The sequence below is a fragment of the Elephas maximus genome, chromosome 2 (genome assembly GCF_024166365.1).
Source record: "Elephas maximus indicus isolate mEleMax1 chromosome 2, mEleMax1 primary haplotype, whole genome shotgun sequence".
NCBI classification, from domain to species: Eukaryota; Metazoa; Chordata; class Mammalia; order Proboscidea; family Elephantidae; genus Elephas; species Elephas maximus.
The window spans coordinates 139,095,601-139,167,689 of NC_064820.1; positions in this window are offsets into that span (position 1 = coordinate 139,095,601).

A 72,089-nucleotide genomic window follows, 5' to 3' on the forward strand; every position below is an offset into this window, starting at 1 on the left:
ACTCCTCGGAATATATCCTAGAGAGATAAGAGGCTTTACACAAAAAGATATATGCACACCCACGTTTATTGCAGCACTGCTTACAATAGCAAAAGGATGGAAGCAACCAAGGTGCCCATCAACGAATGAATGAATAAATTATGGTATATTCACACAATGGAATACTACACATCGATAAAGAAGAGTGATGAATCTGTGAAACATTTCATAACATGGAGAAACGTGTAAGGCATTATGCTGGGTGAAATTAGTCAGTTGCAAAAGGACAAATATTGTATAAGACCACTATTATAAGATCTTGAGAAATAGTTTAAACTGAGAAGAAAACATTCTTTCGTGGTTACAAGCGGGGGGAGGAAGGGGATGTGGGAGAGGGGTGTTTACTAATTAGATAGTAGACAAGAACTACTTTAGGTGAAGTGAAGGACAACACTCAACACAGGGGAGGTCAGCACAATTGGACTAAACCGAAAGCAAAGCAGTTTCCTGAATAAACTGAATGCTTCGAAGGTTAGCAAAGCAGAGACAGGGGTTTGGGGGCCATGGTTTCAGGGGACATCTAAGTCGATCGGCAAAATAAAATCTATTAAGAAAACATTCTGCAGCCCACTTTGAAGAGTGGCGTCTGGGGTCTTAAACACTAGCAAGCAGCCATCTAAGATGCATCCATGAGTCTCAACCCACCTGGATCAAAGGAGAATGAAGAACACCAAGGACACAAGGTAATAATAAGCCCAAGAGACAGAAAGGGCTACATGAACCAGAGACTACATCATCCTGAGACCAGAAGAACTAGATGGTACCCATCCACAACCAATGACTGCCCTGACAAGGGAACACAACAGAGAACTCCTGAGGGAGCAGGAGAGCAATGGGATGCAGACTCCAAATTCTCATAAAAAGAACAGACTTAATGGTCTGACTGAGACTAGAAGGACCCTGGCGGTCATGGTCCCCAAACCTTTTGTTGGCCCAGGAAAGGAACCATTCCCGAAGCCAACTCGTCAAACATGGACTGGACGATGGGTTGGAGAGAGATGCTGATGAGGAGTGAGCTACTTGCATCAGGTGGACACTTCAGATTATGTTGGCATCTCCTGTCTGGAGGGGAGATGAGAGGGTAGAGGGGGTTAGAAGCTGGCAAAATGGTCAGGAAAAGAGAGACTGGAGGGAGAGACCAGGCTGTCACATTGTGGGGAGAGTAATTGGGAATATGTAGTAAGGTGTATATAAGTTTTTATGTGAGAGACTGACTTGATTTGTAAACTTTCACTTAAAGCACACAAAAAATTATTTTAAAATAAATAAATAAATAAACCTTAATTTCTGCTTCACCAGAATTCCAGTGGTTCAGTGTCCTTTGCCCATAGTATACAATGTTTAGCAAATGTACAGGGGATGGAAATTCATTTTTGCATTCCTTCTCCTCCATCAGAGAGTGGGTGAAACTCCTGGTAGTTCTGAAATACGCAGTGGTCACAGCTCCACTGTGAGATGGACTGGCTTGGTGGCTGCGGCCATATGCTCAAACATAGCATGATTATAAGGATGGTGCAGGACTGGGCAGTGTTTCCTTCTGTTGTACACAGGATGGCTGTGAGTCAGGACCAATTCAATGCCACCTAACAACAACAACAAAAGCTCCCATCACTCTTATTGACGTTCCTTTTTCTTCCTAACCAGAATATTCAAAATTTTCTAATTGTATTTCCCCTTTCAGGCTCAATTTCCTGTCCTTCCCCACTCCTCTCAGGGCTGCAATTGAGAGTGAAATCTGTATAGGATACAGACCTGTTCCACAGGGAAAACTGACACTTGCTCTGAAATGTCTTGCCTATGAGACTTGCCTGCTAAAGAGGCAAGTCTTATCCCCCACCTTTCTTTCTGCTGGAGAGTCAGCCTCTCTCTGAGGCCCTGTCTTTCCTCAGCTTTAGAATGTTCTAGCCCTTGAGCAACACTTCTTACTGCTACACAGTTTTCCACAATAGAAAAGAATGCCTCTAGTGTTTTATTTCTATCTGTGGTTCTCCTATTCCTTCCAAGAAAGCTCAAATGAGTTTTAAATTTAACTTGGTTAGTACATTAATTCCTTTCCGGCTCTACTACATGAATGGCTATTCACAAGATCTGAGTATCCACTTTGCTTTCTCCTGACTCTTTGTTTTTAGGCCCAATTATTTGCTTTTCTAATATGATTATCCATTTTCTGACATAATTTTGTCTCACAGGGTGCCCCAACATGACAGAGATATAGTAATTGGGTTTTGGAACTGCCAAAAACTCCACCATTCAAACAAATAATATCCACCTTCACCTCCTTAGTTAAATAATCCCACCCATTCTCCCATTAGATTTATGTCCAATCTAGGCTGGATTAAATCTATTAATATCTTTTCCTTCCTATGTATATTATCCCCCATTAACTTTCCCTTTGAGGTCTTACTTCACAAGTTTCTTTCCCCTACTTTAAATAACTATGCTATCTTGAAATTCAGGGGTTTTTTTTTTAGCATTTTAGACTGACTTTTTAATAATTTCCTTTCAAATCTGGCCAAAGATCCTACATCTACGTGGATTTCTCTGATTAAAGACTCCCTTTCTGACAGTTTAAAAGGACATCTTTTAAGAGTTTCTTGGATGTGGGATCCCTCAAGACAACAATTTCAATACAATCTCTGTGTTTTGCTATTATGGTACAGCTATATTTCATTAGGAAACTCTGGTGGTGTAGTAGTTAAGAGCTATGGCTGCTAACCAAAAGGTCGGCAGTTTGAATCTACCAAGCTCTCCCTTGGAAACCCTATGGGGCAGAGTTCTGTTCTGTCCTACAGGGACGCTATAAGTCGGAATCAACTCGACGGCAACGGGTTTGGTTTTTTACACTTCATCAGGACTCACTCACCCTCTCTGGTCCTAAAATAACAAAGCAATTCCCTCTTGTAAGGCCCCTTTTCAATAGCAACTAGGTCAGGACATATTTTCTTTTCTATGTCATATCTAGCTAGTCTGACCATTAAGATTTTAACTTTTCTCCTTATGAAAGTTCTCTCTCCCTCCAGCTTAATTTTCACATTCCAATTTAATTTTTTTCATTCTTCTACAATTTCCTGTTCTAAGAATAATACCAAAGCAATACATATTTTAAAACTAAGACACTTCTTCTTGAATTTCATATAAACCCATTCTAGAAACAGAGTTTCTAAGGCAGTCTATTTTACTGCCATTTGGACTTAGGATTCACAATGATTTTGTGGATTTTTTGTACTATTCACTATATAACAAGAGCACCAATTATTTTATTTGTTCTTTAATAAATATCTCCAACCTCATATTAATAAAGCTAGAATCTTGCCTCTGAAATAAAAAACCTTTGTCAAAGTTGATTTAACTAATGAGGATTGTGTTTCTTAGTTCAATCAATATACGAGACCAAATGGATAACTCCTGTCCATAGGCATGATGAGAAGGCAGAAAGGGACAGGAACTGGACTAATGGACACGGGGAGCTCAGAGTAGAAGGGGAGGGGCGTGCTGTCACATTGTGGGGATTGCAATCAATGTCATAAAACGGTATGAGCGTTAAGTTTTTGAATGAGATATTAACTTGGGCTGGAAACTTTCACCTAAGGCACAAAAAAATTTTTTTTTAAGTTGATTTAACTAGTACTTTTAGAGTCCCTATAAGTCCACTGAACAGTAATAACTGAAGATCAGACGAGTTCTGGGAGGACATCCTATAAGAAAGCAAAAAGGTCATTAAAAAGACAGGAAAGACCAAAATGGATGTCAGAAAAGATTCTGAAACTTGCTCTTGAACGTAGAGTAGCTAAACTGAATGGAAGAAATGATGAAGTAAAATAGCTAAACAGATTTCCAAGGGTGGCTCAAGAGGACAAAGTACAGTATTACACTGAAATGTGCAAAGACCTGGAGTTAGAAAACCAAAAGGGAAGAACATGCTCGGCATTCCTCAAGTTGAAAGAACTCAAGAAAAAATTCACACCTCGAGTTGCAATACTGAGGGAGTCTATGGACAAAATATTGAATGACATAGGAAGCATCAAAGGAAGGTGAAAGGAATACAGAGTCACTGTACCAAAAAAAAAATTGGTCGATAATCAACCATTTCAGGAGGTAGCATATGATCAAGAACCAATGGCAGAGAAGGAAGAAATCCAAACTGCACTGAAAGCACTGGAGAAAAACAAGGCTCAAGGAATTAACAGAATATCAGCTGAGACGTTTCAACAAATGGGTGTATCATTGGAAGCACTCACTCATCTATGCCAAGTAATTTGGAAGACAGCTACCTGGCCAACCGACTGGAAGAGACCCATACTTGTGCCCATTTCAAAGAAAGGTGACCCAACAGAATGCAGAAATTATTGAACAATATCATTAATATCACACACAAGCAAAATTTTGCTGAAGATAATTCAAAAATGGTTGCAGCAGTACATTGACAGAGAACTGCCAGAAATTCAAGCTGGATTGAAAAAAGGATGTGAAACAAGGTATATCACTGCTGATGTCAGATGGATCTAGGCTGAAAGCAGAGAATACTAGAAAGACGCTTACTTGTGTTTTATTGATTATGCAAAGACATTTGACTGTGTGGATCATAACAAATTATGAATATCATTGCAAAGAGCGGGAATTCCAGAACACTTAATTGTGCTTATGAGGAACCTGTACACAGACCAAGAGGCAGTCATTCGAACAAAACGAGGAGATACTTCATGATTTAAAATGAGGAAAGATGCACATCAGGATTGTATCCTTTCACCATACGTATTCAATCTGTATGATGTGCAAATAATCTAAGAAGCTGGACTATACGAAGAAAAACAGGGCAACAGGATTGGAGGAAGGTTCATTAACCTGCAATGTACAGATGACACAATCTTACTTGCTGAAAGTGAAGAGGTCTTGAAGCACTTACTGATGAAGATCAAAGACCACAACCTTCACTATGAATTACACTTCAACATAAAGGAAACAAAAATCCCCACAAATGGACCAATAAGCAACATTATGATAAATGGAGAAAAGATTGAAGTTGTCAAAGATTTCATTTTACTTGGATCCACAATGAACACTCATGGAAGCAGCAGTCAAGAAAACAAACAATATGTTGCATTTGGCAAATATGCCACAAAAATCTCTTTAAAGTACTAAAAAGCAAAGATGTCACTTTGATGACTAAGGTGTGCCTGACCCAAACCATGGTACTTTCAATTGCCTCTGATGCATACGAAAGCTGGACAATGAAAAAAGAAGACCAAAGAAGAATCGATGCATTTGAATTATGGTGTTGGTGAAGAATATTGAATATCCCATGGACTTTTCCAGAAGAACGAACAGATCTGTTTTGGAAGAAGTACAGCCAGAATGCTCCTTACAAGTGAAGGTGGCAAGACTTCCTCTCTGGTACTTCAGACACATTATCAGGAGGGACCAGTCCCTGGAGAAGGACATCATGCTTGGTAAAGTAGAGGGTCAGCAAAAAAAAAGAAAGACCCTTAATTAGATGGACTGACACAGGGACTGCAACAATGGGCTCAAACATAGCAATGATTGTAAGGATGGCGCAGGACTGGGCAGCTTTTTGTTCTGTTGTACATAGGGTCACTATGAGTTGAAAACGACTTGATGGCACCTAACAACAACATGAGTCCATGGGGTAGGGTTGTGGTAGTTAACTCCTGCACGTATGCACAGTATGATTCTGAGAAGTTAGCACCTCCGTAATTCCCTCCACATTTGGCCCCGAATGCAGTTAGGAACAACATAAATAGGAATGGAATTTGGGGCAGTTGGTTCAGTACTGTATTTGCATACCAGGCATAAAAGTCCTACTACTTATTTGTAGCCCACATGGTCTTGGCTACCTTTGCAGACCATCGATAAACCTTGCTGAGAAATACAACAAAAGCAGCTAAATTATCCCCCATTTTAATGCACTAGTTTTTTTTTTTTTTTTTTTTAATGCCTATTGAGCATGCCTTCGGAAGCTCTATTTTGACATGAGCCTTATCAAGAAGGAAAAGACTCTCTTTTCCTTGTGTAGGAATCAGCCTTGGACCTGCAATGCATAGGAAGTTGGTTTATGGGTTGATTTGTACCTATTTCTGGAGAGATCAGAATGAAAATAAATATTACAGAGAAAGATACACTGGCACTTCATAATCATTAATATACAAGTGACTAAAAAAAAAAAAAAATTTTTTTTTAAATGATTTTCCCCCAGTAAGCCAAACTGCCCATTCATAAAAATAAATTTCCCTATCCTACAAGGACTATTTTCAGTTAAGAACTTTTGTTTATCAAAAGACATATTAAGAAAATAAAAATAAAAGCTATACATGGGGAAAAGATATTTGCAAACATAAGACTCAAAGGATTAGTGGATATTCATAATGAATTCCAACAAAACAACAAGACACGGGCAAATAACCCAATAGAAAATGAAGGCAAAGGACATGAACAGATATTCCACAGAAGAGGAAGCACATATGGTCAATGAACTGAAGAGTTATTAATAACCTTGTTAATAATCATGAACTGCAAATCACAACCACAGTAAGGCATCATTTTATATCTATTAAATAGGAAAAGGAGCCCTGGTGGTGCACTGGTTCAGAGCTATAGCTGCTAACCAAAAGGTCAGCAGTTCGAATCCACCAGCCATTCCTTGGAAACCCTATAGAGCAGTTCTACTCTGTCTTACAGGGTCGCGATGAGTCAGAATCCACACAGTGGCAACAGGGTGGGAGACAGGAAAAAAAAGCAAGAAGTCTGGCAAAACAAGCATTAGAGAGTATGAGAATCAACAGCATTTATTACACACAGCTTTTAGGAGGGAAAATTGTTGCAACCAAACTGGACCTCAGTTTTGACATTGTCTTATAAACAAACTATAAATCCAAAAACTATGCACCATGAATATAATCAATGAAGATCTTTTAATTGTATACCAGTAAGGATGTAAAGAATGTTCATAGCAGCATTGTTTATTATATCAAAAAACAGGAAACAAGCTAACTGCCTACAACAGGTGAATATATAAATTGGTATATTCACAATGAAATATTATACAGTAGTGAAAACAGGTGAACACCAGCTTATGAAAGAATCAGCCTATTAACAGAATATTAAGTAAAATAAGTCCCAAAAGAATATGGACAGCATAGTGCTTATAAAATTTCAAAGCTCTAGAAAAATTTAAAACAACTAAAATTAAGCAATAATTCTTCTAAGAACTTATGTTATTTTCAGCTTGAAGATTCTGTTTAAAAAGTAATATGTTTAACACAATAATCAGACATCTTACCATTTTTTTTTAAATCTCCTGCTGATTAGGTCTTTGCATTTTATTACTGACACCTAGTCATTTAAACTTCAAATTCAAGAATGCCTTTACTTGACAGATGTATCCACAGCCATACACTCCATGAATTGCTCATAAATTATTTACTGAAATTGAATTACTTGCAAATTATAATTTTACACAATCTGGGAAGAAACAGAAGTATCATTTTGAAAGATTTTCCTCAAAGACATTCTTAGCAACAATGTTGTCAAGGAAACACACTGAAACCATTACATAAAAGAGGCAAAAGCCTAACAAAATCAAAACCGGTCAAAAAAAAAACTTGTGGCAAATGATTGATGCTTATTTAAAAAAAAAAAAAAACAGAAAATGTGAATATGCCATGTGTAGTGTAGTGGTTAGTTAAACATGCCATTATAATCATACAACCAAGTGTAGGTCACAAATGTCAAGTTAATAGAAACTATTAAATGTTTATTCAAAAAATAAAATTCACCAACATGAAGCTCTGAAAATTCGATTTAATCATAGAGTAAAATGCCAGCATAACCAGATGTACTGATGCTTCAGGGGCTTTAAGTATAACAGATGTAGACCCCAACATTGTGTAACTGGAACATCATTATCTGCAGTTGAACTTACCATTCATCAAGGCATTCACTCACTTGTCAGCTATGAGCTATTCAAGGTGCTAAACTTTATTGGTAAAGATCTCCATGGAAAGTAATAGCAGAAGAGAGAAAACAGCACCTACTCTGTGTGATAAATACAGAAAAGTCAACATTCTGCCTTTATCTCACACTTAACACATTAAGACAGGGAGACACTGCAAAGTATTACTTAGTCCCTTCTGCCATAGCGTGGGACTAACAACCATCTGTTTTCTAAATAATTTCCCAAGAAGGATTGTTCTAATGCTATAAACCTAGCCTAATATTTAATTTATGTGGCTGATGTTCCATTTTGAAGTCATAGAAAATAAAAATTAAAGAAAAAAACAGCAGAACTTTCAAATCTTGGGAGGAAATGCAGTTAAGAGAAAATATATTTTTCCTTTAAGTAAAAAAGATCACAAGTGTGCCTAATGCACTGCAGCTGGATGTTAACTCAAAGTGACTGTCCTTCAGCACACTCTCCCACCATTGGGACAGATTTGCTGATCCAACAATCGCAATGTACAAAGACCATCACTTCAAATTAGGATGCAGACTGTTGATGCGCACCCTTCAGTGGGATAAGAGAAGACAACACTGGCCTAAAAATCACAGTTCTAAATCACTTTAAGGTGCGAAGTGGTCAAATGATGCAGTGGCTTCATGCTTCATTAACCCTCTCTATGTCAAAGAGAGGATGATGGGTAAAAGGTAAAATGAGAAAAAAAGACATGGGCACAGTTACATGATAGACATCTCTACCAACTGGAGGGACTGGTAGCAAAAATAGTAAGCAGGAGGCAAAGCAGATTTATTTGCTCCAAATCTTGAGGCAAGCAATACACTATAGCAACAAGAGGAATTAAAAAAAAAAAAAAAAAAACTTCCACAAAAAAATGGGGTACTTGATCCCCAGCCCTAACCTCTCACCAATTGTAAGAGAGGGCTAAAAAAATATGCTACCAAATATTGACAGGCGCTATAGTTCATGCTGTGCTGAACCAAACCATTCACAGGCTTTATGACTAAAAAAAGAAAAAAATCCAGTATCACCATGAGGCAGTTAAACTCAATATAGAATTAAAGAACTTGGTTCAAAAGGGCTGTTCAAGGCAACCACAAATCCCCTAAACAAGGAGATTGAATCCAGAAGTCATCAGTATCCATGAAATGGTGGCATGCTGGTGTGTTAGTTTGAAGGTGGGATAAAAAAAAAAAAAAAAAAAAAAAAAACTCAGCCCATTCACAGCTGTTGCCAGTCATTTCATTATTTAGTTTATATTCTATCTTGATTTACACTTGCTAATATGTTGCTCCATAATTTCTTTCAAGTGAAATACTGTATCAATGAATTTTTTTATATTCCCCAAACCCTATGATATCACAGGGATTTTATTTCTTAAGAAAACTTTTCTTCATTATTTTATTTAGCAGCATCTATAAAGTGTTTACAGTATTCTAGGTACTCTTTTTTAAACCTCATAAATATTTAAGTCATAAGAGCCCTAAGGTAAGATGTAGACATCACAGTGTAGACCCTGTGGTTATACCATAGTAAGAGACACAAAAGAACTCCCAGGATTTGGAAAGAGGAACATTGGTGGTTACCACAAGTGTTTTTTAAGTGTCTACTATGTTTTTTTTGTTTGTTTTTTTTTTTTGCCAGGCACTCTACAGGTGATAGTAAATGCTATTTCTTTAGTTGCATGGGGTAAAGATATTACCACAATCAGAGAGAGGAGAAACTCCAGTCTTATACCAACCTTATAGCCTCAACAGACCAATAAGCAACATCATGATAAATGGAGAAAATACTGAAGCTGTCAAGGATTTCATTTTATTTGGATCCACAATCAACACCCATGGAAGCAGCAGTCAAGAAATTAAACAATGTATTGTATTGGGCAAACCTGCTGCAAAAGGCCTCTTTAAAGTGTTAAAAAGCAAAGATGTCAGTTCGAGGACTAAGGTGCGCCTGAATCACCTCACATGCATTTGAAAGTTGGGCAATGAATAAGGGAGACCGAAGAAGAGCTGATGCCTTTAGATTATGGTGCTAGCAAAGAAGACTGAATATACTCTGGACTGCCAGAAGAAGAGGAACACATCTGTGTTGGAAGAAGTACAACCAGAATGCTCCTTAGAGGCAAAGATGGCAAGACTTTGTCTCACGTACTTGGGACATGTTATCAGGAGGGACCAGTCCCTGAAGAAGGACATCATGCTTGGTAGAGTGTTAGCTAAAAAGAGAAAGACCCTCAAGGAGACGAACTGACACAGTGGCTGCCAACAGTGGGCTCAAACGTAGCGCTGATTCTGAGGATGGTGCAGGATCAGACAGTGTTTTCCTTCTATTGTACATAGAGTTGGGTTGCTATGAGTCAGAACCAACTTGACTGCACCTAACAACAACAAGTCTCATCTATAATGAATTGAGCATATTTCTTATTATTGGTTCAATCATTCTCAAAAAATCCTTAATACAATTCTGAATTCAAGAACCCCCTTATGTATTTTTATATAGAGATAGCGTGAAGGGTAGACCCAACCTGACTTTAGCTTCAAGATGCTAGGGAAAAAAACAAGGAGAGAAGCCACCTTACAGATGATGATGAGATTAGGCTTAGTTTTGCCTCATGTTGTAAAATTTACATTCCACTTGTAAAGAAAGATGAGATTCTGATAGTGTTCTATAAGCACTCCAAAATTGCAGGCATTGTATGGCAACATGAAAGAATCCTTGGTTTTATCATAAGTAATACTATGTTGTTCTTGGTACTACTGTTCTGCATTTACACTTTTCAGACAGATAAAAACTAGAGTTACATAAAGAATAAATTTCATCATTGTCATTAGGTTCAAATGGAATCCTTCAATAGTGATGGTTTTACATTCTCATAGGACATTAAAAATATTATCAACTAAACGCTTAACTTTTCATAAATACATCATTTCACAAAGCACTTGTACATAAACCATCTTGAGAATCTTTTAAGCAGTCTGTATTTGATGTCCATAGAAACGAATTTTCCTTCAGTTCAATCACACTAGGTAAGTCGTCTTATATCGCTTTGCCTTTTTCCTCCCCTCTCCTATCTAATATGGTTGGCAGGACCCTGTCTTTTATAATTGCATTGCGTACTGCATGCATTCAGCAAGTACACTCAAAAATTGCTGTCATTGCATATAAACTAAAAAAAAAAAAAAAAAAAACCCCGCTGCCATCTAGTCGATTCCAACTCTTAGCGGCCTTATAGGACAGAGTAGAAGTGACCGCAGAGTTTCCGAGGAGCGCCTGGTGGACTGGAACTGCTGACCTTTTGATTAGTAGCGGTAGCTCTTAACCATTACACCACCAGGGTTTCCCAAATGCCATCTATTAAATAATACCAGTCAACCGTTGCCATTATTTCTCATTCATTCAAGCATCCAGACAACAAATATTTATTAAGCAACACAGTATGTCTCAGGGTCGAACACATATAGGTGAACAAAACAGTTATGGCCTCTGTTCTTGTGGAGTTTGCAGAATAGTTCTCAGGAAGAAAAATTTGTGATTGATTTTCTTGTATTATAAAGTATATATTGTTTTCCCACAATACATACGGTCTTTTAAAAAACAAACTACATACAATCATTAATGTCAATTGTTTGTATCATTTAAGAGAAAAGGTAAGCAGTAAACAAACATTACAAAACTCTGCTATTTTATTGCAAAAATAAATCTAAGCAAATAGGTAGTGCATGTTCAGTTCCTCAGGAGCCCGAGTAATAATGCTTTTAAAACTCTCGATCACAACATTTCTCCACTGTCATTAAAACTGAGGAATAATTGTCAAAATCCCCTGGGAGTTGAGTTTTCATGACATCTTAATAAAACTTGCCATGGCTCAATATTTCATGATAATCCCAAGATTGTGCCATGGTTGAGTCTTTTACCTGAAAATAAAGCTTCCTTCTCTGACAGCAAAGATTATTTTTGCTTGAAGCTCCCAGTAGAAATTTAGCAAAAGATGACAGTACATTAGTTACATTGCACGGCTCTCAGAATACAATGGAAAGATAAGAAAGATCAAAACGTGCAGTTTCAATCAATGATTTCATTCCTGGTAAGCCAATAACCTCTGCAAACCCTTTGTTAGTATATAGGTTGAGGGCACAAAACCTCAGAGGCACTTGCTCATGCAGAGGGGAGTAGCTACAGGGAATCATTCATATTCTAATTCAAAAGGCATGGTCAAAGAACACACCAACATACATCATTTCACAAAGTACTTATACATGTCATTACACTCCAAGTCAATAACGAAAGAAAAAAAGAGAAGAAGGCATAACCACAAAACCAATTGCCAGAAGAGTCTAATACCATGCCTTTTAGAGGCACCTCTGGGTGGATTTGAACCTCCAACCTTTCAGTTACTAGCTAACTGCTTGACCACTTGCACCAAGAGTGTTATTGTTAGCTGCCACTGAGTGGATTTCGACTCATGGCGACGTCATGTGTACAGAGTAGAATTGCTCCATAGGATTTTCAAGGCTGTGACCTTTCAGAAGCAGATCACTAGGCATGTCTTCCAAGGTGCTTCTGGGTGGGTTCTAACTGCCAACCTTTTGGCTAATAGTCAAGCACTTAACTGTCTGTACCATCCAGGAACACTTTTGAACTAAAACATGGGTATTTAAATTCCTATAGATGACTCTTGCCTAAAAGAAAGAAATTTGTTTTTAAAAAATAAAGTCAGTTTTGAAAACCTAACGTGTGCCTTTCCCTCCAAAAGTTTGAGTGTGAGCATTCATACAGTGTCAAATTGCTCAGAAATCGTTTTTTGCTTGGTAACAGCCTATGTAATAACTCCTCGTAATTACCGCTCAAGCATCTCTCAGTGTAAGCGATGCCTAAAGCAGATGGTGTCTCCTCCAATGAAGCAAGCATTTGGCCAAACAGCACAACAGAGCCAGTTTCTGAAGTCTGACAGGTACCTTTCAGTCTGTTTGTATCTATGTATCACAGCTGCTTTTTTTTTTTTTTTTTTTTTATCATAGCTGCTTAGGTACTTGGCAACTCTGAGGCCATTTTGTCAGATTCGGTCTGTTCCTCACCACCAACCAGCATCATCTTCTAAATACCTAAACACAGAAACAAATTCCGGAATTCCAGAACTTTTTCAGTTGGGGGGAGGGGGTACCCATACAATGTTCTATTTACATATGTATTTAACATAAAACTTGATACAATTCAATATAAACCAAAGAAGCATTTTTAAGATTCAAATACAGAGAAATGTCTTTTAATCTCTAACCTTCTGTTTTCCACCCTGAAAGGCTTTATTCTTAGAATGTATATTTTATTATTCTTTCTGACATTACCCTGAACTCTTTTCTTCTTGGATCAATGTAAAACATTGTTGTTCCTGGTGATTATCTTTTGAGGTGATAATTAATAGTCACAGTCACCAGTTTATATTGTAGTAAAATGATAAAAATGATTTGATATACTTTGTCATTTTCTAATACAGCAAGTGGAGCCATTGAATGTAATCACATTACAATACAGTATAATAAGGTGTATATATTGGACAACAGAACATTCCAATGGAATTAAATTTCCATTTTGTAAAGACAATATAGAGCTGAGCTGAGAGAGATGAATGTTTAGAAACCATAAATAATCCTTTTGAACCATGACAGGCAATTTTACTTGTACACAAATGGATGATTTTTAAATGAGCAGAGATTCCTTTTTTGGCAAGTACCTTACAAAAGATCTAGTTTATAGCACCAAAAGTCATTCATTTGAATATAAAAATGGCCTTTAAGAATTCCCATCCTAGGAAAGTCTTCCCAACCAATAAGGATGTTTTTTACCAAGCAAGTCTTCTTTATTTCAATTCCCACAATTAATCATTTTCTAGAAGTATATTCTATCACCAAAATACCTAGCCTCTGAAGTACAAAACTGGGAATGGAAATGTCCAAAGAAACATTACCACTAGTATCACTCATACTCTTAATCTCACTTTCTGTAGTATTTCCAATTCCAATTCAGCAGACAGAGAAGCCACCCATTCTCACCAGGATGAACCATAGCTAAATAACAAAGAAGGTAAAGATCTTTTCCCCTTTACTTGCTCATATCTCACTACCTTCTCACTCTTCCTATGTCCAACCTCATCACCTCTCTTTATTCTCATTTATTCTAGGCCTATTTATTATGTACCTAGCAAGTGCCACAGATTTTCCTAAAAAATGAGGATTTGAGTGAATAAAAGCAAACATGGTTTGGGAACCCTTCTTGGAATGTATAGTATAGCGGAAAAGATAAACTAAAACTAATAAAGACACAAATAAAACCAAACCAGTTGTGAAGCTGTTTCCAAATCATGGCAACCCCTTCCATGTCATAGTAGAATTGTGTTCCACAGGGTTTTCAATGGCTGATTTTTTTTCAGAAGTAGATCTCTGGGCATTTCTTCAAAAGCCCCTCTGAGTGGAATCCAATTGCCAACCACCATATGCATTAACTATCTGCACCACCCACGGACTCCAAAGACACAAAGAGAGGTAAAATCATCACCTCGATTAAATGTCATGAAAGTATATAGTGCCATGTCAGCTTATTACAGGGGAGTTTTCAGTAGTCACTAGGAGAGGTAAGGTTTCTCTGAGGCAGTGACCCTGAAGTAGAGATCTGAACTTGAGGAGAAAATGTTGGGAGTTGGTGGAATGGGGGGATGTGGGGGTGAGAGATATAGTATCTTAGGCCTGTACAGAGGGAGAGCAGTTAGCATGCAGTTCAGAGAGCAAGCAGGTACTAGTGTGGAGTGGGATGAGGCCTTACAGGGAAGTGGGGAGTCTGATCCTGGAGGGCCATAAAGTTTACATAAAGGATTTGGATCTTTATTCTAAGAGCAAGAAAAAAACATGGAAAGATTTTCAAGCAAGGGAGTAGGGAGGTAACATTTTAAACGAACACTCTCAGTGCAGTGTGAACAAAGGAATGGGGAAGGGGCGATAAAAAGGGAGGAAGGGAAGGTGTGATGGATAGTTAAGGTTGTGTGTCAGCTTGGTTGGGCCGTGGTTCTCAGTGATTTGGCAGTTATGATGTAGTTTGGCAGTTGTATGATGTTGTGATCATGTCCATGATGAGATTTGATATAATGTGATCACTTACATGATGAGATCTGCTGTGAGTAGCCAACCAGTTGAAAGAGAGTTTCCTTGGGCATGTGGTCTGCATCAAATACAAGTGGACATTCTAGAAAGACCTGGGGGCTTTTCGCTTGTTCTGGCTCCTGTTTATCTGACCTCTGGTTCTTGGGACTTGAGTAGCAGCTTACCTGCAGTCTTGCCTGCCAATCTTGGGATTCCTCAATCTTTGCAGCCTATAAACAAGAGCCCTGACCTGCCAATCTTGGGTTCAGCAGTCCCTGCGACTACATGCACGAATCAGTAGACGCCTCCAGCCTAACCAAAGGACCTAGGACATTCCAGCCTCTATAATCATGTGAACCATTTTCTTGATATAAATCTCTCTCTATATATATATTTAAATACTTCACTGGTTGTGCTTCTCTAGAGAACCCAGCCTAGGATAGAGGGATAGCATAGAAACCATTGCAATGGTCCAGGAGAGAAAGAAGATGGTGGCTTGAACAGGGTAGTAGACGTAATAATGATTCAAAGGTAGAGAGATAACTTGGAGATATTTAAGCGATAAAACTTACAAAACATGGGCATGGACTGGAATCTAGGATGTAATGGTTCAGGGGTGTTAAGTAATGTTTAAGTTTCTAGCTTTGGTAATGTATGGAATATGGCACCCTCTATGAGACAGAAAATACAAGGACAGGACTAGGTTTGATGGGGCAGTTGGGCAGAAGGACAATTGAAGAGTTGATTAGAAAATGTGTCAGATGCCTTTGTGGTGAAGTTGTCAAGAAGATAGTTGGGCAGGTGAGTCTGCAGTCTAGAGAAGAAGTGGGCTAGAAATGCTTATTTTTGAGTCCTCTGCATATACCTGAGAAATGAGCCCTGAATGTGGATTAAACTGCCTGGGGAAGAAGTTCAAGAGAGATCCTAGGAGTCTGCTTTGAGGAACCCAACATTTAGTGATTTGTCAGATGAGGATCAGCCTACAAAGGTGACTTCTAAGACTTTGCTCTGTTCCTAAAACCAGAAGATTTAAAAGACCAACCATAAAGCCAAAGGAAGGATTGTGTAAGGAATGGCGAAGAGATAATACACATTAAAAGCTAGTGAAAGGTGAAATATGATGAGTATTGATGAATGTCTCCTGGGGAAAGTCACTATCAAATATGTGAGAGCTATATTGGTAGAGTAATATGGTGGAAGGTGGACTGGAGTAAACTGAAAGTGAATGAGAGGCAAAGAAATTGAGACTCTTGAAAGTCTACTGTGAAGGATCTTAGGGACTCAGTCTTGGGCCTGCCTCTCACAGCCCTGGGCTTCCTAAAGCTGCACAGGGCTCTTACAAGGCTCCACCCTCACCCTAGGTCAGCAGTTCTGCACATACGGCACACTTGGTAGTCACCCCAAACCTACTGACTCAGACTCTCCAGCCATGGACATTTGGTCATTGTTGATGTGTTGCTAGAATTAGATGCCTTATGCCGTAACCCAGTGTGCCCCGAATTTTAGTCATTCATATACCACTATGCCAATTGTTATTATGTATATTTACTTCCTGTACTATCATTTACTTACATTTGTTTAAATTGGTAAACTTTTAAAAATAATTTACTTTTAAAGAAAAATTTATGGCAGCACCATAAACACACACCACACACACACACGTCATTTACCAAAAATAGAAAGTTATATAAATAAAAACAGTGAAAACAAAATGCTATTAAATTCTAGTGTGATACTCTAGTTTGTTGAAGACCCTGAATCTGATATCTGCTTTAATATAAACAATAGGTGGGGGATTCTGATTAGCTATGCTAGGGATATGTAAAAAACATGCTCAACCCAAAACACAGCTAAATATTTTCATTGGGTAATATACCTATTCTTTGCTTGAGTTTCAAAACTGTGGTGTATTCTGTCCACAAATTCAGAGATGTGAAAAAACAAATATGACCTTTTCTAGCTTGCTTTAAGGAACAAGTTTATTACACAATCCTATCTCATAATTGTCGTGAGAACTACCAAGAATCTCTTTCCTCTAAAGCTATTGATAGACTTAAGATTCATTCCAGGCTATAGTGAGTTATCTTTAGGGGCCAAATGTAAAGAATTTAACATAGTAATAGAAAGTGTCAACTCATTCAAGAAACATTTAGTGAGCACCTGTACATGTCAGGTACTGTACTAGCTGCTGGGTTCAGGCTTGGTAAGACAAAGTCCCTGTAATGAAGGATCTATGACAATTCCAACAGGGAAGAGGGGCATATGAACTGGTATGGATTGAATTGTGTCCCCAAAAAATATGTGCTGTAGATCCCAACCCGTATACCTGTGGTTATAATCCCATTTGGGAATATATTTTCTTTGTTTTGGTAAGAGAATGTATCAGTGTAGGGTATGCTTTAAGCCATTCCACTTTAAGAGATAAAAAGAGCAGATTAGGACAGAGGAGCAAGAAGGTATGAAGGTAGATGCCACACCACATGCAGATCTTGGAAGAACCAGGAAATGAAAGCTGAAGAGACAAAGACCTTGCCCCAGAGATGAAAGAAACAGAGAGCCTGCCTCTAGAGCTGGCGCCCTGATTTCTGACTTTTAGCCTCCTAAACTGTGAGAAAATTAATTTGTTTATTAAAGCCACCCACTTGTGGTATTTCATTTATAGCAGCACTAGATAGCTAAGACATAAAAAAAAAAAAAAATGTGCAAATTACAATTCAAAATGAAAAGTACAACAACAGAATTTATAAAAGAGGGTAGTTACCTAACTACACTGGGGGAGGCAAGTTGTGTCAGGAAAGCCTTCTTAGAAAAGATCTACACTCACGCTCCAGATTATCTTGTATGTTACCAAAAAACCCAAACCCAGTGCTGTTGAGTTGATTCTGACTCATAGCGATCCTATAGAACAGAGTAGAACTGCCCCATAGAGTTTCCAAGGAGCGCCTAGCAGATTCAAACTGCCAACCCTTTGGTTAGCAGCCTTGTATGTTTAGTTTTCTTCATTAAGAGGAATAAAAAAAAAAAAAAAAATTTAATTAAAAGTAGGTTCTAAATTATGAAATGATTATCAAATATTTATGAAATGGTATTAGACATATTAGATTCTTTCCCTGAGGATATCCAAAATAGCTATCCTCTGGGAAAGAATCTAATCTAAATTTATTTCAGATAAATTTTAGAAAGAGATTGATTTAATTATGGCTAAAGATGAAAAACATTGTTTATTAGTTATTACAAAAAGCTAACTACATAAATAATAAAAAAAAAAATTTTTAATACATGGGTATAATTCCATTTATTATGAAGGGAATAAACTTTTATAATTATATTGGACCCAAAATGCTTTGAAAAAAGTCTACTAAGGTATATACCAAACTATGTATACTAAAGTATTAATAGGGTTACATATAAGCAGGGAGCCCTGATGGCACAATGGTTAAGATCTCAGCTATTAACCAAAAGGTCAGCAGTTCGATCTACCAGCTGCTTCTTGGAAACTATGGAACAATTCTACTCTCTTCCATAGAGCTGCTATGAGTTTGAATCGACTCAACCGCAACAGGTTTGGTATGTATATATAAGGAGGTGAGAGGGCAGGAAGTGGGGCTGATGATGAGAAGGTGTGAAGAAAGGACGAGAAAAGCAAATTTCAACTTTTTATTCTATAAAATAGTGTGTTGCTTGAATTTTTACAATGAGAATTATTCATATATTATTTAGATAAATAAGAAAAATTAAAAATAAATAGGATTATGGGTTTAAGGAGATAGACTAAGCATCCACATTCACGTCCCTTCCCACCAGAGACTGGTGAAATGACATCATAAGAATATAAAGTGAACAGAACAATAACAATGAAAAAATGGGAGTTGGACATCAGCCCACAAAAGTTTTCAACAAATTTTTAGGAGGCAGGAAGAAGATTCAAGTAGGTTGATAGATAAAGCTGGGGAAGACCTGGGCTACAGTTAAAGGTGAAAGATGATCCTAATAGCTGAGCCTAAGAGGCTCAAAGCTGGGAGTCAGCAGGTAGAGACCAGGAGTGAGAATGGGAAACATAAAGGGATTAACTATGGGGACAGCTCTGCTGGTTAATGTCTCAAGCCACTATCTCATTCACACAGCTGTCTACTAACTAAAAGGCAAGGGTGAGTTCTTTTCCAGTGAAATCCAATTAATTGCCTAAAGACAGAGAAGCTTCCAAGGTAAGAGAAGGTACTTCCAGAGTAAGAACCCATCTAGGCACCCAAGAAGCCCATTGTTGGCACCTGCCCACATAATCTGAAAAGCAAACTGCTCACCAACAAGCCCTGCCCTACACACAGAGCTCCCATTTAGGTGAGAAAAATATACGCAAAACAGACCTGCTTACACAGCAGGAGAATAAAATACACATTGACTATTAGCTCGTTAAACTTTGCTTTTCATATTAATCATGAAAAGGCAAGTTTCAGAAAAAAATAAGAGTTGAAAATAACCAAAAACACAGTAGAAGAAAATTTATCAGAGTCTAAGAGATATGAACTTTCAGACTGGAAGAACCCCCTGGGTACTGGACAAATGAATGAGAAGTTCACACATAAAGACATCTCTGCGGAATTTTAGAATTCCTTAGTTAAAAAAAAGAGTGTAAAAGTATCTAGTACTTAAAAAAACAAGAGGGAGCTTCTATAAGAAATTATAATCATATTGGCATCTGACTTCATTGGCCACACTGAAAATTATTTTAAACTTAGAATACCTGTAGAGGGTTTAATAGTGTCCACCAAAAATTCACGTCCACCTGGAACCTCAGAACGTAACCTCATTTTAGAAATAAGGTCATGGGAGATGTAACACATTAAAGATCTCAAGACAAAATCATATTAGATTTAGGGCATGCCTTAAATCTAATGACACTTGTCCCTATAAGAGAAAGAGGGAACACAGACACATACAAAGAAAAAGGTAATGTGAGATAGAAGCAAAGATTGGAATGATATGTCTACCAACCAAGGAATGCCAAAGATTGCCAGCAACCACTAAAACTTAGGATAAAGGCATAAGACAGTTTCTCCCTCAGAGTCTCCGGAATGGCCAACCCTGCCGACATCTTGTTTTTGGACTTCTGGCCTCATGAACTGTGGGAGAATAAATTCCTGTTGTTTTAAGCTACTCGGTTTGTAGTAACTTGTTATGGCAGCCCTAGGAAACAAATACAATACCCAACCAACCCATCAATCAGGGAAAAGAATGGTAGAAGCAAGACATTTTCATACATGAAGGAATCCTGAAAGTTTTTCTTCCACTTGCCTTTTCTATGCAAAGTACTTAAAGATACACTTAAGCAAACAAAGAGGAAAATAAAGATAGGCAAGACATGGGACTTAGGAGCAACAGATCTAGCCCAGAAACGCGGCAAGGTGAAGTCACTAAATGGCAAGTATGCAGGAGGTCTTAAAGGAAATCGGTAGGTCTAGGTTGAAACAGTAAGTTGCCAGGCTCCAGCAGGGATGCTGCCCAGAGATGGGGGAGTCATATACAACAGATAGTATCACTGAGAGTGTGACTAAATTTGAAGATATGCTGAACACATTTATTCCCAAAAAGATATGCCATTTGGCCTTGATGCCATATTCTCCTTCAAGTGGCATGTAGTAATGAATGATATAAGACCCACCTACAAAAAAACCAAACCCATTGCCGTCGAGTCGATTCCAACTCACACAGACCCTATAGGACAGAGTCGAACTGCCCCATAGAGTTTCCAAGGAGCACCTGGTGGATTTGAACTGCTGAACTTTTGGTTAGCAGCCGTAGCACTTAACCACTATGCCACCAGGGTTTCCATTAGACCCACAGGGAAGGAAACTGAAACTTGTATTTATGTATCCATAATGATATAAAGACTTTTTGTTGGTTTTCAGGTTTAAGAATTATCCTATAGAAATGCACAGGATTAATTATGCTTATAGGAAAAAACTGTAAATATTTCCAACCTAAAAAAATGCGAAAGTAGAGTTATAGCTTTCAGAAGTTGAACAATGAAAAGAGAGATTATATGAAAAAAAATTAGCAGCTCTAAAACATACATCTTACAGAGCAGGGATTCAAAAGAAACTGTTGAAAGTGGATTAAAAATAGATATAAAAGGATATTATTGGAAACTATAAAAACAACCAATATAATTCTTTTTTTAATATTATAACTTAGAAGAAATGAAGGGAAGAAGGCAAAAAGGTGGAAGTAGTACAAGGGAGATAAACCCTCCTCCTTCAAAATGTAGGTAATTTCATCAGTTGCTCTCTAATGATCATAAACCAAAAATAATGTAATAAGCATATTATTCAATGTTACCCAGTCATTATGGAAGGAAGCCCTGGTGCCTTGGCTGCTAATCAAAAGGCCGATGGCTCAAAACCACCAGCAGCTCTGAGGGAGAAGACCTGGCAATTTGCTTCCATAAAGATCTGCTCCCATAAAGCCTAGGAAACCCAATGGGGCAGTTCTACTCTGTCCAATAGAGTTGTTGACAGCACTAAACAACAGTCATCATTAACCTGATGACTAGAAGAACTTAAACCAGAAACAATTAAAACAGGTTGGTTGACTCCGATGAGTAGGACTGGGGAGAGAGTGGAGTAAGTCCCAAAAACTTATTTATTATAAACTCTTCCACCTTTTTATTTTTTATCATATATATAGAATCCTTTGATGACAATAAAACTTTAATGATTTTACAAAGAGAGCTTTAAAATAAATTTTTAAAAAGTCTTTAATATTGTAAAACTCTTTTCATGAAAGGCACAGTAGAGGTGCTTTTATACAGGCCTCATTCATCTAAGCTGGCAGCACAGGATCCTACCGGAGAGGGTGACGCCTCTGGGTAGTTGGTCTTTTTACTACAACTTCAAATACCCAAAGCAGATAAAATAAACTTGACACATCCCCTTAGCACAGGTGTTCACTACAGAGAAAAAAAGAAGCTGCCTGCAAAGTGGTGAAAGAAGATGTTCCACGGAGAAAACACTGCTAAACGAAGGACCCTGAGAGAGAAGAATTAACACCGGATTTTGCCCATCAGAGTGCATAAAAATTAGAAGGAAAAAGAAACCTGAGATAGGCGTCATAAGATTGTGTTACAGATTATGCTAGAATTGAAGGCAATATTCAGGCATCAAAAATAGGAACATAATCGCCACGCTTTAGGCTCTTAAAACCTGAAGAATGTTACAATCACGTTACAATAGCTATCCGTTAGTTGTGGTTAAGGAAACTAGGTCTAATGCCAAGCCTTCAAGTGGACATTCAAGTTTGCCAACAGGAACAAAAGAAAAATAGAATTGAAGGACCTGGATTCAAGTCCGTGCTTGGCCACTTACTACATATAGGACGTTGGCCAAGTTATAAAACTTTGCTAAAACTTAGCTTCCTTTAATGTCACTATCTCTATACAACAAAAGTAGCAACCATGCCAAGGTATTTCTTAGGTTTATTCTGAAGATAATATGGAATATGCACTTTAAACATTATCAAAACTTACGCAAATGTCAGTTCTGATCATTATGATCCAGGAGTAGGCTCCCTCTGCCTGAGACTTTGTTGACCACGGTGCTTCTATCTCTGCTGGGACCCTAATCAAACTGACATAGGGAGAACAAGCAGAAAAAGGTCATGACAATGGCAGCCAGCTTGAAATACTACCAGATTAACCAATCAAATATTCATGTATTCAGGTTGCTTCGCCTCTTTATCACTATCTTGAAGGAATGCAATCTGCCATGAGTTACTGACAATCAAGGAAACTTGTTGCTTTGAGTGCTTGTTCAGGTCCTTGTTTCCATCAAGGAGGATCTAGTGGACCCAAAAGAAATGAGAAGCCATCACTTAAAAGTCATAAAAAATAAAACGCAAACAAAGTGGGAAGTTGTACTGAAAGACGTTACTTTTGACAAGAATATTTTGAAGGCAAAAGGACTGAAGTATCCCCCCAAAATGAAAATGAACAAGAATTTATAGTAGTTTTTCAACTACAACACTTATTGTAACTCACCATTCGTCTCTAGGCCCCAACATAAGGCCCCTTGGATGACATATCAAGGAAGAAATACAAATAATTTAGATAACCACACTTCGGTTTGTTTGTTTCTTTTTTGACATACGCTAAAAGTTTGCCTCACTTTGTATGACTGATAAAGAAGAGAATTTCTGCATTGGGCATTTTCTGTGCTATGTTGCTACATGCTGGTAGTTTTATGGTAGCTTTTGATTCAAGATCATTTATTTATACTGACATTTGTAGCATTTTTGAGCTATAGGGATATACAAGAAAGGTTACAGATTATACCACTAAATTCCCTTTGACTTCTCAGACATAAGTGTATTCCCTTTAAAAAATTCCTTTTAGGCTTGGTTTTTAACATCTTTGCAAAGGCACAAATTCTTTTTACTTAGTATAAGTGGGCTTTTTCAGTTACACAGGCCTACTTCCCTCATGTCCAGGAAGCCCATTTATTGGCCACCAGGGGACAATTCTGCTGCCTCCTGTGGAAGGATCGACAACGCTTGGCATGAGGAAAAGCACCCCAGTGAAACTTGAAACCTTCAGTCACACTCCTGCTAAGCCCAGCCCCTGCCTCTAAAAAAAAAAAAAAAAAAAAAATTTTTTTTTTCAACAGGAAAGTAGAGAGGTTAGAAATCGGTTCCCATCATGTTCTACCTTCTGCCTGCCTTATGGTTAAGAAAGATAATTGGCATTTGCTAGACCTCAGTTGTCCCTGGGTGGCACACACAGTTAAGTGCATGACTACTAACCAAAGGGTTGGCAGTTCCAACCTACCCAGAGGCAATTCAGAAGACAGGCCTAGAGATCTGCTTCTGAAAGGTCACATCCTCGAAAACCCTATAGAGCAGTTCTACTCTGCACACACAGCATCTCCATGAGTCAGAATTCATTCCACAGCAACTAACGATAGCAAGGCCTCAATTTCTTTACTGGTAAAGGTGAAATTACAATAGTTTAATAAGAAGTTCTCTGTAGATGCCTCCTGTAGTCAAAGTTTGCAATCCTATGACATAGAACTGCCTAAAGAAGAGTGTTGACCAACAGCCAACAACCTCTTTTTCCTATACAAACAAGCAACAAACAAACGTGTTGTCATCACGACAATTCCAACACATGGCAACCCCATGTGTTACAGAGTGGAACTGAGCTCCATAGGATTTGTCTGCCGTAATCTTTACAGAAGCAGATCACCAGGCCTTTCTTCCTTGGTGCCACTGGGTAAGTTTGGACCACCAACCTTTCAGTTAGTAGCCAAGAGAGAACTGCTTGTGCCACCCCGGGGCCTTTCCTTTTCCTGTAAGTCAACATAAACTGCCACTTCAAAATGAGATCCCTGGATTCCTGGTGTAATAGTGGCAGTCTCATGGGACCAAGTGACACAAGATGCTGCTGGGCAGTTCAGCGTCTCACAGAAGTCTAGTGAATGGCATCCAGATCTGCCCAAGAAGAAGTACAAAGAGACTATTGGAAAGACCTGGTACCTCTGGGCATCTGGACTGAAGAAGGACCAAGGCCAGTGGGCCGTTAGAGCATATGACACTTCAAGGAACCCTCAGTGCTTCCCATCATTCTAAAGGCAGCACGCAGACCACAGCTAACCTCAGACAAAGGGAAAAGCTGAGTTTCCTATCACATCCTCTGTGCTTGGCATTTATTTACTCAATCTCCGATTTTTCTTATTTTTTACAATGGTCAAAGGTGATTTTTCAAAGGGCTTCCATGCCTGTTTATCCCCTAAACCAAATCATCTCAGTAGATGTCTATGGGACCTGCCATACTAAAAAATACTAGGACTCAACAAATTATAAAACACATTATAGCTTTTTCAGGTCTGACTCTGCTCATCCTTAAACCCACTCTAGAATTCCAAGCAGGTCATGACTCTCCATTGAAGAACTGCTGCTACTAACTTCAAACTGCTCACTAAATTCTGCAAGAACACATTAACAAATAAACTCAAGGCCTGACAGATTATTGCCTTTATAAGAATGACCTTATTAGACAGTACAGTTAACAACATATTTGGTAGGCACTGAGCGTTTCCTTAAGGAAGCTTCTACATAACCTGATGATCTAAACTAATAGATTTCTACTGAGTTGTTTACATGTTATTACTGGTAAAGCTCATTAGATACTCAATGAACACATTAAATTATTAAAATGAATAACCTGAACTAAGCATAATTATATGCTGCATAGATGCTCTCTTTGTTATAACTGAGTGTTTTAAGTTAATAGAAATATTTTTGATTCTGTGCCTTGCTAATCTGTACCAAATTGCTTATTTTAGTCTCTCTACTGGTTTTGCTCATCGGTTTCACAGAATGCCCTCCAGATAACCTTACTCTTGCTTTGTTACTGCTTTCAAAACACATCAATATTACCTTTGGCATTTAATTACTTCATTCCTTCAGCCAACCTTTGTCAGGCATTTCTTTGACCTGAGCACTGGGTAACTCTTTCCTGAACAACTGCAACTGCCTCCTAACTTGTCTGTTCACATTAACCTTAGATCCTCCAAACCAGTTTCTGAGTCTAAGGATTCCCAAGGCTCTTAGGACAAAGACCAAAACCCTTACCTCGACCACAAGACCCTTCATGGTCTGGCCTCTACCAGCATCATTCAAGATCCCATTTCTCTCACTCGCTATACTTCAATCACAAAGATGTTCTCTCAAATCCTCAAACTCGGTAAGTGCCCTCCTGCCCCCAGGTCTTTGAAGATGTTATCTGCTGTGGCTGAAATACTCCTTCCTCCCCTTTTAAAGAACCAACTCCTAGCCATCCCTCAAATCTCAGATCAAGCACCACATCATTAGCAAGCTCTTAGCTGACCTTTCTGAGTGGGTTAATTAACCTACTATGTGCTGTCCAACACAAAGAAAACAAAAATTCTCACAACTGGAGCAATGAGCAACATCATGATAAACGGAAAAAAGATTGAAGTTGTCAAGGATTTCACTTTACTTGGATCCACAATCAACACCCATGGAAGCAGCAGTCAAGAAATCAAAAGACACATTGCACTGGGTAAATCTGCTGCAAAGGACCTCTTCAAAGTGTTGAAGAGCAAAGATGTCACCCTGAAGACTAAGGTGGGCCTGACCCAAGCCATGGTATTTTCAATCACATCGTACGCATGTGAAAGCTGGACAATGAATAAGGAAGACCGGAGAAGAGTTGACGCCTTTGAATTGTGGTGTTGGCAAAGAGTATTGAATATTCCATGGACTGCCAAAAGAACGAACCAATCTGTCTTGGAAGAAGTGCGGCCAGAATGCTGCTTAGAGACAAGGATGACGAGACTGCATCTTACACACTTTGGACATGTTGTCAGGAGGGATCAGTCCCTGGAGAAGGACATCATGCTCGGCAGAGCACAGGGTCAGCGGAAAAGAGGAAGACCCTCAACAAGGTGGATTGACACAGTGGCTGTAACAGTGAGCTCAAGCATAACAACGACTGTAAGGATGGTGCAGGACCGGGCAATGTCTCATTCTGTTGTGCATAGGGTCACTATGAGCCGGAACCAACTTGACGGCACCTAACAACAACAACATGTGCTGTCCATACACCAGTCTCTCCTTTGTCTCAGCGATCACATTTGTAATGCTCAATTTCTTTCTGTGATACTTTAGTTTAACGTCTGTCTCCCCTACTAGACTGAAAATTCTAGGAAGTCATTTTAATCTGTAATACATAGCGTTTGGTATGTAAGAAATAAAACAAAACAAAAAAAAAAACCCTTTGCCATCAAGTCAATTCCGACTCATAGCGACCCTATCGGACAAGAGTAGAACTGCCCCACAGGGTTTCCAAGGAGCACCTGGTGGATTCCAACTGCCAGCCTTTTGGTTACCAGCCATAGCACTTAACCATTATGCCACTAAGGTTTCCTTGGGACATAATAGGCTTTCAATAAATATGTGTTAAATGAATAAATATATAAATGAATACTGTGGTGATAAAAAAGTCCTGAAGGAATTTAGCATCTTTGAATACAGGCATATCAAATAATAAATGCAATAAAATATCATTTTTGTTTTGATTGAAGTAATTATACATTGGTGATACCATGGAGAATGTTTTAGGTAAAAAGATGAGATTTCGCAATGGATTAGGTAATCAAGGGGAGACTTAGAAGAATATGTTCAAAAGGTGGGCAAAATAGAAAAACATTTTAAGCAAAAGAAGCATCAGGAAAAAGACACTGAGGTATGACTGCAAAGATCTACCTGTATTTCAACTCAGCTGAATGGCAGAGGAAAAACAGAGAGGGAATACTTTGGAACAAGACAGTCTGGCAAAGTAGAAAAGGCCAAATGACGGAAAACCAAGAACCACATAAAGAAATTTGTACTTCTTCACTTAGACAAGACAACCACTCACTGAAAAGCCTTGAACTGCTGAAAGAGATGACCTTTGCATTTTAGAAGTATAACATGGATGACGGATCAGAGAGGGGCAAATGAGGAGAGAAGAGCCGGCAGACTAGTATGGAAGAACAGGCTAAAAATGATGAGTATCAGAACAGAAACAGAGAGGATAGAAAAAAAGAGGAGACAGTGAAGAGAAGTAACCAGGGTCTTTCTATTCAAGATTTTGGACTGAATCAATGCATTTGCCTCTCCATTCACTAAAAATCCCAGTAAAATGGCAAAAGAAAAGCAAAAATAAGAATATATCATGACATCACTAGAAAAGAAAGAAAGCCACGATCAGAAATTAACGGAAAATATAAAGCATATGAGCTCACACTGACAGGAGAAAAAAAAAAAACAGCACTAAGAAACCATCAAGTCACCACAAAGAAGAGGACTTCCAGAGTACATCTGCCTCCCACTGGAGTTTCAGGAAAATCCTAGGTTCAAGGGCAGCAGGGATTGTGATTAGGAGTTGGTCATGGGATGACGGCAGAGTAACTGCAGCAACTGGGTCAATACCCTATTCAGTGCACACCAAGTATTATGGACTCAGTGCCTGCCTTCAGCCTGTGCCTGAAAGAAACAAATATCTACGTGTTAGTTGCACTAAGGCTGGCTCTGAAGGACAAAGGGTGTGCTAGCAATGTTCAATTACTGGCTGCCTGGAGGGGCGGTGGGGGGAAACCCTGATATTTAGTGTTTCCCAATTCCCATGCTATGAATACTCTCACCAAATTTTAAGCTACCATGTAGAAAAGATCATAAGAGGAAACTTACAAGGCCTATATGAAACCAAACTATTGCACTGGTAGAAGTACACAAAGGCAAAGAGACATATTTAAGGATATTTATTGTTTTGATGTTTACAGTAAAAAAAAAATAAAATGGAAAAAAAAGTCTATTACTAGGAAATACTCTTTCACACAATGAAGTCCTCAAAAAACTGTTAAAAAGAATGATGTAGTTCTCTAAGTACTGACATGAAAAACTGCCAGCCATATTTTGTTATTTAAGAAATAAAACAAAGCATATGATCTGGTTTTTTTTTTGTTTAAAAGAAATGCATATTTGTATAGGTGCAGAATGCAGATAAAATTCTGTGAGAACATTGTATCAGACACTTCTTGTGCACACTTTCAGCCATCTCAGCCCCACCTACAGCCACTGTTGCCGTGGCCAGTTCAACAGTATGGCAGGCAGCTCTGAGATACATGTCATAGTGCTCCTCAGAAACAAGAGAATGGACTTCCCCAGAGAGCAAAGGGGCAAGCCAGAAACTTTCACTTTTTGTTTTTCTAGTTACAATTGCCATCGAGTCAGTTCCAACTCATAGTGACCCCACGTGTGTCAGAGCAGAACTGTGTTCTGAAGGATTTTCAATGGCTGATTTTCCCAAAGTAGATCACCAAGTCTAGCTCCCCAGGCCCCTCTGAGTGGACTTAAACCTCCAACCTTTCAGTTAGCAGCCAAGCATGCTAACCGTCTGTATGGTTAAAATTTACTTTTTTTTTAAATCCTTTTTGAAATTTAAAAGAATGCAAAGTGTAACAAGAAATTTACACTTATGTAAATAGCCCTAGTAAATTATCTGTTAAATTTTATAAATTCAACGTGGGGATATGAAAAAGGAGAGTCCAGCCAGATGGATGGCTAGGATGAATATAAGGATCGTGTGCTATTTACAAAAACTGGAAACATGGGAGTAGCAGGACTGGTGGGGAAGGCTGAGTTCATTTTTAGGCATAGTGAGTTTGAGTTGCCTGTGTCCAGACAGTAACACAATAGTCTAGAGGCCATCTTTTTCTCACACTAGCCATACAAAAGAAGGGCCTAGGATGAGAATAAGTGTTGTTTTTTTTTAATTCAACTTATTTAGTTGTACATGAATTAACTATTCATTCATTCTGATAATCTGCTTAAGCAAGATATACATAATGAAAGTATGAGTCTTTAAGCAATTAGTAAAACTGATACAAGATTTTGAAGGTAAAGTTTATAAAACTAAAAAATATACTCTGTAAGCAGTAAGAGGGAAAATGTATTTATCCACTCATTTGTTTGCATAGCATATCAAAAATGCTATTTAAATACCAAATAAAATCTAAGGCATATCTCCCACCTCACACCTAGTGTACTATTTTAATCTGTTTATTTATAGAAGAAAATATGAGTATTTTTTTCAAGACCGCACCCCACAGGATCAGGGAACAGCTGGTATGCAAAGCCCCTTTGCTTATCTTGCCATTGTCATCTTTTATTGCAGGCTAAATGAAAATTAACTTTCATTTTCCCATCTATATAACATTACCACTTTAGTACATCAAAGTAGCATTTATCAGCATTATAACTCATGTTGACATGGTTAAAAGCTTGGCATATGTTAAAGTTGTGAGGGCAAGAATAAATCAAAAACCCAGCTGCCATTGATTTGATTGTAACTCATGGCGACCCCATGTGTGTCAGAGTAGAACTGTGCTTCATAGTGTTTTCAATGGCTAATTTTTTTCAGAAGTACAATGTCAGGGCTTTCTTCTGAGGTGCCTCTAGGTATGCTCAAACTTCCAACCTTTTGTTAGCAGCCAAGCACGTTAACCATTTGCACCACCCAGGCATGAATAAACCAAAAAAAGCCCATTGCCGTCAAGCCCATTCCGACTCATACTGACCCTAGAGAATGGAGTAGAGCTGCCCCATAGGGTTTTCAAGGAGTGGGTGGTGGATTTGAACTGCTGACTTTTTGGTCAGCAACCGAGCTCTTAGCCACTGCACCGCCAGGGCTCCAATTCAGGGCATGAACAATCCTTTGTAAAACCATGAAAGGGGTCAATCATGTCTTTAGTCTATCCTATCCCACAAATTTAGGTATTACTAGCACCTCCCCTTTCTGGATACCCAGTGACTTCAAACTCTTCCTACCTCTACCCCATCAAAATAGGCACTCAACATTATCTGATAAATTCATTCAGGAAAGGTGTAAATAAAAAATAAAAATAAAAAAAAGTGTAAATAATAAAAGCCCTAGTAAATTATCTTCCCAAAGAGTATTTACATTTTTATAACAGAAAAACTTTAGGAAAAAAAAAATCACATATTACCCTCCCACTGCTCAAGTATTCCAGGAAGAAGGAGAAACATTTTCAAATCCTTGAGTTTACACTTATGTGGCTAGCTGTCCTGTCCATTATTTCTACAACTCTCTACGTGTAGTTTAAAGGTCTGGGGACTAAAAATGCAACTTAATGGAAGAATGAATTATTATTTTCTTCAAAGGAAATAATGAATTGTATATAATTAGCTGTTTATCTTGGATTGGCTACCTTCCTATCTTTCTTGTCTGGCAGACTTCCCCCACGTCTCCAAGACCCAATCCTGAGGTCACCAGTATCACTAATATTTGGGTGCTGTGCCTTTTTTTTTTTTTTTAACTCAGAAATAAAACAGTAACTAGGAGTACTAGTTTTCACGTCTGCAGTAGAAGTCAAAAACGAATTTAAACTTTCTTCCTTCACAGCTTGACTACCATTGCTTCCCAGACAGTTATAAATACTGTTTTTCATATTAGACAACCATGAAAACCAAGATAACTGTTTAGTGCCATTTTCTTTTCAAAATACACCATTTTTCAAATATATTCTGTACCTAAGGAGTGAGGCATATAAATACCCTTGCTGTCCCTTGTACAGGGGTCAACAAGAAACAAATGTGATTTTGACGTCATTGCTATTTTAAGGTTAATCCTTAAGGGTGCTTTAACTCTACTTGACAAATGAGAAAAAAACAGGAAAAGGCTTGGGAAACTTATTAACTAGGGAGCTAAACTTATTAATTTGCATCCCAGCTCAATTCTTATTCAACCTAAACTTGATGGAACATTTTTCAAGGAGAAAGGTAGTATGTCATACAAACCCTACTAAATGAATAATTTTTTAATACGAATCAGCACAAAGCTGATTCCCATGAGGGGGAGGTTAAAGATGTCCCAAACGTCCAGCTTCTGCAAGCTGCTGTACCACTCCATCATCTCTAACACCAAATAACCCCGCTCCCCACAGTACTCTTTCTCACATCTTTGGGTTCAGTAATTCACTGCAATGTCTCACAGAACTCACAAACTGGACTTACAGTCAAGTGGTTTATTGGAGAAGTGACAGGTTACAACTCAGGATCAGAATCAACTTGGAAGTAACAGGTTACAAGACAGGATCAGGATCAATTTGGAAATAACTGGATACAACTCAGGAGACAGAATCAACTTTTTCAATTAGGACAGCTTCCAACCAGAAGAGCTCTCAGTCCTGCTAGCCAATGCCCTTTCTCTTGGCCACGTCCACAGGCTGGGCCCCACTCGGGCCTCTGCCACCAAGTCTCGCTGAGCCTGGCCTCTGCCCTATTTGGACAAGAGTTACAGCTCTTTCAGCTCTGCTGACAAGTGCACAAAGGTAGTCCACTCTGTCAGCAAGCCTCCTGCCCAAAATTGTTTAGCTCTCTCACTCCTTGGGCTGGCAAACCTGCCACAGCCATCTGCTGGTTTCGTGGTTCTCAGAGCTCATACTACTGCTGCTGTTTCTCTCCCGTCTCTCAGTCACTTCTAGCCATCTAGCGCCATCTCTTGCTGTCTTCAGTGTTATAATCTTTGACCCATTTTATGCCTCTTTTAGGAGGTTCTCCTCTCTCTCCCCCTTATCTCTCTCTGAAAACCTATTCAGATTGGCTGCTTATATAAGCACGTCATACAATCCTATTGGGTGGTTTTATACGCCCTATTTGCATAGTAAACTGATCAATCCCTGTAAGGCCCATAAAATAGACCAATATCGCACAGCAGGCTGTGGCCTAACCAATTATTTTTGGCAGAATTATAAACCCAAGGCCAGAAAGGCCATACATAAAGACAAATCCATTGCACCATACCTATAAATCCTAAGAGTTTAGGATTGTGACTTTTGTTTACCCCACAAGTGGTATGCCTTCAACAGTCTTTACGCTGAGGGAGACACTTGATGTCCCAGTCATCAAGTTTCCACTAGATGGTTGAGTCTTCCACTCCACCCCTCAGAGGAAAGAGTCGGAGTAAACACCTTTTACTCCAACCACTCGCTAGTTCCTCTATATGGAATAAACCCAGTTTCCCATCCAAGGTCACCAGATCTAGACTTGGAAATAAGGGAAAAAGTAGTAGGAATCCATTTTCTCTTTGAATCCAATCTGCACGCTCCATTCCAACTTCAACACTAAGAAAGCTGCTGCTGCACTTTCATTCTCAATTGGCCAGGAGATGAATAACTGTGTTCTCTAACACACTTCTAAACTAGATGTTGTAGTGAGCTGCCGTCGAGTTGGCCCTCAACTCATGGCAACCCCATGCACAATGGCATGAAATGCTGCCAGATCCTGCACCATCACCATGACTGGTAATGTACTGAACTGTTGTGATTCACAGGGTTTTCACTGGCTGATTTTCGGAAGTAGATCTTCAGGCCTTGCTGCCTAGTCCATCTTAGTCTGAAGGCTCTGCTGAAACCTGTTCAGCATCATAGCAGCATGCAAGCCTCCACTAATAAACAGCTGGTGGCTGTGCTTCAGATGCATTGGCTAGGAATCAAACCCAAGTCTCCTGCACGGAAAATGAGAATTCCCTAAACTAGGTAAAAAGGGATAATTCAAGTTTTTAGTTTTACACCTCAGATTCACTAATCATTACATTTTTTTGAAAAGTACTCTTCAAAAAAGAAAATGTTTAAAGCTGTAATAGCAGGTCTAGAGTTCCCCCTTCTCTGACCAAACTTATTCAATACATGACAATATCTGCTAAACTAGGAGGCTGCCCTACCTAAGCTCAGCAATGATGCAAAACATATCTGAGAGTCACTAAAGCCATTTTAAAACTGAACTGCCTGATGTTTGTAAAGAATGCCTTAAGATGTATCAAGGCTATAAAAACATGGAGCAGAGGAGAAAATCGTTTATCCCAAACAAATGTTTTCACTTTGTCCACAGCAAAGGTTTCTGTGAGATAAAACCCTGAACTAAACCAGCACTCAGGCTGAGGTTACTGCCCAAGTAATAAAATGTCAGACTTAAGAAAAAATGAGTAATCAGGAAGCTTCATTTGAACTGTGATTCCATAAATCAGTCACTGAACTCAACCTCATTGCATCTCAGCAGAAACTAAAAGCAGGTAATCTCCTAAAACCTAAAGTAAGAAATACAGGCAAAAAGAATGACAAGACTTAAGGCTCCCAAATATCCTCCCCATTACCCCACACTCTGTCCACTACCACCTCCCTCTTCCCACCATGATCATCTCCCACCACACTGGGGCCTTTATTCCACATCTTTAGCCTCAGGTCCTATGGCACACATAAAAAGAATTCTTCCCTGCTTTCTCTTTCTTTCACATCACTTAGTTGGTCTAAAATTCACAGTTGGTGAAGCCATTTGAAAAACGGCTAATATAAAATACTATTGACCTGATTATGGTTAACAAACATTTCTAACATCAGGCTGAATTAACACAGTAAGTGATATGCATACTAGAAGAATTAATGAGCAATCCTCTTTAAATTAAAATAGTTAAGAGTTGTTCCCCTATGGTTTTTGTAGTAAAGGACGAGTGTTAACTAAGGTGAAAGGCTATATGGCGTTTTCCTATTTCTTCTCTGAGCTATACCATTAAAGAAATGCCAGATTTTAACACTTCAAGAAGGAAAAAATTGAATCAGATCATCTGAAGCATCTTTCCTACCATCACCCACTTTAAAAATGTATAACCTTAACTTTAACCATCAACTGTTGATGCTATCCTTAACCATGTTTAGGTGATACCTGTAAGGTGCTGGAAAAGACAAACTCGCCAAGTGGCATGTGTCTGTAGCCAGTTCAAGGCCCCATAAAGCTGTGGAAAACCCCATATAAGCAACTGAATTGCTAATTTGGGCTTCACTGCATCATTTGAATAACTAACCCAACTACATAATCCAATAGTTAATATTTGTTATATATTAAATCTCAATAAATATATACTGATTGATAGGCTTACTACTATTTTACGGGTTGCCACTATTCCTAAACTCTCTGGCTTTTATCTGGTTTGGTTTTGCTCTAACAGCACAGTCATCCACTTTAATGACTCTCCACCCTGTCCTATAAAAAAAATAGGGTCACCATAAGTCAGAATCGACTCGATGGCAATGGGTTTGGTTTTGGGGGTTATCCTTAATGGATGTCAAAAACAAGTGGCCCACTGACTAATCCAAGTCCACAGAAGTGCTCTGTTTACCTAACACTGTTTTAAAAGCATTTGAACTTGAATGCTCTTTGGTTTATGGCTCCTGCTTTTGAACATGATCATCTCCCTTATTCTCATCAAGATATTAGCTAATAATGCATATGCCTGTTTTTAATCAGGCATTTTTTTTAATTGTGGTGGTAATATACATAATATACATAACAAAACATATGCTATCTCAACAAGTATCAGGCATTCTTATTCTTATGTATGAATTTATTTAATCCTTACATCAACAGGTCATATTATAATCCCCATTTCATGGGTGAGTTGCTGAGGCACAGAGAAGTTAACTATCCAAATTAAGGTCACGGGATTTGTAAAACGTGGAGCTGAGACTGCAACAACAACATCACAGGCCCGCTCATAAACAAAAACCCTCAGTTTGTCACCAACCTAAGAAAAAGGATGTACTTTTTTCCTAACTGTACCTGGTATTTCCAAGTCTGATTCTGTTCCTACCAGGTGAATTTGCCTGGGATTCTCCTTTGGTATGTTTCTGGCTTCTACCATAGTAGTACCAAGTACTACCATAGGTTCAGACTGGGAACCCTTAAGATATTCATTGCAGCCCTGAAGTGAGCAGAGAAGTACAAAGTCAGAGAAATCTGTTCATGACTGTCTTATGCTGCGAATGTCATACAACCCAGGTATAAAATTCTCAACTGTTGAAGTTCCACACCAATTTAAATCAACACAATGATCACGTGTCCAGTATAGTCAAGAGATTTTATTCATAATATTCAAAGAGCAAATAAATCTATATTGCATGATAATGCTTCTCCCTGACACTCACTTCACCAAAATACTCTGGGAGATATCCAGCTCCTAGGATGAGGAGGAGAGATTAGACATAAAGGTCTCTAGAAGGCTGTGTGTTAATATCTATACCAACCAACCAACCTCAATGCTGTAGAGCCGATTCCAACTCATCACAACCCTGTAGGACAGAGTAGAACTGATCCATAGGATTTCCAAGAAACAGCTGGTGAATTCAAACTGCTGACCTTTTGGTTCGTAGTCCTAGCTCTTAACCATTGTGCCAACAGGGCATAAGGGGGAAGAATGAAGAGATAAGAACATGAGAGGAATGTGGCAACTGATACCACGACCATAAGCTAGGACATTCCAAGAACTATCACTCCTGTGAAAGGGACACTAGAAAAACTCCAACAAAGCAGACCAAGAAGATAATGAGCTCTTGAGGGGTGCGGAAGATAGAGGAAGCAAGTCTGTTACGAAATTGAAAGCCCAGGTCTGCACTTCACCCTACATTTGGAGCCCAAGCATACAGTTCCTTAGTGGTGCAGAGCACTCTAAAATAAATTAATGAAAAACTAGTGCTATCCCTGGGGTGCTTGGTGAAAGAAAAGTAGGACCATTCTGGAGAGAAGCTCCCACAATCCACGTCACGAGAAATTTTTCACAGAAAAAACAAGTCCCACTAAAAATTCAAAAATTATAAAGCTAACAAGGAAAGGATCACTCCCCCTCCCCCAAGAGACAAGAATTCTCAGGCTAAAGAAGTATGACCAGGATAAATAGAATTCTACACCTAGACACATCACAGATGTGATGCAGAATATCTAAGACAAATACAAAATCTTAAAGTTTAAAACTCTCTACCATTTTTTAAGTATTCTTTTCATATGCATATGAAAGATGGACAGTGAATAAAGAAGACCAAAGAAGAATTAATGTATTTGAATTATGGTTTTGGTGAAGCATACTGAATATACCATGGACTGCTAGAAGAATGAACAAATACATCTTGGAAGAAGTACAGCCAGAATGTTCCTTAGAAGCAATGATGACAAGACTTCGTCTCACATACTTTGGACATGTTATCAGGAGACAGTAGTCCCTGGAGAAGGGCATCATGCTTGGTAAGGTAGACGGTCAACCAAAAACAGAAAGACCCTCAATGAGATGGACTGACACAGTGGCTGCAACAATGTGCTCAAACATAGTAACAATTGTAAGGATGGTGCAGGACCCAGCAATGTTTAGTTCTGTTGTGCATAGGGTCGCTACGAGTCAGAGCTGACACTAAGGCACATAACAATAACAACATACATCCTTACCATTAGTTCCATGACTTTTCACTTTTAACATAATACCAGTACCAGGTGCCATCAAGTCAACTCCAACTCCCAGCAACCTTACGTGTGTCAGAGTAAAACTGTACTCCAAAAGGTTTGCAATGGCTGATTTTTTGGAAGTAGGTCAGTAGGTCTTTTTTCCAAGGCAACTCTGGGTGGACTCAAACCATGAGTTGGAATCAACTCAACAGCAACTACAATAGGTAAACACTGATGGTTATTGATGGCAGCAAGGAGAAGAGTGACAGGATCACAAGAAGGTGGCTTAGAAATGAGAAGACTATGTATTCATGAAAGAATGGAGGCAAAAGTGAATCAATAAAGATTGATGATATTAATTTAGGAGGGAATAACTAGGAAGTTTCCTTCCACTATTGGAATTTGCTTGATCAAAGATGGAGGTAGAGGATTAGCACCAAGGAGAAAAGGCAGCTTCCAAACCGGCAGTGTCTAAAATTGAGAAGGTTCTCACAGAGGTTGAGAAATAATTTGAGGAAAAACACAGAAGCTCCTGCAAGAGGGGCTGGATCATCATAGTTTATGCTCCCCTGCTGGCTGGGGTGGGGATGACATTGGGAATGCTGTAGGGAGCTCACCAGGGAGTCAACAAGGCCCCACTGAAGAGAGACAGCCATCTGTGTGGTAGACCACAGCTGTATACCTCTGGCTTCCCTCAGAATATTAATAAAACATCAGCGAGAAGGAATGATTCCAGTTTACTAAATCTGTTCGCAGGGTGCCGCTCTCAAATTGACTACAACGACTGAAAATAAGACTCATTCTTTACTAAGTAACACAGACTAAGACAGAGAAAATTCGCTGGAGGTGCTCACACCTACCCCTCCCCCCAAAAAAATACTCTGAAAAAGTTTCTAAAACTAATTACACAGCATGTCAGTAAATGTAATATGTCTTCTTTTTATATTTTCTTTGTAAACTGGTGTCATAAGCAGCTTCTTGTTTTCTTTTAAATAGAAGGCCCTTAAATAAACCAACTTCGATACAACCACAACAAAGTGCAAAGTGCAGTTGCAAATGAAGAGTAAGGGAAAGGGAGCAAGAGAGTGTATGCTTGTGTAAACAGAAACAAACTAAATCTGCCAAAGATAACACGAAGCACAAGGAAGGAAGCACTTCAGACTTGTCTCCTAGACATCATTACACATGCCTGGCCCTGCATGAGAGCCAAGCTGGAGAGTCTGTTGGCATGAACAGAGATTTGGTTGCAAGAGTTAGTAGAAGGTGCAAACGAAGTGCATGAATAAAATGATGATTTCTGTAGGACAAATGTGATGAGGTTTTGCTTTTCTTTTTAACATGACTACATTGTAGATTTTTAAAACTAAACTATATCAAACTTTCATTCCCCACTCCACCCTTTTTTTTTTTTTTTTTTTTAAGCTAAGGCTAAACTTTCCTACAAACTGGGTCATTCTTGAGCCATTGGCTGTGACTGTCAACAGTCTTTTACTATTTTGGAAGAACTCTGTCCATGACTGATATCTAGATGATATTTTGGTGCCAGGGTATATATGTTTAGGTAGGCTGTTCGATGTGCCTTGTTTTTTATTGCTCGCTTTAGAATACAAATACAGCTGTTTCAAGAAATAGTCACCTGAAACAAAACAATGCATCCCCAAAACAACAAAAACCTGGGTTGCTCTCTCAGGGTACTAACTTATTTATTTTGCCCACATTTTGCCAGCTTGAAACTGAATATTTTATATCAACATGCACAGGTGAAACATCAAGCAGCTCATCCATGGAGACTAAGAAACAAAATGCAATTTTGTAAGTCTCCCATATACCCAATCACCTGCTTTCAGCTCTGTTTGGTATTGTTTTCAAAAATCTGATACCCTTATTAGTGAAGCACAAAACAGACTGAGCAATGCCCCAGATTGCCTTTATGATTTTTTGTCCTTTTATTTATTCATTGGATTTCTAGAACTGTGCCCATTCCTTAAGCTTTAAAGCATACAAAAAATAAGAGGTTTTCAGCAAAACATTTAAAATAGCAAATAACTGCAATAACATCAAAGAGAAAAACCAAGAGGTTAAAAAAGTATATCTTGCATTATCATTCCTTCTGGGTAGACACTTGGGCCTCTGTTGGGGATAGATGTTGTTGTGAGATGCCATCAATTCAGTTCCAGCTCATAGCATACCTACATACAACAAAATGAAAAACTACCCAGTCCTGTGCCATCCTCTCAATCATTGTAATGCTTGAGCCCACTCCTGTAGCCACTGTGTAAATCCATTTCTTGGTAGGTCTTCCTCTTTTTCTCTGACCCTAAACTTTGCCAAGTATTTACAGCCTTCTCCAGGGACTGGTCCCTCCTGATAACATATCCAAGGTATGTGAGATGAAGTCTCTCCATTCTTGCTTCTAATGAGCATTCTGGCTATACTTCTTCCAAGACAGATTTGCTCGATCCTCTGGCAGTCCATGGTATATACATACACTTCAACAACACCATAATTTAAAGGCATTGATTCTTCTTCGATCGTCCTTATTCATTGTCCAGCTTTCACAAGCATATGAGGTGACTGAAAACACCATGGCTAGGGTGAGTTGCACCTTAATCCTTAAAGTGACATCTTTGCTTTTTAACACTTTAAAGAGGCATTTTGCAGTAGATTTGCCCATTGCAACGCATCATTTGATTTCTTGACTGCTGCTTTCGTAAGTGTTGATTGTGGATCCAAGTAGTATGACATCCTTGACAATTTATGATGCTGCTTATTGGTCCAGTTGTGAGGATTTTTGTTTTTTTATGTTGAGATGTAATCCATGCTGAAGGCTGTGGTCTTTGATCTTCATCAGTAAATGCTTCAAGTTCTCTTCACCCTCAGCAAGCAAGGTTGTGTCATCTGCATAATGCAGGTTGTTAATGAGTCTTCCTCCAATCCTGATGCCCCGTTCTTCTTTATATAGTCCAGCTTCTCAGATTATTTGTTCAGCCTACAGCTTGAATAGGTATGTTGAAAGGATACAACCCTGACACACACCTTTCCCGGCTTTAAACCACTCAGTATCCCCTTGTTCTGTTTGAACAACTGCCTCTTGATCTATGTACAGGTTCCTCATAAACAGAACTAAGTGCACTGAAATTCCAATTCTTCACAATGTTATCCATAATTTGTTATGATCCACACAGTCAAATGCCTTTGCACAGTCAATAAAATACAAGTAGACATCAGTCTTAGTTATCTTGCACTGCTATAACAGAAATACCACAAGCGGATGGCTTTAGCTAAGAGAAATTTATTCTCTCACAGTCTTGGAGGATAGCAGTCCAAATTCAGGGTGCCAGCTCCACGGAAAGGCGTTTTCTCTCTGTCAGCTCTGGAGGAAGGGTTTTGTCCTCAATCTTCTCCAGTCAAGGAGGCTCTCAGCACAGGGACCTCTCGTTTCTTGGCGGTAAAAGGTCCCCATGTTTCTGCTTGCTTCGCTCTTTTATATCTCAAAAGAGATTGACTTAAGACACTACCTAATTTTGTACATTTAGTCCTACCTCATTAACATAACTTCTTATAATTCTGCCCATTAACATCACAGAAGTAGGATTTACAACAAATAGGAAAATCACATCAGATGACAAAATAGTGGACAATCACACAGTACTGTGACTGATGATCTAGCCAAGTTTATAGATACTTTGTGGGTACACAATTCAATCCATGACAACATCTTTCTAATATTCCCTGCTTTCAGCCAGGATCCATTTGACATCAGCAACGATATCGCTTGTTTCACGTCCTCTTCTGAATCCAGCTTGAATTTCTGGCAGTTCCTTGTCAATGTGCTGTTGCAGCCACTTTTGAATTATGTTCAGCAAAATTTTACTTGTGTGATGATAATGACATATTCAATAATTTCCACTGGATCACCTTTCTTGGGAATAGGCATAAATATGGATCTCTTCCAGTCGGTTGGCCAGATAACTGTCTTCCAAATTTGTTGGCATAGATGAGTGAGCACTTCCAGTGCTGCATTCATTTGCGAAACATCTCAATTGATATTCTGCCAATTTCTGGAGCCTTGTTCTATGCCAATGCCTCCAGTGCAGCTTGGACTTCCTCCCTCAGCATGACTGGTCCCTGATCATATGCTACCTCTTGAAATGGTTGGTATAATTACTCCGTGTATTCCTTCCGTCTTCTTTTGATGCTTCCTGTGTCATTTAATATTTTCTCCATAGAATCCTACACTATTGCAACTCGAGGCTTGAATTTTTTCTTCAGTTCTTTCAGCCTGAGAAACACCGAGTGTGTTCTTCCCTTTCGGTTTTCTATCTCCAGCTCTTTGCACATATCTCATTATAATACTTTACTTTGTCTTCTCAAGCCATGCTTTGAAATCTGTTCTGCTCTTTTACTTCATCATTTCTTCCGTTTGCTTTAGGTGCTCAACATTCAAGAGCAAGTTTCAGAATTTCCTCTGACATCCATCTGGCTCTTTCTTTCCTGTCTTTTCAATGACCTCTTGCTTTCTTCATGTATGATGTCCTTGATGTCATTCCACAACTCACCTGGTCTTCGGTCACTAGTGTTCAACCCATCAAATCTATTCTTGAGATGGTCTCTAAATTCAGGTGCGATATATTCAAGGTCGTATTTTGACTTTTGTGGACTTGATCTGATTTCCTTCAGTTTCAACTTGAACTTGGATATGAGCAACTGATGATCTGTTCTGCAGTCGGACCGTGGCCTTGTTCTGACTGATGATTTTGAGCTTTTCCATCGTCTCTTTCTACAGATGTCATCTGTTTGATTCCAGTGTATTCCATCTGGGGCGATGTCCATGTGTATAGTCACCCTTTACGGTGGTGAAAAAAGGTATTTGCAACGAAGAAGTCTTTGGTCTTGTAAAATTCTATCATGCGATCTCCAGCATCATTTCTATCACCAAAGCCATATTTTCCAACTACCGATCCTTCTTTTTTGTTTCCAACTTTTGTATTCCAATCACCAGTAATTATCAATACATCCTGATTTCATGTTCAATCAATTTCAGACTGTAGAAGCTGATAAAAATCTTCTATTTCTTCATCTTTGGCCCTAGTGGTTGGTGTGTAAATTTGAATAATAGTCATATTAACTGGTCTTCCTTGTAGGCATATGGATGTTATCCTATCACTGACAGTACTATACTTCAGGATAGATCTTGAAATGTTCTTTTTGACAATGTAACACTATTCGTCTTCAAGCTGTCATTCCCGGCAGGGTAGACTACATGATTGTCCAATTCAAAATGGCCTATACCAGTCCATTTCAGCTCACTAATGCCTAGGCCAAAGGGTCGGCAGTTCGAATCTGCCAGACGCTCCTTGGAAACTCTATGGGGCAGTTCTACTCCATCCTATAGGGTCGCTATGAGTCGGAATCAACTCAAGGGCACTGGGTTTTTCTGGGAATGCCTAGGATATTGATGATTATGCACTCCATTTCATTTTTGATGATTTTCAATTTTCCTAGATTCGTACTGCGTACATTCCAGGTACCGATTATTAATGAATGTTTGCAGCTGTTTCTTTTCATTTTGAGTCATGCCACATCAGCATATGAAGGCCCTGAAAGCTTTACTCCATCCATGTCATTAAGGTCGACTCTACTTTAAGGAGGTAGCTCTTCCCCATTCATCTTTTGAGTTCCTTCCAACCTGGGCGGCTCATCTTCTGGCACTATATCAGACAATGTTCAGCTGCTATTCATAAGGTTTTCACTGGCTATCTCTTTTCAGAAATAGACTACCGGGTCCTTCTTCCTAGTCTTAGTCTGGAAACTCAGCTGAAACCTGTCCTCCATGAGTGACCCTGCTGGTATCTGAACACTGGTGACATAGCTTCCAGCATCACAGCAACACACAAGCCCCCACAGTATGACAAGCTGACATGTGAGGACTTATATATATGTACACACACACACGCAGACACATTGTTGTTGTTCTTGTTGTTGGGTGTCATCGAGTTGGTTCCGACTCATAGCAACCCTATGTATAACACAATGAAATACTGTCCTGTTCAGCACCACCCTCACAATCGTTGTTATACTTGAGCCCACTGCGCAGCCACTGTGACAATCCATCTCATGGAGGGTGTTCCTCTTTTTCACTGACCGTCTACTTTATCAAGCATTACATCCTTCTCCAGGAACTGACCCCTCCTGATAACACATCCAAAGTATGTGAGACGTCGTCTTGCCATTCTTGTTCAAAAAAAGCATTCTGGTTGTACTTCTTCCCAGACAGATTTGTTCATTCTTCTGGCAGTCTGTGGTATATTCCATATTTTTCGCCAACACCACAATTCAAAGGAGTCAATTCTCCTTCAGTCTTCCTATTTCATTGTCCAGCTTTCACATGCATATGAGGTGACTGAAAACACCACAGCTTGGGGGAGACACACTTTAGTCTTCAAGGTGACATCTTTGCTCTTCAACACTTGGAAGAGGTCTTTTGCAGCAGATTTGTCCAATGCAATGGGTCTTTTGATTTTCTGACTGCTGCTTCCATGGATGTTGACTGCGGATCCAAGTAAAATGAAACCCTTGACAACTTCAATCTTTTCTCCGTTTATCATGATGTTGGTTATCGGTCCAGTTGTGAGGATTTTTGTTTTCTTTATGTTAAAGTGTAATCCACATTGAAGGCTGTGATTTTTGGTCTTCATCAGTAAGTGCTTCAAGTCCTCCTCACTTTCAGCAAGCAAGGTTTTGTCATTTGCCTAATGCAGGTTGTTAACGAGTCTTCCTCCAATCCTGATGCCCCATTCTTCTTCATATAGCCCAGCTTCTTGGATTATTTGCTCAGCATACAGATTGAATAGGTATGATGAAAAGATACAACCCTGATGCACACCTTTTCTGACTTTAAACCACACAGTATTCCCTTGTTCTGTTTGAATGATTGCCTCTTGATCTATGTACAGGTTCCTCATGAGCACAATTAAGCGTTGTGGTACTTCCATTCCTCGCAATGTTATCCATAATTTGTTATGATCCACACAGTTGAATGCCTTTGCATAGTCAATAAAACACAGGTAAACATCTTTGCATAGTCAGTAAAACACAGGTCCACATACATATACACATATAATACAATAATATGATTTTCTTTTAACCCCACTGTTGTACTGAAACTCATTCCAGTTAAACATTTCATTTAAATTTTATGGCAACCTCAGGAGTAAGTTTTGTGGTTGTTGCCTATCGGTGAGTCGGCCCTATGAAGTTATTTTACTGATGAAGAAACTGAGACTCAGATTAAGGAACTTGCTTGAGGTCAAAAAGCTAGGTATCTAGTAGATTCAGAACTCAACTCCTTTTTTTACCTGCCTTCAGAAATTACACATGTAGCAACTATACTATACATACGCCCTAAAACAGTCAGAAAAACTCTGTAAATCCTCACACTTTTTTTTTATGATGTCTAACACCTTTTATTATAAAATTAACCTGTTGCTGTTGAGTTGATTCCACCTCATAGTGACCCTATGGGACAGAGTAGAACTGCCCCATAGGGTTTCCAAGGAGTAGCTGGCGGATTCAAACTGCCTAACTCTTCGTTAGCAGCCATACCTCTTAACCACTGCACCACCAGGGCTCAGTTATAAAATTAAGTAATTGTAAAGATGTAGCATACTGTGATTTATAAATATTGGCACTTTAAATATATGGTTATATGACCCTTTAAAATATATCCAGTAGGCTTCAAATAACATTGCAATTTGATAATCACCATCCATTTAAAGAATAAAGGAACAGCTGCCTTTTTTTTTAACAGTGGGAAGTTCTACATTATTCCAATTTTAATCTTTGAACTTGTATTTCCATTCAATATCACCGAAAGAATTTTATCCTAATATGGTCATTTTTATATTTAACATCGTTTATGGATCACTCTATCCATCTGTGTAATACAAATATGAGGTTCTAAAGGTCTTTTAAAATTTTTCTGGATTGATTATAAGTATGGTTATTAATTGTTCATATATCTACTGTAAATATCATTTATTGCTAAACTTAGAATTGGGCATCAATATTATCACTTGTCATTTTTATACATGCAAGGTCTGAGAAAACTTGTCCACATAAATATATACTACAAATGGGGTTGGAAGGTATTTTGTTACGACTATGTCACACAATCATTTGAACTCCTGAATGATCTGCCAAAATCACTTGGCAATCTTTAATCACAAGTTATTTTTAATCGACTCTCACTGAACAACTCCGTTAGGTCCCATTCCAGTTATGTTGAAAACAATGAACCAGAAACCCCCTGACTTGCCAAAGTATGTTTCTTAGGCATTACCGTCATTCACTTGCTCAACGCCAATGCCAAGACTTGAAATTTTCCCTTCATTTGGCAGCCCAGAGGTCTTTGCACCCAAGGCCATGCAACATTGTAAGGCTGCAGTGGATGAGACATTTGCCTTTCTTTTCTAAAGCGGAACAAAGGCTGTTGTGAAAGGTGAAGAGAAAGAGAAAGCTCATCCACCTTAAAGGTCTCCCTAGACGTGCCCCTTGACCGCAATCTTGCCACCCTCAGACAGATAATCAAAGGGGAAAGTAAAATTAGAGTTGAAAAACTGGAAACAAATTGCCTTAAAAATAATCTCTGCTAACAAACCTAGGATGACTGTGTAAATTTTCCCACAACCATTCGCTATGACAACGAAAATACTGTTAAGCTATAACTGCCCTCATTATATTGTTCTAGAGAGGAAATGGATTTATCCCTAGATGCATCATGACCAAATGCTTTCAACTTCGTATTAGTGTATTTTTTCCAGTAAAGTAAATCTGTTAAACATATGACTAAATGTTTACTGATGGCTTCCTAAGACATTTCCTAGAAATAAATCCACAAGTTAAAAAAATATTTTAGTTGAGTCAATAATATTCATATATACGAAGGAAATATATGACTTAGTAACAATATTTCTTTCACTTCAAACTATTCTTAAATTCACATTTTTAGACAGTTGTAAAATATTAATTGTAAAATGATCTAAAATAACTCAGTACTGATTAGGTTTTTGTTGTTGCTGCTGTTGTTTTAGATTTTCCAGCTTAAGCGGATGAAGTCTTCCAAGAAATGTGCAATTAAAAGTAAACAATTTAAAAATCATAGTAACGTATCTCTGACCGTCTATCTTTCTTCTCTAGTGTGGAATGTAAGTTTTAAAAATAAATAAACTAGGTTATGTGGTCCATCATATTACAACAGGACCATAAAGTTTACTAAAAAGCAAAAGTAATGCATTAAAATTTCCAAGTAAGTAAGCAATGACTACATCTTCTCAACTCCTCCACTGTAACACAAAGTGAGAAACAGAACATAAAAACAGGAAAATCAAGCATAAGCAATGGAAACTATGGAAGGACGTCATCCACACGTCAAATATTTCTGGACTTTTAACTAGAATTTCTACTAGATGTATCATAGGTGTGACTAGAGAAGAAAGATCTAAATCTTAGCTTTTCTAATGTCCTTGCAAAACAAGACTAATAAGCCCAGGCAGTGAGTAGACGAAACCCTAAGAAAACCCCACTACTGCCCTCTACAAAGAGATGAGCCAGTTGAAAGAAGGCTACAAGTCCAGGCAATGCGTGGATGAGACCCTAGGAGAACCCCACTACTGTCCCCTAAAAACAAAGAGGTAAATCAGCTGAAATGAACATGCAACTAGAGTTTAACAGAAGCTGTGGAAGACATTCTTGGCCTGAGAGCTAAGCTGAGAGGGGCATCTGCGTCACATAAATTCCTGGCATATGCTTGGCTACATGCCCCTAACTAGCTACTGGCTGCCACACTAAACAAGGAGAACAACTCTTCTGGATAAAGAAAGGGCTCTCTAACTATTTCTGACTACTTTAACCCCAAGGTCTCATGCCCTCACATCCCATTACCCTCAAATATCTCGGCTTCTGAATTTCTGATATAGAAAAGTAAATTACAGTTACTGTGAAACTTCATCGTTAATTTTCACCTAGGCATGAAATACTCAAAAAGAAACATGGATTTCTAATCAAACTCACCTCAGCTGCCACTATGGGCAAATGCAGACCTCTCACTGTAAGTATAAGAAAAAAAAAAAAACACTAAATGCAGTTAAAAAATGGGAACTCACTCTGTAGAATCAGATCTAATGACTTCCTGAGAAATTTATGAAACTAATAACTTAGTATAGATAATATATTCTTAAAATATTTTGAGTTTAACAAGTTTCAAGAGAATACTGTGCCCACAAAACTACATCATACAGTCATAATGAAACAAAAACACATACCTGAAATCAAGTAAGCTGTGATAGAAATGAAAAAAATGAGTGGTAAAGTTAAGGTTCTATGAAAGCAGAAAATATAAAATTGGCTACCAAGATAAAGGAAATTTGTGAAGAAGACAAGTTCAAATTGTACATAAAAGTTTTAAAGAAAAAAAAATCATGAAAGATGAGTGCTACAAAGAATAAATAAGAAAGACTAAATATTTGTTTAGTAGAGATTCCAGAAGAAAACAAGTAAGCAGATGGGGTGGTAACAATAATAGTAATGACAGAAGAAATCTTGTCTGAGTTGAAGGTAAATTTGGGGCACGTGTCTGTCAGTTTGTTGTACTGAGGGGGCTTGCATGTTGCTGTAATGCTGGAAGCTATGCCACCGGTGTTCAGATACTAGCAGGGTCACCCATGAAGGACAGGTTTCAGCTGAGCTTCCAGACTAAGACAGACTAGGAAGAAGGAACTGGCAATCTATTTCTGAAAAGCATTAACCTGTGAAAACCTTATGAATAGTAGCGGAACGCTGTCTGATACAGTGCTGGAAGATGAGCCCCCCAGGTTGGAAGGCACTCAAAAGATGACTGGGGAAGAGCTGCCTCCTCAAAGCAGAGTCAACCTTAATGACGTGGATGGAGTAAGGCTTTCGGGACCTTCATTTGCTGATGTGGCACGACTCAAAATGAGAAGAAACAGCTGCAAATATCCATTAATAATTGGAACCTGGAATGTACAAAGTATGAATCTAGGAAAATTGGAAATCGTCAAAAATGAAATGGAACACATAAACATCGATATCCTAGGCATTAGTGAGTGGAAATGGACTGGTATTGGCCATTTTGAATCGGACAATCATATAGTCTACTATGCTGGGAATGACAACTTGAAGAGAAATGGCGTTGCATTCATCATCAAAAAGAATGCTTCAAGATCTATCCTGAAGTACAATGCTGTCAGTGATAGGATAATACCCATACGCCTACAAGGAAGACCAGTTAATACAACTTTTATTCAAATTTACGCACCAACCACTAGGGCCAAAGATGAAGAAATAGAAGATTTCTATCAGCTGCTGCGGTCTGAAGTTGATCGAACATGCAATCAAGATGCATTGATAATTACTGGCGATTGGAATGCAAAAGTTGGAAACAAAGAAGAAGCATCAGTAGTTGGAAAATATGGCCTTGGTGATAGAAACAATGCCGGAGATCGAATGATAGAATTTTGCAAGACCAAAGAGTTCTTCATTGCAAATACCTTTGTTCACCAACATAAATGGTGACTATATACATGGACCTCACCAGATGGAACACAAAGAAATCAAATTGACCACATCTGTGGAAAGAGACGATGGAAAAGCTCAATATCATCAGTCAGAACAAAGCCAGGGGCCGACTGTGGAACAGACCATCAATCGCTCATATGTAAGTTCAAGCTGAAACTGAAGAAAATCAGAGCAAGTCCACGAAAGCCAAAATATGACCTTGAGTACATCCCACCTGAATTTAGAGACCATCTGAAGAATAGATTTGATGCATTGAACACTAGTGACCGAAGACCAGACAAGTTGTAGAATAACATCCAGGACATCAGACATGAAGAAAGCAAGAGGTAATTGAAGAGACAGGAAAGAAAGAAAAGAGCAAGTTGGATGTTAGAGGAGAAACTTGCTCTCGAATGTTGAGCAGCTAAAGCAAAAGGAAGAATTGATGAAGTAAAAGAACTGAACAGAAGATTTCAAAGGGCAGCTTGAGAAGACAAAGTAAAGTATTATAATGACATGTGCAAAGAGCTGGAGATGGAAAACCAAAAGGGAAGAACACGCTCAGCACTTCTCAAGCTGAAAGAACTGAAGAAAAAATTCAAGCCTCGAGTTGCAATAGTGAAGGATTCTATGGAGAAAATATTAAACGACGAAAGAAGCATCAAAAGAAGGTGGAAGAAATACACAGTCATTATGCCAAAAAGAATTAGTTGATGTTCAACCATTTCAGGAGGTGGCATATGATAAGGAACTGATGGTACTGAAGGAAGAAGTCCAAGCTGCTCTGAAGGCACTGGCGAAAAACAAGGCTCCAGGAATTGATGGAATATCAATTGAGATGTTTCAACAAACAGATGCAGCACTGGAGGTGCTCACTCGTCTACGCCAAGAAATATGGAAGACAGCTTCCTGGCCAACTGACTGGAAAAAAAAAAAATTTTTTTTTTTAACTGACTGGAAGAGATCCATATTTATGCCTATTCCCAAGAAAGGTGATCCAACCAAATGTGGAAATTATAGAACAATATCATTAATATCACATGCAAACAAGATTTTGCTGAAGATCATTCAAAAACGGCTGCAGCAGTGTATAGACAGGGAACTGCCAGAAATTCACGTTGGTTTCAGAAGAGGACGTGGAACCAGGGATATCATTGCTGATGTCAGATGGATCCTGGCTGAAAGCAGAGACTACCAGAAGGATGTTTACCTGTGTTTTATTGACTATGCAAAGGCATTTGACTGTATGGATCACAACAAATTATGGGTAACATTGCGAAGAATGGGAATTCCAGAACACTTAATTGTGCTCATGAGGAACCTTTACATAGATCAAGAGGCAGTTGTTCGGACAGAACAAGGGGATACTTTGTGGTTTCAAGTCAGGAAAGGTGTGTGTCAGGGTTGTATTCTTTCACCATACCTATTCAATCTGGATGCTGAGCAAATAACACAAGAAGCCAGACTATATGAAGAAGAACAGGGCATCAGGATTGAAGGAATACTTATTAACAACCTGTGTTATGCAGATGACACAACCTTGCTTGCTGAAAGTGAAGAGGACTTGAAGCACTTACTAATGAAGATCAAAGATCATAGCCTTCAGTATGGATTACACCTCCACATAAAGAAAACAAAAATCCTCACAACTGGACCAATGAGCAACATCATGATAAACGGAAAAAAGATTGAAGTTGTCAAGGATTTCATTTTACTTGGATCCACAATCAACACCCATGGAAGCAGCAGTCAAGAAATCAAAAGACACATTGCATTGGGTAAATCTGCTGCAAAGGACCTCTTTAAAGTGTTGAACAGCAAAGATGTCACCTTGAAGACTAAGGCGCGCCTGACCCAAGCCATGGTATTTTCAATCGCATCATATGCATGTGAAAGCTGGACAATGAATAAGGAAGACCGAAGAAGAGTTGAGGCCTTTGAATTGTGGTGTTGGCGAAGAACACTGAATATACATACCATGGACTGCCAAAAGAATGAACAAATCTGTCTTGGAAGAAGTACAACCAGAATGCTTCTTAGAAGTAAGGATGGTGAGACTGCGTCTTACATACTTTGGACATGTTGTCAGGAGGGATCAGTCCCTGGAGAAGGACATCATGCTTGGCAGAGTACAGGGTCAACGGAAAAGAGGACGACGCTCAACAAGGTGGATTGACACAGGGGCTGCAACAATGAGCTCAAGCATAGCAACAATTGTAATGATGGCTCAGGACCAGACAGTTTCGTTCTGTTGTGCATAGGGTCGCTATGAGTCAGAACTGACTTGGCAGCACCTAACAACAACAACATCAACAACAGAGGTTCCAGAAGAAAACAAGGAAGCAGGTGGGGTGGTAGCAATAATAGTAACGATAGAAGAAATCTTGTCTAAGTTGAAGATCAATTTGGGGCAGATAAAAGGTTCACAGTGTACCAAAAAATAATGAATAAAAAGTGAGTGATAACTAAACACATCTAATATTTTCAACTTTTAAGAATAAATTTAAAATTCATCAAGTATCAAAAAATGTTTCTAATAACATCCTATATAAAAGAAAAAACAGTCTGACCTTGGACTTTTCTAAATAACTAGATGCCAGACTACAATAAAGCAATGTCTGTAGCATACAACAACACAGCATAGCATACTGAGGGCAAAGCTTGTCATCCAAGAATTCTGCATTCACGTGTCAAAGTTTCTGCACATGAAGTACGTTGTTTTCACTCATGCCTAAGGAAAATATTCACTTCTCCTTTATGAGAAATAAAGACTTACTACACCAAGGTGAAAAATAATTCAAAATTAAAAATTCTAGTATAAGAGAAACAAATATTGTTACGAAAATGGTGCAATTATTTCGGGAACTTTATATAGAAAATAGTGATATAAAACCACTCTTACCTAGACAATTACTCAATATTGTGTTTGCAGCAAACAACCTTGAGGGATGAGAGACAAAGAGGAGGTGCGCTGGCTGTTTTCTATAAAAGTGATGAATTTCCAAAGCTCCGTGTTCCTTGGCTGTGATAAGAATCCTCTGTGCATGCGGCATCTGTCTTGGGCCCTCCGTGTCAATCTCATGGGAAATCTACCTACATGACATTCATGCTGCTTGCTGTACCATGAGTAATATAGTCCTTGGTCTCTGATCCAGGAGTCTGGTGTCTTCTGCCAGTAACAAGCTAATTTATTAGCTTGCATATCCCACATTTTTGTCAGTTCTTGACAACAGACACAAAAATTAGAATATGAGATCAAAAAAAAAAAAACAAGAAAAGTTCTTCAACTTATATGGTCATAAAGAGTAATTTAATAGGTAGTAATTCATTCTTGATAGTAGTAATTACAGAAAATTTATTTATATTATTTTACAAATGGAAAGATAACCAGCAGAGCATGGAAATAGACTAATCTCACAAATCACTAGACAAATTAAAGAGAAAATGAAAACAATGTATATAAAAAGGCAAGGGCTAAGAAGGATAGAAACAGCAAAGAACATGAAAATCAGAAAGGATCATGATTAAAGAATTCAGTATGAATTCATGAACATATAAACCAGAAAAAATTCTGATTGCACCAAAAAGCATAACGTTATTTACCAGAGCTACACTTAAAGTTATCCACAAAGGTTAAACATAAAAAATTTATGGGAACAATTTTTCAGTTAGAATCAACAGCCTCAAAAATGTCCATTTCTTCTGACACAGGCAGGAATTTACCTGAATAGAGACAATACATTTATGTGAAGACATTTATTGCAGAGTTATCTGCCATAGTGAGAAGTCTGAAAAATGCAAATCTACTAAAAAGAGGAGGAAAGTAAAATAAATCAAAATATAGTCAAAGAATGGAAAGAATAGGCAGTTGTTTAGAAACATGATTTTGAATTATGTTTTATGACATTTGAAAATATTACCACCCAATATAAAATGGAAATAAAATTTTAAAATGGTATATAAAACATGTTTTCCCATTGTTAATGGCATTTCATATATAGAAAATAGACAGGTAAAATGCACCAAAATGTTAGGAGCACTTATCTCTGGATATTAAGTTAAGGGTGTTTTGTATCTTCTCCCATTCATTCAGTGTTTTCCAAATTTTTCATGAGGAACACACAACTTTAGAATCAGAAAATCTTTTTTCTTAAAAACCTGAAGCGAGGGGAGATGAGAGGGCAGAGGGGGTCAGAAGCTGGCCAAATGGACACGAAAACAGAGTGGAGCGAAGGAGTGTGCTGTCTCATTAGGAGGAGAGCAACTAGGAGTATATAGCAAGGTGTATATAAATTTTTCTGAGAGACTGACTTGATCTGTAAACTTTCACTTAAAGCACAATAAAAAATTAAAAAAAAAAAAAACCCCACGGAGCAACTTCTATCTCTGTCTGGCATATTTAAAAGGTCTCCATTGAACATCTTTTAAAATATTACTAAAATGCTCATTTTTCCCATAACTACAGGTAGGATTACATACTTGTATATTTACAGATACTTTATGTTCTTCTTATACATAATCTGGGAGCTCTAAGAATAAAATAGTGGCTGAGCTGCATGATTCATCTTAAAGGGCAAAGAAAATGATTCCATAAGTTTAGGTGCACAGAGTGGTATGTAATGGACAAGAATGACACTGTGCTATGCATCTGTTAAGTGCAGTTTGGGATAAATTACAGAATTTTCTTTCTGCAAAAAGCAATTTTTCCCAAACCTAGCTTTCTGGATGTTCAAACTGTTCTTATTTTCTGTTCATTTAATGACAAATTACCAGTTTATCTGAAAGCAACAACAAACTTAACTTCTATTTTTATTCTTTTTAAGGCAAAATTTTTTATTATTATTATTTCACTTTGGAAAATAAATGCAGAAGAATGCCTCTTTGCCTCCCTGAAGTAGTTTTTATGTTATTGCTTCCCTTCTTCTCATTCTGCTAATCAAAACGGTACTCCCATCTGTCTACTAACCATCACCATTTAACAGGATCTCCTTTATGTCCATGACTGAGGGGGCACCAGCTACAGTGAGAATGTCAGCAAACTACAGAAATGTTATGCATTTAACCCACCATATTGGAAAAGGGTAGCTAATGTTAAAAATGTGATGAATTTCACATTGGAAGGTAGCCCTCTTCATGCCAACAGCCCTTACCTGCTCTGAATCCTGCTCAAATTTAAAATCATTATCACTGCTGGGATAGACCTGATTCTGATACATGGCAGGCCAAGCCCTTTCAAAGAGATTAAAGATAATAAGAAGACATGTGCCCACCACAGTCAAACTAATACTCCACAAAGCTGTTGAATAGAAAGAGAACTGGCTTCTTTAGAAGAGGTCTATAAATGCCCAGGCAGGGTCTCAGCAGTGACCACATGTCCCAGAGTCACTTTCTCAACACTGTAGGATCAGAATCTTGAAAGGTCAACTGGAAGTGATTTTTCTCAATAGGATACATTCATGCCAACCAATATATTAAGCAGAATACCCATTTTTCAATCTACAGTTAGAAACCTAGTGGCCTAGTAGCCATATCTGCTGATCAGTACAGTCTCTCTCCAACAAAAGTATCTACGTGGGAATCAACGACCACAATGAGAACAGTAAGGCGAGCACGCAGTAACTGCATAAGTTAGGTGAGTTGGATGCACACCTAAGCACAGAGCAAGTCTGTGCTTTCACCTCCACTGCAGAGAAGCACCTTTCACATCAGCTAACAAACAGTTCCTTTCTGCTGCATCTCAGCTAAAGAAAGTTTGAGTACTTCTTGCTCACTGAACTCATCAATCCAGAATATACATTTTGTGTCTTTTTTTTTTTTTAATTGGGGTATAACTGTCAAACAATAAACTGCAACTATTTCAAGTGTACAGCTTGGTGGGTTTTGACAATTTTATAAGCCCATGTAAGCCTCACTTGAATCAAGAGAGAACAATTCCATCATTCCAGAATGTTTCCTTTTCTAGTATATTAAACTTCCCACACAGAGGCAACCACTATTCTGATCTCTTTCACTATAGATTCATTTTGCCAGTTCTCGAACTTCACATATATAGAATCCTAATAATGTATACCTATGTCTGACTTCTTTTGTTCAACATAATGTTATTTGAGATTCATCCAGGTTGTTGTTTTATCAGTAGTTCTTTTCCTTTTATTGCTGAACACTTCCATTATATGGATATACCACAATTTGTTTATCCATTTTTCTGTTGATGAACATTCACTTTGCTAGATGTTTTTGGTGTTAATGAATAAAGCTGTTAAGAACATTTTTTGTAAAAGCCTTCTTGTGGGTAAGTATTTTGATTCTCTTGAGTAATTCTTAGGAATGGAATTTCCAGGTCACAGGGTAGGTGTATAACTTCGTAAGCAATTGCAAGTTTTCCAAAATGGATGTACCATTTTATATTCCCACCAGAAGCGTATGAAAGTTCCATTTGGCCAAGTCTTCTTAGTTTTAGCCACTCCAGTAGGTGCATAATGGTATCTTACTGTGATTATAATTTTCAGTTCCCTGAGGGCTACTGGTGTGGAGTACCTTTTCAGGTTCTTATTGGACATTCCTATATCTTCTTTAAGGAAGTGTTTGAGTCTTTTGCCCATTTTTTATTCAGTTGTCTTTCATTTTTGAGTTGTAGCAATTGTCAAATATACGTACTGTCGATATTTTCTCCCAGCCTATGGCCTGCATTCTATTTTACTAACAGTTGTTTTTTTTTTTTTTTTCTTTAATAAGCATAAATTTTAATTTTGATGATCGAGTTTATCACTTTTTAATGGTATTTTTGTGTCTTGCATATATTCTTTCATTTTTTTACAACCTTATATTGTAAGCATATTCCCAGGTCATTAAAATATGATTAATAGGTACATAGCATTTCACTGTTTAAATATATTAATTTACTGAATTTGCTTTTTTACGGAGATACAAGTTGTTTCAAATATTCCATCAAAACAAGTAACACTACTACGAACATTCTTTCAGATTTCTCTGCATGCATCTCTGACCATTTGTTTTGGACAAATTGCTATTATTGGGGACACTGGATCAAGGGATACATATTTTGATACCTATTGCTGAATTGGTTTTACCAATTCATAATCCCACCATCAGTACAGAAGAGTGATTATTCTCAAATTTAAACACATTTTCATGTATCTATTAAGCTTTTTATTTTTTCTTTACTAATTGACTTGCTTGTCTTTTGGACATTTTTCTTGGAGTGTACATTAAAGATATTAATACTTTGGTTTTCCTACAGTGCAATTTCTTCAGAATTGTCATTGATACTGATTTAAGGAAGTCTTAAATTTCTACATAAGCATGGCTATCAGAATTTTTCTTTATGTTTTCTGAATCAGATTCTGTTTTAAGAGAGGAACTCCCCAGAACTAAATCAGGTATGCTTACAAATATGAGTGCCAGGGTTTTCTACTACCAAGAGTTAATGATGTTACTAAAGTAATGTAAAGAGGGAGGGAGGAAAAGAGAGGAAGGGATAGATGGGTAGACAGATTCAACAGGCAACAATGTGTGTCCACTGACACCCTCTGTACTTACTGAATAGCTCCAATGAGATTCGCACATAAGTCCCTGGCTTCCCAAATCAAAGGAGACTATATTAAGTTCCCCCAAAGCTACCTCCCTGCACCATTGATACTGATTTATAGAAGGTTTAAATTGCTCAAGCCCTCCATTAACTCAGTTTGAGGTGAGCAGAAGCACAAAATACCAGTAACTCTTCCATAAAATCTTCTGTCTGATAAAGCTCCTTCCTTCTTCTTATATACTCTTCAGGTACATAATGGACTAAATGTCACCAGGCTTGTTTTTAGTTACCATATGAAATTCTTCATAAATAATCTATAACCACTCTTTAGAGTATATGAGCCCTGAGAACTCTTTGTCCTCAGCTTGGGAACTGGAATTACAATTATGAAACTCATGGAAAAAATAGTGCTTAGCATTCTGCTACACCTTGACTGGCTTCTAAGTCCAATCAAAATTCAACCCTGGTGCTGGGGAGGGCCAGTTTCTCCTAAAGCCACTGACCACCCAATATTTGAATAAAATGATAAAGTTAGCAAGGAAAAGCAGAGGAATAATGTTGGGTAGGCAGACTGTCTGTCACAGTGAAGGTGTTTACTGGTGATTTTAAAAGAAAAATTTCACCTAGTCTAACTTAGGAATACAGAACCTCTCAAGCCAAATTCTTAATCACATGTAGTAGTCAAATTTTTAATCACATTTGGTATCGGCTTTACGTACACGGAAACAAAAAACTTCATTTCTATGCATGTTTCCCTGTCCTTTTTCCTTTCTGCTTTTTTCCTTCAAATTCATTTAACACTCCGCAGCTTAAGATATAGGAGGAAAAGCAAAAGGAAAATTAAAAAGAAGCTTTTGACAAGTCCTTAGTGCCTTCTGAAATACCCATTCTTATCTATTAGAGATCAGAAACAGAAAGAAGAAGCCAGTGTCAAGTAGTACAGACAAGAGTAAAGTAACATGTTATTATCAGAATTCAGCAGCAGAAAGGAGCCTGGGAAGCCATGAAGTCAAGTATGGTGGGTATTCTCTTTTGCCCCTCCAAACTTACTCGCCCATCTTCTACATCCTGCTCTTTTCTGCCTCTACGGATGGCACCACCTGGGCTCCCTTGCTATCTTGCTTCAAGTTGGTTTGCCAATGGTTGACTCTGGCAGGAGATGGAGGGTGAGAAAGGAGAGAAATCATGGAATTTACCACCCCCCATCCTTCATCCTACATCCCTCTTTGCTGAGCAGAAGCTTGGCAGTGGTTCTGTTCTCCTTCCCAAGGTTAAAGTTCCTGTTATATAGCCTGTCACCTATGGCTACAACTCTCCCTACCTTTTTGTAACTGCTACCTCCCTTTGCCTCTTCATATCCAGGAGTGGCAGGGACTTCCTGCTTTACCATTCTTTGTTGCTTCCCTTAGTCCTACCGATGCCATTGCAAATAGCTTCTTTATTAACTTTATTTTTTAATTATCACTTTGAGTTTGTCATCTGTTTCCTACAGGAACTGTCACTGATACCTCAAGTTATAGGTTAGAAATGTATGTTTCTGAGGCAAGGTGGATAAAAAATCTGAAATGTAAGCCAACAAATAAATCAAGTTACCAGCAATCTGAATGACATTCTAAGAACCTGATTTGATCCCAGGAACCTGTTCTACACTCCTTATAAGGCAAATAGAAGGCAATGAATGGGGTGAGAGAGAACAGGAGTAAATTCCCTACCAGGAAAAGGATGTACAAGGGAATGGTAACAAGGTCAGAGACAAATTACAGAAAAACTGAACTCCAGAAATCTGCAGACCACCATCTCCTTCTTTCTTGCAAGTTTCCACTCTATCCTCAAGCTTCCCCTCATTGTATACCTTTAACCATTTTTCTCAAGGCTTCAACCATCACCTTCCGGCAGAATGATGCCAAAAAATTTCTCTAACCCAAACCTTACTGTTCAGTTATAGACACAATCACTTTGACATATCCCAAAACCAAAGCCAAACCCATTGCCACTGAGTCAATCCTGACTTACAGTAATCCTATAGGACAGAGTATAACTGCCCCATAGGATTTCCTGGGCTGTAATCTTTACAGAAGCAGACTGCCGCATCTTTGTCTCACAGAGTGGATGGTGGGTTCGAACTGCCAACCTTTCATTAGTAACTAAGCGCTTAACCACTGCACCACCAGAGCTCCTTAGACATTTCCCAGTCACTCAAAATTAATTTATCCCGAACCTATCATATCTTTGGAGGAGCCCTGGTAGCACAGTGGTTAAAGTGGTTGGCTGCTAACCAAAAGGTCAGCAGTTCAACACCACCAGCAGCTCTGTAGGAGAAAAATGTGGCAGTCTGCTTTCAAAGAGGTTTACAGCCTTGGAAACCCTACGGGGTCGCTATGACTCAGAATCAACTCAACAGCAGTTTGTTTAGTTTTATTCCATCTTCATCTCACAGTAACTGGCAACTTCTCTTGACCTCCCCGCTTCCATTAATGGTATCAGCAGTCTCCCATTCTACCAGGACCAACACCTCAGGCATTTTTCACTCCACCTCTTTTCACAACTCCCACATCTAAATCTGTTGCCAAACTTTCTTAAAATGTAGACTGTATCCTTAAACCCTTTCAAGACCCAATTATCTTCCGCTTTGAATTTTTTGTTAATACCATGGGCTTTTACTAATGGAAGGATAACGAATCACTGAGTGTTGTTGAATTTTTGGTAAGTAGTATGGATTTTTTTTTTGCACCCCCCCCACCCCGCCCCGCCAACAATCCTACATTCCAAGTCCCAACAGACATATATGGTCCCACTAATTCTGCTCCCAGGTACCCTCAAGAGTTCACAGGGATATACAGTGTCCCAAAGAAAAATTTTCAAAATTTCTAAATACACATACCTTATACAACACCCAGTAGAAACAGTAATTTGCAGCAAACACCCATTATTTTGTCATAATAAGCCCCCGCCTTGCTGGAGCATGCACTGTCAGTTCTACTCTATCCTACAGGGTCACTATGAATCAGAATCAATTTGACAGCAACAGGTTTGGGTTTTTTTTGGATAGTAAATTCACAAACAATATTTAACTTTAAAATGTTAATGAAGTCAATCCCTTTAAGAGCAACAAGTTGCATGTACAGTTCAAGTTAAAGGGATTCAGTAATAACACATTTCTCTCTATACAACAAATTAAGTTATTCTGGACAAACGTGCAGTATTTTGCTAGCAAAACGAAGCCACTTGTGCCTGCACTACAATTTTACTGATTGGCACGTATATGAAGTAGAAACTGAAAAGCAAATGTTGTTTTGCAAGGATGTTTTCACAAATACACCCATTCTTGCTAAGAATGAGTAATTTGGACCTAGACGTTTCCTCTAGAAAACTTTGAAAATCCTTCAGTTTGATCAATCTTCCTACATAGTTTTCTAATTATCTGGGACATCTGCATGAAAATATGTTCTTTGATTTAGCTATTCATCTTCTTAATAACCATCAACTGAGTATTATTATAATTTCCTGAATAACTTTCCACTTGATTCTCATACAGAGACACCAATGCCTGTTTTACATTTTTTCCCTGAAGCCCTCATTCTCTAAAGGATCATTCCCCATCCTTTGTAACCATCTGCAGTGGACCTCTTGTTTTTTTTTTTTTTTTTTTGGTTTTGTTTTGTCTGCCTATCCAATCCATATCCCATTCTTTTGTTATCAGCTCCCAGTTTTCCTTTGAGGAATCTCTATTAACCCCTCTCAGTCCTTGTGGTCTGGATGGGTGGGGCTGACTCCATCCTAAACTCCAAAAGTTGGCACAGGACTTCAGTCTGTGCAGTCAGATCACTGCATCCCCTTACTACAGGAGAACTAATGAATCAAGATGAATTAACAAGAATCAGTCCAAACACTGGTGGGAACTCACAGAAAGATACACTCTTTTCATTAGGCTTGCTAAACAGGAAGGGTATAGCTCAGAAGCTTCTCAAGAGAGCCCATCTGAGGATGAAACCAACACAGGAGAACAGATTCAGGAGGTGAAGATATATGATACTATTTCTTGTGCACCTGGATTCAGATATGCCTTCCCTAGATATTTTATCTGGAGCCCTAGTAGTACAGTAGTTAAGAGCTTGGCTGCTAACCAAAAAGGTCAGCGGTTAGAATCCATAAGCCACTCCCTGGAAGCCCTATGGGGCAGTTCTACTCTGTCCTGTGGAGTTGCTAATGATTTTTTTTAATTAATCCAGTTTGCAAGTCAATGGTTTCTTAAATTTAATTCCACTTGATTTCTTGTCACTTGCAAATAGGCATACTCATGTCTGGGATATCATGAAGGACCACACATCTTTGACTGCTTTACTCTCTCACTAAGGACCAGTGTTAGCCTGGCCTCCTACCCACCTGCAGCCATCATAATCAAGTCTCTTTCTGTGGCTTAGTAAGTAAACTTCATTGAAATTCTAGAAACCTCCCTGGGCTTCACTCTCATCATCCCGCACTTCTCTCTATATACTGTGCGCTGTGCAATGTCATTATTTTATGTTAACATATTGACTTACTGATCCATCTCTGAATGTGCTTCAATCCCTCCTGCTTCTTTCATATTTCCTAAAATATGCTTTAGGCAGAGCCAACACTGTGCTATAGACAGAAGTATCATGCCGTTCCTCTGCATCAAAGACCTGAAAAACTAAGTAAAACAGATACATCAATCCTGGAACCCTAAGCATCAGATAAAGGAATAAAGAATTTGATCAAGCACCGAATGGAATAAGAAACTAATAAAGAACAGAGAATGAGGAGAGCTACAGAGTAGAGGTCCTCTTTCAGCTAATGCATCACAGATTTCCCATCTTAGACTACAGACACCAAGAAACGCAGACAGGAAGAATGGAAAGGCAACCCCATGGAGCTCCCAATAGGAAACACAACGCTCAGTAACCAGGAATACATGCTTTCACACCCTCCACCGTTCTTCCCTGTATGAGGCCTCTGCCACTTTCCAATGGGCCATGGTCACTTGGCAAGAGAGACACCAGCTTACTGCCACCCAGATTCACCACCTGGGACCTCAGCCACCAAGGACTGTGGACAGGGACTACAGAACTTCCAACAGAAGACAGAGTGCCCAGTAACCAGGGATACACACTTTCCCACCCCTCACCTCTCTTCCCGCTACATGACCTCCACCACTTTCCAATGGGCCATGGTCGCTCAGCTGGAGAAACACCAGCTTGCTGTCACCTGGGTCCACCCCATCTCCACTGGCTGGGCCCTTCAACACCAATTGTTGTTTGTTTTTTCCTTTGGTTTGTTTTTGTTTGTTTATTTACTTCTCTATTTATTTATTTAGGCTTCTTTGTTGCTTCTCTATATTTTTGTTGTTTTTTGTTGTTGTTGTTATTATCTTTGGTTGGTTGGTTGGTTTCTTCTCTTTCTCCCTTTCGTTTCTTCCACCCAGCTAGCCACATGCACCACCCATGCCCTTCTCAATAGGCCGAACCACATCATTTGGCTAGAAAGCCATCGACAAATGGCCTCGTGGAGTCTGGACCACCCACACCCATGTAAGCCTACCGTGCCATTTTATTTACTTTTCTTTTTCCTTCATTTTTTCTTTTTTGCTTTTGTTTCTCTTCTTTCACCCACCTACTTAGCTTCACACATCACATACTCTCCCTGCCCTCCTGCCTATTTGCACTGTACACAGAGTGCCATATCCCCAAGCAGAACCGATGTAGTCCCCCAGATCTTGCCCTACACTGCCCCCTGACCCCATAACCCCCAGCTTGTGCTGCAAACTACCCATCCCAGCCTCTTCACCCCCACTAGACCTGCTGTACTGCACCATACCTGAGTGACTGGCCCCACTCACCTGGACAAGGTGGTGAGAATTATCATGCACACAGGCAAGCAAGCAACAAAACACGTCCAGCCCACCTGCCCAGACACAACCAAATGAAATGAAAAAACAGATGAAACAATTAAATCAACAAATGAAGAAAATAATCCTAAATGTCCCAGAGACAGCAGACACTATCAAAACATGTTTTAAAATAAAAAAAAAAAAAAAAAAAGGAGAGGGTGGCTCCAGAAAATGACCAAAATAAAACACCAGATGGCCTTCCGGTAGAATAAAAGGCACTGGAACTACCTCATAAGGAATTCAGAACTCTAACTTTCAGGGTTCTCCAAAAGATGAAGGAAAGTATAGGCAAAAATAAGAAAAAAATGACAAAATCATAGAAAATGCAGACAAAATCAGGGAAAATATAGACAAAGCAATGGAAGAATTCAGGAAAATAATGCAGAAACAAAATTTCAAAATGAATAAACAACTAAAAATCATACTAGAACAGCAATTACAAATCCAAAAGATAAACAACAAGATTTCAGAAATGGACAGTGCAGTAGAACGCGTAAGGAGCAAATGTGAAACAGTGGATGACAGGATCAGCAAAATTGAAGACAAATCCTTGAATACCACTTTGTTTGAAGAAAACTCAGAGAAAAGAATGAAGATGAATGAGGAAACCCTGAGAACAATGCAGGATACAATCAAAAGCAAAACTTTGCCAGTGACCGGAGTTCTGGAATAGGGGGAGAAAAGAGAAAACACAGAGAGCATCACTGCAGATTTGCTGACAGAAGACTACCCTAATATCATGAAAAATGAAAAGTCAAGCATCCAAGAAACTCAACGAACTCCATATAGGATAGACCCCAAAAGAAAATCATCAAGACATCATAAATACACTCACTAAAACCAAAGACAAAAAAAAGAATTCTGAGAGCAGCTCAAGAAAAAAGGAAAGGCATATACAAAGGGGAAAACAATAAGAGTAAGCTCTGATTACTCAGCAGAAACCATGCAAGCAAGAAGGCAATGGAATGACATACACAAAATTTTGAAAGAAGAAACTACCAGCTAAGAATAATATATCCTACAAAACCCTCACTTAAATATGATGGTGAAATTAGGACATTTCCAGATAAACAGAAATTAAGGGACTGCGTAAAAACTACACCAAACTCACAAGAATTATTAAAGGGAGTTCTTGGGTTAGAGAACCAACAACATCAGACAACAGCCTGAACCTAGGATGCAAGACCACATCAACCAGATACAAACCTAGGTAATGAACTCTCAAGGATAAAGCTAAACTAAAAGATTGCAACAGGGAACCAGAGAGGTTAACCTGTAAATGACAACATCAGAACAATAAAAGAGGGGATAAACAGTGTAGGTATAGAACTTTCAAATGGAGAGGAAGTCAAGGTGATACCAAGTAATAAAAGACTTAGGAACATACGGGTAAATTTCAAGGTAACCACAAAGAAAGTTAACAAACCTACTCACAAAAATAAAGTCTCAGTAAGTACAAAATCTACAAAACTGAAAGAAACAAAAAAAAATCCACAAATAAAAGGAATTCAGCATAGGAGAGTAAGAGGAACAAAGAAAATGTCAGCACCACAAAAAAACAAAAAGAACTACAAAATGACATCAATAAACTCATACCTATCCATAATCACACTGAATGTATACGGCTTAAACATGCCCATAAGGACAGTGACAGAATGAATTAAAAAAAACAGGACTTATCAATATGCTGTCTACAAGAGACACACCTTAGAAACAAAGATATACTTACTAAAAATCAAAGGATGGAAAAAATATATCTACCAAGGAAGAGCAGCAGTGGCAATACTAATCTCAGATAGAATACATTTTAAAACAAAATGCACAAGAAAGACAAAGAAAGACATTATATAACGATTAAAGGGACAATCCACCAAGAGGATATAACCATAATAAATATCTACATATCCAATGGCAGAGTTCCAAAATACATAAAACAAACGCTAACAGCACTGAAAAGAGAAATCGAAAGTTCCACAATAATAGTAGGAGACTTGAACACACCACTCTCAGTAAAGGACAGAACATCTAGAAAGAAACTCAACAAAGTACAGAAGATCTAAAAGTCACAATCAACCCACTTGACCTCACAGACATATACAGAACACTCCAACCAATAGCAGCAAAACATATATTCTTTTCCAACACACATGAAACATTGCCCAGAATAAACCACACCTTAGGCCACAAAGCAACCCTCAACAAAATCCAAAACATTAAGATATACAAAGCATCTTCTCTGGTCACAACACCATAAAAGTAGAAATTAATAACAGGAAGAGCAAGGAAAAAAAAATCAAATATATGGAAACTGAATATACCTTGTTTAAAAAAAAAAATGCTGGTAAGAGAAGAAATCAAAGGTAGAATCAAAAATTCCTAGAATCAAATGAGAATGAAAACACATCATACCAAAACCTCTGGGATACAATAAAGACAGTGCTCAGAGATCAATTTATAAAAACAGATGCACACATCAAAAAAGAAGAAAGGGACAAAATCAAAACATTAGCCATACAACTCAAACAAATAGAAAGAGAACAGCAAAGGAAGCCCATAACCACCAGAAGAAAGGAAATAATAAAGATCAGAAGAAAAATAAATGAAATAGAGAATAGGAAAACAATAGAAAAAATCAAAAGTTGGTTCTTTGAAAGAATCAAGAAAATCTATAAACCATTGGTCAAACTGACAAAAGAAAACAAGGGTGCAAATAACCCCAATAAGAAATAAAAAAGGGGAAATTACAACAGATCCAACTGAAATAAAAAGGAGCATAACAGAGTACTATGAAAAACTATGCTTCGACAAATTTGAAAACCTAGAGGAAATGAAAAGCTTATAGAAACACACTACGTACCTAAACACAAACTGAGGTCGAAAATCTGCACACACCCATAACATGAGAAGAGGCTCAAAAGGTAATTTTAAAAAAACTTCCAACAAAAGAAAGCCCTGGCCCAGATGGCTTCACTGGAGAATTCTACCAAACATTCAGAGAGCAGCTTGCACCAGTACTACTCAAATAATTTCAGAACATAGGAAAGGGACGGACACCTTCTAATTCATTGTATGAAGCCAGCACAACCCTGGTAACAAAACCAGGCAAAGACACCATAAAAAAAGAAAATTACAGACCAAAACCTATATCTTTCATGAATATAGATTTAAAACTTCTCAACAAAATTCTAGCCAGTAGAATTCAGCATCATATAAAAATAATACATCACCATGAAGAGGGATTCATACCAGGTATGCAAGGATGGTCCAACACTAGAAAATCAGTCAACGTAATCCACCACATAACTAAAACAAAAGAATCACATGATCATCTCAATCAACGCAGCAAAGGCATTCAATAAAAATCCAACACTCATTCCTGATAAAAACTCTCAATAAAATAGGTATAGAAGGGAAATTCCTCAACATAATAAAGGGCATCTATACAAAACCGGGAGCCCTAGTAACACAGCAATTAAGCTTTCAGCTGCTAACCAAGAGGCCGGCAGTTCAAATCCACCAGCCACTCCTCGGAAGCCCGATAGGGCAGTTCTACCCTGTCCTACAGCATCGCTATGACTCAGAATGAACTCAACAACAATGGGTTTGGTTTTCTGTTTTTTTTTTTCTTGGTTTATACAAAACCAACAACCAACATCATTCTTAAAGGAAAGAGGCTGAAAACATTCCCTCTGAGAACAGGAACCAGACAAGGATGCCCTTTATCACCACTCCTATTTAATACTGTGCTGGAAGTTCTAGCTAGAACAAAAAAGGTAAGAAAAAGAAATGGTACATGCACACAATGGAATACTATGCAATGATAAAGAACAATGATGAATCTGCAAAACATCTTACCACATGGATGAATCTGGAGGGCATTATGCTGGGTGAAGTAAGTCAATCATAAAGAGACAAATACTGTATGAGATCACTATTATAAAAACTCACGAAAAGGTTTACACAAAGATGATGGTTACTAGGAAAAAAAAAAAAAACTAGGAAGGGGAAGGAAACCCTGATGGCATAGTGGTTAAGTGCTACAGCTGCTAACCAAAAGGTTGGCAGTTCTAATCCACCAGGTGCTCCTTGGAAACCCTATGGAGCAGTTCTACTCTGTCCTATAGGGTCGCTATGAGTCAGAATTGACTCCACGGCAATGGGTTTTAGGAAGAAGGGTGGGTAGGGAAAAACACTAACTAGACGATAGATAAGTTGTAACTACGATGAAGGGTAAACAGTACACAATACTGGGGAAGCCAGCACAACTTGACCAAGGCAAGGTCATGGAAGCTTCATAGACACATCCAAACTCCCTGAGGGACTGAATTATTGGGCTGAGTGCTGGGGACCATGGTCTTGGGGGCCATCCAGCGAAACTGGCATAATTATTTTAAAAAATGTTCTACATCCCACTTTGGTGAGTAGTGTCTGGGGTCTTAAAGCTTGTGAGGGCCATCTAAGATACTTCACCAGTCCCTGGAGCAAGGGAAAATTAAGAAAACCAAAGACACAAGGGAAAGATTAGTCCAAATGACTAATGGGCCACAACTACCACAGCCTCCACCAGGCTGAGTCCAGCACAACTAGATAGTGCCCCGCTACCAGAAAAAAGATGATACGAAAATATGAGTATCCCAGACAGCCTATACAGAGACTCCACAAGAAACCAACCTTCAGCTCCAAATTGCACACAAATAAAATTTTCATTATGTCTGACTGATATACCTTCAGAAGATCTTGATTTTTTTTTCTAGTAGTAGTTATAGAAAACTACAGTAGGATTTGAAATAAATTACATTCCCTTGCCAAAAAAAAAAAAAAATTTTTTTTTTTTTTTTTGAGAAGTGTATTTTCCAAGCTTCATTTTCTTCATCAAGCCTGTTGACAAGGGACATTGTATTACCTCTGACTTTCACCTCACTATTCAGGAAGGAATTGAAGCGGCCTCAATAATTGATCAGACTTATTAATAAAATCCTTGCGGTACTCCAGTTTACATGAGGTTCCTTATGAAAAGTAATTGGCCACACTGAATTTACTGTGGGAGTCAGCTAATGCTGAACACAAAAGCATAGGGAGATTTAGGAGGATGCAAGGTCATACATGTTGTAAAGAAAGCTGAATAGTCCTCAAAGGAAAAAAAAAAAATGGGACTACAAAAGCACTCAACCTGAAATTAAAGCTTTAAATTTTGTACAAATAAATGTCTTCTCGAACAGAAAAATCTAGTGCCCCACATGCAATGGGCACAAAATGACGCTTTTGTGACCATGTCATGGTCTGACACCAATGCCATAATAATTGAAAACTTCACTGGCCGATTTCATTTAGTCCTCCTCTTGTCTCATCTGTTCCAAGCACACACCCAACCTAGCTGTCAGAGCTGGGAGTGCTGGCAAGGGTTGATTTTAAATGCTTTTAATCTCACATGCAATACTGAACGGACCTCTCAGGCGAATAAATCACTGGCAATCTTCAACTCCAACACGATATTCCTGACAGCTAGTTCAAAATGCACATGGGGGCAGGGGGGTGGGCCGCAATTTTTTAAAACCGCAAGTGATATGGTTATTAAGGTAACACTAGTATTCCTTCTTCCCCAATTACGTTACTGAAAAGTGACAGAAAACAACCTTTAGAGTTCCCTCCAGTTGAGAGTCTATGAATCAGAAAAAATGGAGGCATTCCTTTACTTGCATTTGGAAATAAAGGACAAATATATGTTTTGCCCTCAAATTGGTATACTGGCATATATCAAGTAGATTTGGAAGTCATGTATGAAGAAGGCCTAGGCACTTAGATAGAGCCTTTGGGCAGAGGTTTAAAGCTTGGCTGCTAACCAAAATGTTGGCAGTTCCAACCCACATAGTGGAAACACTATGAGGCAGTTCTACTCTGTCATATAGGGTCGCTGTGCGTCGGAATCAACTGGAAGGCAAATAGGTTATGGTTTTTATGGTTAGGAACTTAGATGGTACCGCGGATATATGTATGTGTATATAATTACAACACTTGAACACACACACACAGATTATTCAAAGCCTGACCAAAAATAACACTTTGTAGAAGCTTCTTTCCTTCAACAATCTAATTCTATGCAGCCCCGAGCACCTGTCCGAGTTCTGCCCTACCTATAGTCTTTACTGTTAAATCCAGCCTACATCCTCCCGCCTTTCTCATAGGTAGCATCTACTTTCCCACCATCATCACACATTTATTGAGTACTTACTATCTTACGGAAACCCTGATAGCGAAGTGGTTAAGAGCTACGGCTGCTAACCAAAGGGTTGGCAGTTCAAATCCACCAGGTGCTCCTTGGAACCTCTATGGGGCAGTTCTACTCTGTCCTATGGGGTTGCTATGAGTCCGAATCGACTCAACGGCACTGGGTTTTTTTTTTTTCGGTTTACTATCTTACTGGAAATCCTGGTGACATAGTGGTTAAGAGCTACAGCTGCTAACCAAAAGGTCAGCAGTCCGAATCCACCACATGCTCCTTGGAAACCCTGTGGGGCAGTTCTACTCTGTCCTATAGGGTCCCTATTAGTCAGCATCAACTGAAATGCAGCGGGTTTGGCTTTTTTGGTTTACTATCTTGTTCCGGAAGTTAGTAGGATGTTCTTAAGCCTGAAACAGTTTAAAGCTATGTAGCTAAAACATGATAAATATACAAAAGGGCACCAGACTCACCGGGCTCCGAAACCCGACTCCTTAAGTAGCAAACGGAAATTTAAGGCTAACCAATCAGAGTCTGCCAACTCCATTGACCTGACATAACTGAGCGTCCAGGTCCAAAAAAGGTTAAAACCCTTCCAACCAATCAAGTGTTAGCTTGCTTCACTTCCATGTCTGCCTAAGAAAAGCGCTCCCCTCCTATTCCTGGGCGGAGCTCTCAGCCACTTCCGCTTTGGTTTGCCACTGAGTGGTGGCTTATGTGTGCTAGTAGGATCACAAAAATGTTGTTAAAAACTAAATTTTTCTTCAACAGAAGACAGGATGCAGACACAAAAGGTACAAACAGCCCAAAGTAATTGTGGATCATGGGCTAGGTTAACATAGGAACAGGGGCAGATTAACCAGTAACCATGGTATGCATGGGTTTAATTGTGTTTATTTACTAATCTGGTACGAGTCAGAATTGACTCTACAGCAGTGGGTTTGTTTTTGTTTTTACTGAATCTGCAGTGAACAATTTCACCTGGGGCTCACCTCATCTTTGATGTGAAATACCTCGCTATGAGTTAGAATCCACTCAAGGGCAACAGGTTTGGTTTTGGGTTTTTTTTTTTTTTTTTTGCTTGTTAGCGACCCTATAGGACAGAATATAACTGCCCCATACGGTTTCCAAGGAGTGTCTGGTGGATTCAAACTGCTGACCTTTTGGTTAGCAGCCATAGCTCTTAACCACTATGCCATCAGGGTTTTTTTGTTGGGTAATCCTGAGGAGGATGGAATTGCAGAGGCTGGGAGTGGTCAGAGAGGGAAGGCTTGATGGAGATGAAGTTCAAGCTTGTCCTTCAGGAAGGGCTCCTCTGAAATAGCCAGAGTGGAAGAAAGAGGCCAGACAGTGTGAGCAAGACTCAGAGGCCGAAACGATAGATAGAGAACAGTCAGGAAGGTATCAACTTCCCTTAAGAACTCTCATATGTTCTTTTTGTCGGTAGTTAATCAATTACTCAAAGTGGTATCACGTGTGCTTGAGGTAAATCCCACTAACTAGTAAAACAAATTCAGTAATAGCAGGTAATTCTAAAATAATTTAGAAATTCTAAAATAATCAGAAAAGCAGAGAAATGCTGCCAAACTTGTGCCCACACAGACTGGGAAACATTTATACTGCTTGTCTAAATTTATGCGACTAGCTCAATAATTTTGAATGAGTCCAGTTCTCACATTTGAAGTAGGAGCCTTTCACTTATGGAGTACCCACACAGACTGTGAGACATTTATACTGCGTGTCTAAATTTGTGCCACTAGCTGAAATAATTTTTTGTTTTGTATTTTTTTAACTTTTTTTATTGTGCTTTAAGTGAAAGTTTACAGTTCAAGTTAATTTCTCAGTCAAAAATTTATACGCACATTGTTATGTGACCCAAGTTGCTCTTCCTGTAATGTGACAGCTCACTCCTCCTTTCCATCCTGGATTTCCCTTGTCGATTCAACCAGCTCCTGTCCCTTTCTGCCTTCTCATCTTGCCTCTGGACAGGAGCTGCCCATTTAGTCCTGTGTATCTGCTTGGGCTAAGAAGCACACTCTTCACAAATATTTTGTTTTATAGTCCAGTCTAATCTTTTTCTGAAGAGTTAGCTTCAGTGGTTTTAGTTTTGTGGTAACAGAGAGTCTGGGAGCCATGTCTTCCGGGGTCCCTGCAGTATCAGTCAGATCATTAAGTCTGGTCTTTTTACTAGAATTTAGGTTCTGCACCCCACTTTTCTCCTGCTCTCTCAGTGATTCTCTGTTGTGTTTCCTGTCAGGGAGGTCACTGGTGGTAGCCTGGCACCATCTATTTCTTCCGGTCTCAGGCCAATGGAGTCTTTGGTTTATCCGGCCCTTTCTGCCTTTTGGGCTCATATGTCCCTTGTGTCTTCATTGTTCTTCATTCTCCTTTGCTCCAGGTGGGTTGGGACCAATTGATGCATCTTAGATGGCCACTTGCTAGCTTTTAAGACCCCAGACACCACTCACCAAAGTAGGATGCAGAACATTTTCTTAATAAACTTTGTTATGCCAGTTGACCTCGATGTCCCCTGAAACCATGGTCCCCACGCTCCGGCCCCTGCTACTCTGTCCCTCGAAGTGTTTGGTTGTATTTAGGAAATTTCTTACCTTTTGCTTTAGTTCAGTTGTGAGCACTGCTTTTGCTGTGTCCCAGAGGTTCTGGTAGGATGTGTTTTCATTCTCATTTGATTCTGTGAATTTCTTTACTCTGTCCTTAATTTTTTCTATAACCCAGTGGTTTTTGAGCAAGATGTTGGTCAGTTTCCACGTGTTTAATTTTTTTTTTTTCCTTGCTTTTTCTGTTATTGATTTCTACTTTTATGGCTTTATAGTCAGAAAAGATGCTTTGTAATATTTCAATGCTCTGGATTCTGGTAAGGCTTGCTTTATGGCCTAGTATGTGGTCTATTCTGGAGAATGTTCTATGTGCATTGGAAAAGAAAGTGTTCTTGGCTGCTGTTGGCTGGAGTATTCTCTATATGTCTATGAGATCAAGTTGGTTGATTGTGACATTTATATCTTCCGTGTCCTTATTGAGCCTCTTTCTGGATGTTCTGTCCCTTACCAAAAGTGGTGTGTTGAACTCACCTACTATTACTGTGGAGCTGTCTCTTTTTTCAGTGCTGTTAGAGTTTGTTATTTTGGGGCCCTGTTGTTGGATGTGTAAATATTTATTGTGGTTATGTCCTCCTGGTGTATTGACCCTTTAATCATTATATAGTGCCTGTCCTTATCCTTTGTGGTAGATTTTACTTTAAAGTCTATTTTGTCAGAGATTAATATTGCCACTCCTGCTCTTTTTTGATTGTTGTTTGCTTGATACATTTTTTTCCATCCTAGGTGTTTCAGTTTGTATCTTTAAATCTAAAATGTGTCTCTTGTAGGCAGCATATAGAGACAGATCTTTTTTTTAATCAATTCTGTCACTCTGTCTTTTTATTGGTGCATTTAGTCCATTTACATCCAGCGTAATTATTGATAGGTATGAGTTTACTGCTGTCATTTTGATGTATTGCGTGTGTGCGTTGCTGACAGTTTCTTTATTCCCCCTCATTTTCTGTGCTGAGTCATTTTTTTATGTATTTTATTTTCATCCTTTTCATTGTTGTTGATTTCGTGGTTGCTGAGTCTTTATGTTTTTCATATTTTTTATTTTGATGTGTAGGATTGTTAGTTTCCTTTGTGATTACCTTAATATTTACCCCTATTTTTCTAAGTTTAAATGAATCTTTTATTTCTTGATACCACCTTGACTTCGTATGACTTCATACGACTCCATATGAAAGGTCTATGACTATGTTATTTAGTCCCTCTTTCTTGTTTTAATGTTGTCATCTTTTACTTATTGACATCTCTGTTTCCCTA